Consider the following 72089-nt stretch of genomic DNA (forward strand, 5'->3'; position numbering starts at 1 on the left):
TGGAATTTGGAAGAGGGCATCATCAGCCATTGAGAACTAAGGAGGGCTGAGTACATCTTTTGGGGAGGCATAGAGCAGAGGCTTGAGAGACAGATTCAGTTAAGATCCTGCATGAATTTCATTCAGTGAATCAACTCAGAAAATAATTGTTTTCTGTGGTATATAGCAAGTTTAGACAACTGGGTGGTCTTTTCACTTGTAATATATAAGAAGCTTGTTTTTTAGTTGATTGCAATGGTGCTGCTAGGACTGATGTGGCATTCTCCATAACTATTTTTCCTTCCTATTGGGCTTAGTTTCCTGTCTGATTTCTTGCCATAAAGGCTTCTTTTCCACCATGGTTCTTTGTTTTCACTCCCCCTTTCCTTTTCTTTGGCTTGAGATTTTTGTTACCTGTGTCATATTTTTAGGTGTCCATATATATATGTTTATATAAAATACACACATACATACATATATATAGATGTATATATACATATGGCACACTGGTATGAGAGAGAGAGAGGGAGACAGAGACTTAATATAGTCTAGGCTGTCCTTTTATGTCATCATCCTGGCTGGCTTGTAAATTTTATGTGTTGACTACATGGAAATTATTGGGGAATTTATATGGGTCTTTTCTTCTTTAGACTTCTCAATAACTAAGATTCTCAGAAAACATCTGTGTCAAAGAGAGTTGGCAATAAGATGAGTGAGACCAGACGCTTCTTCAAGAGCTTACAGGTGATGTGAGAGAAAATAGGCTGCTACCATGAACGTGACCGGGAATGTGGTAGGCCTTCTGGCTTTGAGCCAGCAGGAAGAACTAGTGGATTTGCCAAACCACTACCCATTGACTACAAGTGAAGATGAGGGGGACAGTGATGGAGAAAGAAAATGTCAAAAACTCCTGGAAGCAGTCAATTCCCTTGGTGGAAGGAATAATTGGAAATTGGCCGAGAGATCTGAAGCTAGTCTGATGGTGTCAGAGTTCAATGTCACTTCTGAAGGGTCAGGTGAGAAGCTGGTTCTGTCAGATTTGCTTGAGACTGCTACAACATCTTCATTGGCTACTGTGAAAAAACAACTGCTTAGAGTCAAGTCAAAGACTCTCGAGACACCCCTTGACAAAAAAGAAACTGACCAGTTCCTCAGGGAAGCAGCATTCAGCAAAACCTCACAAATGCTCTCCAAGTGGGATCCCATCGTTCTGAAGAACCGGCAAGCAGAACAGCTGGTTTTTCCCATGGAGAAGGAGCTGCCAGCTGTTGCTCCCCTTGAACATGTATTCACTGGCTGGAAAACAAGGACCCCCCTGGAGCAAGAAGTTTTTAACGTCCTTCATAAGAACAAGCAGCCAGTAACAAATCCTTTATTGACTCCTGTGGAAAAAGCCTCCCTCAAAGCCATGAGCCTAGAAGAAGCCAAGATACACCGAGCAGAGCTTCAAAGGACACGAGCTCTGCAGTCCTACTATGAGGCCAGAGCTCGAAGAGAGAAGAAAATCAAAAGTAAAAAGTACCACAAATTTATAAAGAAAGGAAAGGCCAAGAAAGCCTTAAAAGAGTTTGAGCACCTGTTGAAGGACTGCCCAAGTGCTGCATTGCAAGAACTGGAAAAAATGGAAGAGGCCAGAGTGAAGGAGCGGATGAGCCTTAAGCACCAGGGCAGTGGAAAATGGGCCAAGTCAAAGGCAATTAGGGCCAAATATGACCTGGAGGCCCGCAAAGCTATGCAAGAGCATTTGGAGAAGAACAGAGAACTGACACAGAAACTCCAGGTAGTTTCAGAGAGTGAGGAGGAAGAGGAATGCACCACAGGAGGAGTAATCCCTGTCTCTGATGGAGTGAATGACCTACAGATGAATGCACCTGTTCTAAATCCCTGGATGCTGATGAGTTGCAACTGTGATGCACAAAGTGATGAGATCAAGACCAATCCTGAACAGCTGCCCGAACTGGTGGCCAATGGGTCTTCTCAAAGTGGGGGAGCTGAAAGACCAGTGGCAGAAGAACTTTTGTTGAAAGAAAGATCTTTTCAAGAAAGAGTTGAGCCCAACAGTGCTAAGCCAATGGGTGGCCAAGAAACAGAAGACTCTATTGGCCAGGAGGTATCTGAACCAAGAGTATTGTTTCAGAAGCTCCACAAGGAAAACCATCAGTCTGAGCAGCAAAAAGGGAGTTCAGTGGCAACTGTTCTCCAGATCCAGAGAGAGGAACTTGCCCCGGAGGAGAGCCTGGTGTTTCAAAGGATAGAGAGAGCACATGTTCTGGAAGAACAAGAAGAGTTGGGCAAAGAGAGGCATTATCAAAAAGGGGGACTTCCCAGTCCTACCTTAAAAGGAGAGTGGAAGGAAAGGAATCTGCACAGTATACCTGATTCCTCTAGAAGGAAGAAAAAAGAACAAATGATTGATCTACAGAAACTCCTAACTGCTAAATCTCCTGTGAAGTCTTTGGCGGTGCCCACAGTAGAGGAGTTGGAAGATGAAGGAGAGACAGACCACAAGCAGGTAATAAAGGAAGCTTTTGCTGGGGATGATGTCATCAGAGAGTTCTTAAAAGAGAAAAGAGAAGCTATAGAGGCAAATAAGCCAAAGGACTTGGACCTGACATTGCCTGGATGGGGTGAGTGGGTTGGTATAGGAATGAAGCCCAGTGCCAGGAAAAGACGCCGTTTTCTTGTTAAAGCTCCTGAAAGTTCTCCAAGACAAGACAAGAATCTGCCAAATGTGATTATCAATGAGAATCGCAACATCCATGCAGCAGCCCATCAGGTGCAGGCTATTCCGTACCCATTCACCCACCATCAGCAATTTGAGAGGACTATCCAGAACCCTATTGGGTACACATGGAACACCCAGAGGGCCTTCCAAAAGCTGACACTTCCCAAGGTTAGCACCAAACTAGGGCATATCATTAAGCCCTTAAAAGCAGAAAATGTGGGCTACTGCTCTTCCTCAGGGTCTGACCTATCTGTCCTACAGAGCAGTCGGAAGCACCTCTCCAGAAAGCAGCTAAAACAACTGAAGAAGAGCTCTGAACATTGAGCTGCTAGGGGACTAACTCTTTGTTCCTGGGACTAGAAACCTTGAGTATCTTGGATGCTTCATAGTGCTTCAGGGGCATTTCCTAAATTGACAGAACACTGTCTAGTTAAGCCACATTGTAGAAATAAGACATTTGTCTAGTAAAGAGCTTCCATTCCATTTTGGGATACGTGATAAAGTCAAATGATCCATTCATGGGCAAAATGATTACCCCAAGTTAGAGTACCTATGCAATGAGTTGACAGAAGTTCATGCTGGGATAGGGCAGAGGAAGCCTGGGCAGCAAAGAATGCTCAATTAGTTTTGATATTGTTTAGATAGCTCCTGATGTAATGGCTCATATGTTAAACAAGCATTCTGAGAGGCTGAGACAAAAGAATCATTTAGTTGAGGCTATATAGAGAGTGAGAACTTGGTTTAAGAAACAAACAACCTCAAAAGTATTCTCGGAAGACTTAACAGGCAAAATGAACACATTTAGAGATTTGGAGAATACAATGAGAATAGAGGTGAAAAGAGTTCATTTAAGAATAAAGTGATAGAATTGGGAGTATGAGAAAGTCAGTTGTAGAGTGCTTTAAATGCTTTGCAGAGAAAATTGGAATTGCATTTTATTTTTCTTAGGCAATGTAGAGGAAATAAGACTTGTATAGGGGATGGGTGTGGTGACATTCATGTTAAAGAAGTGTGGGTGCCAGGCTGGCAGTGTGCATGCAGGATGTGTTGATGGGGATGAGAGTTAAAGACTCAGTTATAGAAGATAAGAGTAGGCATGGGCAGGAGGGGTGGATGATAGGAAGCAGAACAATCACTTGTCAAGAGATTTGCAGAATAAAGGAGAAAGGGAATTTTATTTCATGCTTTGAAGTTTTGAGCAGGGTTTTGGACCTGGGAGGATTTAGCTTTCCATTTATTCTTGGAAAGATGAAACGAGGAGTGATAAAGTATAAAGTTAAGCTGAGCATGATGGGATAGTCCTTTTAATCCCTGTACTTGGGAATAGGCAAATGGATGGCTGTAAGTTCAAGGCCAGAAGGGCCTACATAGTTTCAAATGAGGATCTCAAAGTTAGGGATCTTCTAGGGAGTGAGAGAATGGCAAAACTAGGTTTAGTGCTTTATAGACTGGTAAGAACCACTCAGTGAATGACACATGAAATAATTGCCACTAGTTAACCCCCTCTAGGCATCCTCTAAGGAGGCCGCAGCTAAATTGAGTCCAAAAATGTGTGATATTGATCAGGATTGGTTAACTTCAGCTTGAGTATAGGGATAGTCTCTTGACAGGGAGGTCTTATACTTTGCAATATATAATTGGTGCTCAAGACTTTTTTTAAAATCAAGAATATGGCTGTATCTGCATCTGCTTTCCCACATTTGGAAGTGTTTTCTCTCCCCCCCCAGGGAATTTCTTTTCTCCTTTTTTTTTTTTTTTTTCCCAGAGACAGTGTTTCTCTACTGTTCTGGGACCTGCCCTGGAACTAGGTCTGTAGACCAGGCTGGCCTCAAACTCAGAGATTCGCCTGCCTCTGCCTTCCGAGTGCTGGGATTAAAAGCATGTGCCACCAACACCCATCTCCTTTATTTTTAAGATTTTAAGTTGTCAGGCCAGGCTTGAACTCACCATGTAGTTCAGTTAGTCCTTGAACTTAGAATCTTAACAGCCTAAGCTTCCTGAGTAGCCAGGATTATAGGCATGTATTACAGTGTAACAACTCACTGTTTAACATCTGTAATATACCCGTGTGTTTGTTTTTCCATGCCTGCCCAGACATATCCATCCATTCATTCAACCACCCACCCACTCATCCATGTGATGTATATTTCACGAGGTTCTGTGATGATGGCCACTGGGGATAAAATGAGTAAGAGACATGGTTCCTTCATGCATAGAGAAGATGAACATTAAGCATTTTTATAAGCAATTATTTAATTATAAGCATAATAGGTACTGCTAAGGCAAAATATAGAAGATGGTGAGAATGGGAAACTTGGATTAAGTGGTAGTGCACAAATCCAATAGAAGAGAGATGTAGCAGGGAGGTAGGGGAAAGTGGGCAGCATACTAGCCTAGAGACTTGTCATTGGGGACAGTACATAAGGCCCAGAGGGTGAGTACTTTGTGGAAAGTCTTAAACTAGGCCTAAAGTATAAGACAGTAGATAAGAGAAAAAGGCTATAAGCTGACAGTAGGGCGGGAAAATTAGGGAACTTGGAGAGAATGCTGTGCCAACTGACAAGTGGTGTTGCTTGGTTATCAATTAATTACAAAAGGGTTAGTTTTATTACTACAAGACACAGAAAGAGTTAACATTTTCCTTCCTGCATTATATAATGAGGAATGTTAGGATTTACCAGTTATTTTTAGTCAAATTAAAATATCCATAAAATCTTAACTATTATGCCTAATTATAATTTATTGTTTTAGTTTTGGGATTACGTATTGATGTTATTGGGAAACTTTTCATCCAGATTCTATAAAATTTAGAATTCTATAGAATTGTATGCTTTTTTTTTGGGGGGGGGGTTATGTACTCCAGGTTGTTCTCAAACTCACGCTCTCAAAATCTGCTTGCCTGTGCTACCATGCCTGGCCCTAGTTGTATGTTTTGAGCAAGCTGGACTAAAACTCAATATGAAGACCAGACTGGATTTGAACTTAAAGCTATTTTTTCTGCTTCCGTTCCCTCCTCTCCACTTCCTTACCAGGCTGGCCAGAGCTCACAGAGATCTATCTACCTCTACCTCTTAAATTCTGAGATCATCATGAGCTACATTTCAAAGTTGTATGTTTAGAACAGGAATATTTCAAGTTAGTGTTTGCATTTTCTAGGATCTATTTAGTTTCTTGTTTAAAAGTCATAAACTGGCTCAGTGGTTCATGATTTTTAGTATATAAAATGTGATCCTGTTTGAATGTGTAGAGATCATTATGCATACATTTCCTTAATATTTTCCTTGATTATACACAATATATGTTCTCTGTGAAAAATAGAAAATATATTAAAACAAAGATGAAAAAATTGAAAATCAGTACTAATTCTGTATCCCAGATATGACCACTGCTGATATTTTGGTGGTTTTTTTGGTTAACAAGTTAAACTATATTGTGTATATTTAATATTCAGCCTACTTTTCCTTGTCATTATGTCACAAGCATTACCGTGTTAACGATATAATCTAGTTATGTACATGTCATAGTGTGTTTGACATTCCCAATTGTATACTTGCTTTTTTGTTTTTGAATGCTCATTACAAATGACTAATGGAAAGCTTGAAATGTTTTTCTTTATTAAAGATTCCTAGAAGTGCAAATACTGAGTAAAGGATATGAAAAAGTTCAGTGCTCTTAATAAAAATCGCAAACTTAATTCCCAAGTGGTGGTGCTTCATTTTTGTGTGTTCAACATGAGGGTGACTGTATTGGTACTTGTGTTTATGTACTCAAAGCTAGAAGACTGACTTTTTTCCTTGAGACAGGATCTCTCATACACTGGTTGTCCCGGAACTTATGTAGACCAGGCTGGTCTTTAACTCACAGAGATCCATCTGTTAATCCTTAATAATAATATTTATTATTTATCTGTAGATTGAAGTTTTTGTCTTGCCCAGTCCTGCAGTTGCTTAGTCCTAAATAAACACACAGAGTTATAAACTGTTTAGTCTATGGCTCAGGCTTCATATTGGCTAGCTCTCTCTTAATTATTATCCCATTTCTATTAATATATGTATCTTCATGTGGTCTTGGCTTACTGGTGATGGGCCTCTTCCTCAGCAGCTACATGACATCTCTCTTGACACCCATTCTCTTCCTTCCTCTTCCCAGAATTCTCTTTGTTTAGGAGACCTGCCTATACTTCTGCTTGGGTACATCCTGCCTTTCCATGGGCTCAAACAGCTTTATTCATCAACCAATATGAAACTTGAACAGCATATAGGGTATTTCCCATCATCTCTTTTCTGTCTACATAAAAGGGAAGGTATTAACTTTAACATAGTAAAATTGTGTATAACAAAACAAAAATAAAATTGTGTATAGCAAGAACTATAGTTAAGATTTAGTACACCAACATTAGACAAAATTTAAAGAAACTATTTTATCATCTATCTTTTCTTTGTGAGTCTAAAGCTTTATATGTAATTTTTTTAAATCATAACTAAGGAAAATCTATCTAAAATGCACTGGGATTCATGTGTGGGAAGAGAAGATGGGGATTTGTAAATCCTCAGAGTACCTATGACTGTACCCTGTCCAATTGTGTGATATTCTTCAGTAGCCCCTCAGTTGGTGAGTTTCTTCTAAAATGAAGCAGAATGTTTTAGTTTAACAAAAACCAAAATGAACCAGGATGAATTAATCAAGCATTACATGTACACACGGGTGGAAACAGTATCTCACCATATAACCCAGGCTGGTCTCTCCTGCTACCACCTGCTGAGTGGTTACCACCATGCCTGGTTCCTGTGTTTTTGATTTTTTTTTCTTTTTATGCTATTCTGGAGTAGAGTCTCATGCATATGAGTAAATAAGCACGCAGTCACCGAGTTGCTGTAACTCTAGTCTGAAGTATAGGTAATTTTAATATAAACAGAAAGTCAGCCATTACTAATATGGACAATAATATGTGGAATATTTACTTTTTATGTGGCCAGTTTGTATTTCCCTAAGTCATTTTTTTTATTATGCCACATAACTTTGTATTTTGTGTGACTGTTGTGAAATTTGTATTCAAAACTAGATGTGACATGAGCATTGATACCAGAGTCTGTTAGACACTTGTCTTACACATTAGAGATGTTTAGTCTGTATTTTCTAGGCATGGAAACAAAAGCAGAATGCTGGGGTGGGAGATGAGGAGTGACTGCTGGGGCTGAGGTGGAACTAAGTAGAAATCATAGAGTGTCAGATGGATACTGATGAGCTTGAAATCTGAGGCCGAGTTGTGGCTTAAATCCATAAGCCTGGCTCTACTTCATCCTAATGTGATCATCACAGTGTATACAGTGACCCAGCTATTGCTGGAGACGTTTGCTGTGTAGTGTAGGCTGACTTGCCTACTATTGCTTCCTGAACGCTGGGATTATGGGCATGTGCCCTAATATCGGGCTTGAAGAGATCTTTAAATTTATTATTATTTTTAGTGTGTGTGAGTGTAATTTTGTGTCTGTCTGGGTGAGTGCAAGCACAGTCTGGCTTGCCATCAAGGATGACCTTGAACCTCTTAGGCTAGTTTGGGAATACACGAGACCCTGTCAAAAAGCTTCACACAAACACACAAACAACTTCAAAAACTTTGAGTTGCTACAGTTTACAAAGAACAAGCATATAAGATCACTTCAAAAGCAGCAATTAGGGGCTGGAGAGATGGCTCAGCAGTTAAGGGCACTGCCTGTTCTTCCAAAGGTTCTGAGTTCAATTCCCAGCAACCACATGGTGGCTCACAACCATCTGTAACGAAATCTGGTGCCCTCTTCTGACCTGCAGACATGCAAGCAGAACACTGTAGATATAATAAATAAATAAATATTAAAAAGCCAGCAATTAGATACTTTATTCCTTGTATATATCCAAAGACTAAATATACCCAAAGAGCTGTCTTCTATATGGCAGGCCTACTATACTTGTTTGTATTGTTGCTCAAACCACTACATTAGATAGTACCAAGACCATTTGCTTTCATGCTACATTTACCTGTATAGAAGCTTTGGTGCCACACAATCCCCACACCTCTTAGGACAAAAATCCATTTTCTTTGGACTGCTCTTCAGTGAAGAGTCCATGCTCAATAGAGAGTTCTGGCTTCCCCTAGGGGCATATAGCAGGTTTGGATATCTTCTTACTCTGTAACTTAGGCTGGCTGGCTGGCTGGCTGTCTCCTTTCTTATTATAAATGTTTTGAAAATTTGTATGTAAGTATTGTATTTACATAATTTTTTCTCTTCTCTTAAAACGGCTATCATGTTCTCCCATTAAAATCCTTGATCTCTTCAATTATTGTTACACACACACACACACACACACACACACACACACACACACACAGAGAGAGAGAGAGAGAGAGAGAGAGAGAGTGGGGAGGAGAGAGACAGAGAGACAGAGGGTCAGAGAGACACATCTGCCGAGTCCATTTAGTGTTGCTTGTGTATATATTTATTTAGGACTGGGTATTTAGGATTGGATAATCTATCAAGGACCTCATCCTTGGAGAAGACTGATTCTCTCTCAGCAGCCATTACTTGTCTGCATTTCTTTATGTAGGGGTATCTTTTTCACAGTTCACACTGTCATGAAATTGCGGTTGAGATTGTACAGGTCCTGTTTAAGCTGCCATATTTTAAAGACTGCTTTCATGTCATGTCTAGAAGGCATCTCACAGATAATGTCCAGAGGCTTCTACAGTCATCTCTCCACTCTTCCATGATGTGCCCTGAGCCTTAGGCGTAGGGCTCGTGTCATAGATGTGTCAATTGGGGTTGGAAACTGCAGTTATTTCCGCATTTTAACCAGTTGTGGATTTCTGTAATGATGTCCATTTGCAGCAAAACAAACTTCTTCTATGAAGAGCAAGTGTTAGACTTATTCGTGGGTACAAGGATAAGTATTTGGAACGAAGTTAGAGATTGTACTGGTTTAGGAAAGTGGCAGTAGTATGTTCTCCTTCAGGGTCCATAATCTTAGTTGCCACAGGTAGTGGCTAGGGTTACTGCCAGGCAGGAATTTCTTCCTACTGAGTGCAAAGTTCAGTTAGACAGCAGTGGTTGACCCCCAAGTCTGTGTCACTATTTTACCCTTGAGAATATTGCCGTACTAGTCCTTGTGGTTCATAGACCTCATAGCTGGGCAGGACTGCTGATTACTTTCCTCCCTTGGAAGCTTGCATAGCACCTTCAGATGCTATGGGGGCTAGTCCTCAGCGAGGATGCTTCCAGGCCAGTCCCAGCTTGATTCTTCTAAGTTCTGTGTGAAGCATGTGGTGTCTTTAGCAATAGCGTCTTGCCTCTAAGTTCTGGGAGACTACCAAAGCAACAATAATAGCCTTTATTACTGGGAATCTTAACTGTCCTGACCAACTTGAAGGTTTCCCTTGCCTGGCATTGGGTTTTTTATTGGGTAATATATGGTTCTTGGAGAGAGCATTATTAGCTCAAGTGATATAACTATTCAAAATATATGTGTGTCTATGTATTTATCAGTAAACCTAAAATGTTTTCAAGCACCCTTAATGTTATTTATCTGTCCTTTCTCCCTCCCTTTTTGTTTCCAGGTAAATCACCCACCCTCCCAGTTTTTCCCGTTTCTTTCATAAAGCCCCTGTGTCCTACTATTTCCCCCCCCCCCCACTATTTCCCCTCCCGATGGCCTCTTTAATTTCTGGTTTCTGTGGTTAGTTCAGGTTATATACTCATATTGAAAGATTCAGAGGTAGAATCCATAAATAAGAAAGAACATGTGATGTTTGTCTTTCTGGATCTAGCTTACTATTCAGTATATTTTCTAGTCTCACCCATTTACCTGAAAAATTTATGATTTTATTTTTATTTATAGCTGGATAGAATTGCATTGTGTTTTTGGTTGTGAGCCTAGCCTTTAACGGCTGAGCCATCTCTCCAGCCCATAGAATTGCATTGTGAATATGTATCACATATTATCCATTCACCAGTTGAAGTTGGGTCATTCCATTTTCTAATTCTGGTGAATAGAGCAGCAGGTGATTTGCTGGGCAAGTTTCTGTGATGTAGGTTGTAGAGTCCTTTGGGGTCACATGGTATAGAATTATCCACATTGACTTCCATAATGAGTGCACCAGTGACAATCACAAAATTTGTGAATACAAAGACACACATGGGGGGCCAGAGAGATGGCTCAGAGGTTAAGAGCACTGGCAGTTCTTTCAGAGGCCCTGAGTTCAATTCCCAGCACCCACATGGTGCTCTACAACCACCTATAATGAGATCTGGTGCCCTCTTTTTGGGTGCAGACATACATCCAGGGAGAACATTGTGTATATAATAAATAAGGAAATCTTAAAAAAAGACACAGTATAGTTATACTTTGTTGTCTTGCTTCATAATTTGATCTGCAAAAATTGACCAATATATAGAACAACCATGGAAAATAAAACACAGTGCACATGTTACCACTTAAGAGTACAAATGGGATTTACTGGGAAATATGCAGTGTGTCTTTACAATGGCTGATGCTAGTGTAACATGAAGTGGGCAAATTGGTGGTTTCTTTTCCCTTTCCTCAACGTTTGAAGCATTTGTGGATTAACGCCCTCCACCCTCCCCACCCCCCCAGTCTAGACAAAGCTCTGTGTAGCTTTGAAGCCTGTCTTGGAACTTGCTCTGCAGACCAGCCTGGCCTCAAACTTACAGACAGAGGTCCACCTGTCTCTGCCTCCCATGTGCTGGGGTTAAAGGTGTATCCCACCAATGCCCAGCTGTATTTGTGGATACTTAAGGCTAGGTTGGAAAGTCTATTTTTGTTCACAGTATGTAGAAAATTTCCATGTAATTCCATTGTGAACAAATTCGTGGTATAAGTAGGTTTCTTAAATTTGTATTACAGAGGGCCAGTGTACTAATTCTAGGGCCAAAGATAACTCTAGTTGCCTAGGTAATAATTAAGAGTTTTCCTTTTAAAGTGATTTTAAACTAACCTATTTCTCTTTCTTCCTTCTAGATTCTTGTTGAAATCTATTAATTCCATTTTTGAACACTTATGAATAACCACGCATCTTCAAAACCATCTACCATGAAGCTAAAACAGACCATCAACCCTATACTTTTATATTTCATACATTTTATAGTATTTATCTATACTATTTTAACATACATTCCATTTTACTTTTTGTCTGAGTCACGACAAGAAAAATCAAACCAAATTAAAGCAAAGCCTGTCAATTCAAAACCGGATTCTGCATTCAGATCTATTAACAGCTTGGATAGTTTGGCTTCACTATTGTATCCTGGATGTGATACACTTGATAAAGTCTTTATGTATGCGAAAAATAAATTTAAGGACAAAAAGCTATTGGGAACACGTGAAATTTTGAATGAGGAAGATGAAATTCAACCAAATGGAAAAATTTTTAAAAAGGTAAGAGATGGATATTGCCTTGAATCCCTTCACACTTGTACCCAGGAGTCTCTTCTTCTTGTATACTTAGCATTATGGGAAGTGTCACCTGCAGCTAGGATCTGCTGGTGTTGTAGGAGAAGGTGTCTCTCCAGGGCCGTAGACTGTTTTCATCCCTCTGTCCTCATTACCACTGATTTGACCTATTTTCCACAAAGTCATGGAGAATGTGCCCTGGTGTGGGACTCCTGAACCTGATATCTCCAGGGCTTGGCATAAAGCATCTAGGTCTAGAGTTCTTGGTGCCATGTGACTTGTTTTGATTTTTCATGGGACCCACAGTGGGTGTTAATATCTTGGTACTTCGGTTATGGCAGTTGCATGGCTCAAAAGGTTTGCTTTTACTGCTGTAGAGAATCTTGGCTTGAAACAGAAAAGCTGTCTTTACAGACAAAAACATTGTGGTTAAGAACCTGGGCTGCAAGTTTGGTTTCCTCTTGTGGCTTTAGAAAAGTTATTGACTGTGGATCTTACTGTTCCCCACACAGAGTGACCACCAGCTTCACCAAGAGCACAAACATGGAGTAAAGTCTGCCATGTTTTTGAGGCCTGACAAGCCTTTCAGAAATACTAGTTTGTTCTGCACCTGGCTTTACAAAGTTGTAGAAACTACATGGAATCTGGTTGTAGCTGAATTGCCCAGCACTCTGCAGACAGGAAGAGCAGAGAATGGCTAGATTTCAGAGCCGCCTTCTGGTGCTTGTGTGCCTGAAATCTTGAAGACCTAAAACAACAGACACAAGACCATTTTAACTGTTATTTTTAAGTGTGAGACACTTTGATATTTTATACATATTCTAAACACATTAGAGGAATGAGAGGGATTATGTAGCTAATAGTGGTTTTCAAAGTTTCACTGACATCTTCGTCATCATGAAAGCCAGTGGGTGTGCTTTGTTAGCTGATGTAGCTTCCTTTTTGTTCTTTCTCAGTGCCAGATTTTGTGTGGTCTCTTTCTTCAGAGTCACTTTTTTTTTTTTTTTTATCATTTCTCTTTATTGTGATACTTACTTTTGGAAAGTCTGGCTAGGTGACATGTACTTTCAATCCTAGCAGTCGGAGGCTAAGGCAGGATGATTGAATTCAAGATCCTGTCTCAGTGTACCAAAAAAAAAAAAAAAAAAAAAAAAAGTTCCGCAGATACAGCTTAGTGGTGGAACAGTTGCCAGTTATACACAAGACTCTAGATTCAATCCTCAGGTGCTTCCCCCACCCCCAAATAAATCCAAACAAAAATATTGGAGAAAGTCCATTTTTGGCTGGGTTTACACTACGTATAAGCTCAGGATGGAGACAGAGGCAGGAGGATAGACATGAGTTTCAGGCCAGGTAGGGCTACATAATAGAACCCTGTTTAAACATGTTACCTCCTTCACTCTGAGTTGTGGGGACATTTATATCATAATTCATAGTAAAAGTGGTAGCTTTCTAGGCCTGGTGTCTGTGGCTTTGTTCTTCACTCTCCCATGGGTCTCCCTTCCATGCTTGCTGTCCCTACTTCTTAGTTCTTAACTGCATGTCTCAAGTCACACAAGCCCGAAACACAAAGAGAAGGTTAAAGGAAGCCAGGTACAGTTTGTTGAAGAAGACAGGAAATGTGTAATTCTCAAATAGTTCCATTCTAGATAGTAAATGAAGAGAAAACCAACAACCTCGTACTTAAAGCGGTTTAAATCAGCTACCTAAAATCTTGATTTCTATTAGATTGTTGCATTACTCAGAGGTCTAAGTGGTTGCATATTGGTGTGCTTTTATTTTAATAACTGGTGTAAGACACTGTCATCAAAGCATTGCATTTTTTTTTATATTCCTGGAAAAGTTTTAAAACAGTAAGGTTCATATTCCAGGCAGTTATACTTTTTTAGACAGTATTCTCTGAATGATAATTGATATTGTGACATACACAGTGATATTGTGTGTGTCCTCCTTTGACAGAAAAAAAAAAAAAAAAAAAGCCAAGTGTGAAAGAACACAGTGCCCCCAAGGGTACCACGAGGACTGCGTTTATGTAGCTCAACGGTAGAGCACCTGGAAAAGGTTACAATGAGATAGTGGCTCTGAGACTCATCTGTAACGAGTACGGTTTTTCCGCCTGCTGCCCGGTCTTGTCCTGCTACCACGCCACCAGCCCCAAATAACACACAGAGACTCTGTATTTGATACAATACTGTTGGCCCGGTTACTTGTTACTTATCGGCTAGCTCTGCCTTTAATTATTAACCCATTTCTATGTATCTTCACATGGCCTTCTCTTACCGGGGAGGCGGCTGGCGTCCAGCTCTCTCCAGACTCTCCATCTTGACTCCTCCTTCCTCCTTCCTATTTCCTCCTTGTCTCCTAGTCCCTCCTATCTTCCTTTCCTATTGGCCAACAGTGCTTTATTATTAACCAGTATGAGAAACATATATACATAATGGCATCTCCCATCATCTCCTCTTTTCTGTTTAAATAAAAAGAAGTGTTTTAACCTTAACATAGCAAAATATATAACACATCAGTTATCAAATAAGAATCACAGCTAACAATATTTAGTCCATTAACATTTAGCAAGACTAAAAGAAACTATTCTATCATCTATCCTATATTTGTGAATCTAAAGTCCTATATGTAACTTATCTTTAAGCCTAACTAAGGAAAACTATAACCATAACTATTTGTCTTCAACTCCATCAAAGACCACAGAAGGATAATATATAAGCTCTAGAAATGACAGAGACATCTTGCCTTTTCAGTCACCCGAAGTTCTTCTGTAATCTTCCATCTTCAGCCCATAGGCCATAGTGTGTCTGACAGACTCTCCAGTAAAGCAGGAAACTTTAAACTGTCTTCTTGTATTGGCAGTTTGTCAGTCACTTTTCTCCGTGCCCTGCATACTGTCTCGCAGACTCTTCCATGAAGCAGGATCTCTGTAGCAATGTCCATCTTGAATCAGGAGTCACTTTCCTGTGGGTCCTGCATGTCCAGTTTATACATCACAAAGTCAAACAGTCCAAACAAGAGCAGTATCTTGTCCAAATGGCTAGTCTTGCCATATTGGAAGCAAACTCCAAAACGAGTTTCTTCAATGTCCATCTTCTTTTCTGGTGCAGGTGGTATTGCCAAGAGCAATTATGTCTCACTGTCACGAAAACCCTAATCCATTTTAAACGCCATATTCTGTAGGTCTTTGAAAGGTTTGAAGAATGCCTATCTATCTCAAATACATCTCTGTGTATCTTGAAAAACCTAACTAACTTAACTCTAAGCTTTGACTATCATAGGTAATTATCTATAATCTGTACTACATTATACATTACATTTCTAACTGAGCTCAATAAACACAATACCTAAACAAGAGGAGAAATATACATATCACCTTATTGACCTTAAATTGTATCAATAAATGAAAATCCATTCCAAAACAAAGTATTCATATCTATACCATAATTCCCTTTTTACCTTTAAAAAGAATTGGCTGTGATCATTAACCATTTATAAGCAAATCCATTTAAATGAAAACAAACATTTATAAACGATATTTGGGAATTTGGGCGTCGTTCTTTCCAAACTACTTCCTGCTGATAGGGGGCGCTGTCATGGGGATCCTAAGAAGATGCAGAAATCCTGGCTGTAAGTCTGCGAGGCTGCTTTGTCCAGCTGTTTTGAATGTAGGATCACCAGCGACTGTTTCAGGGGGCCTGGCTTGCTCAAACCACATTAGTCTGCAAGGAATCCACAGCTTTTCATTTCCTGTTGAAACAAAAATAGAAATCCTTTTCCCCAGTAACTTGTCCTTGAACTTAAATGTTGGAGTCAAAGCATTTTTAAAATATATAAATTGAATTAATCCAGCAGCATTTCCTTTATCAGTTGTTATTTTCTCAGCAGTCAAACAATGCAGAGACAACACAATAGCATACAGTAACCAGATTCTCTCTGAGCTTTTCATCTTTACGTGGCTTTATTACTCTGTTTATTTTACTTTTAGTTTTTCATTTTTTGACATAGGGTTTCATTGTGTAACTCTTATCTGTCCTGGAATTCACTCTGCATACCAGGTTTACTTTGAAATCACAAGAGATCTGCTTGCCTCTGTCTCCTGAGCACTGGGATTAAAGGTGTGTGCTACAACACCCAGTTCCTCTTTGTCTCTTTAAAACCATTTTTTTTATGTCTACGTATATTTTAAAACACACTGTAAACCTTTAGAGGTTTTTCTTAATATGAATCTGTCTTTACTGTAAATCTTTATCTTCGTCTGGCCACAAGTCTTTTATCTGGTAAACAACAACATTGCTAAAATGAAAGTCACAGCTGTGTCAGCCGCGGTTTACCAAAGATGGTGGCGGGTACTTTTAGCGCCAGCACGGAAAGCTGTGCTCACCGCCTTGGTCTGCGCTGCCACCCAGAAAGCATGCTGCCGGCTTGGAGATGTGGTCACTGCCATTGCCATCTCTCATACACACCAATAAATTGTTAGCAGAGTTATTTAAAAGCTGTGCGGTTTTTTGCCGCTTAAGCTGAGTCAGGAACCTTCCCTTTAAGGAGCCGCGCAAATATCTGCTTGTCTCTCGCAAAACAGAGTCCAACCGAGAAAACTGCTGTTACCAAGAAACCTTGCTTATCTCTGTTCTTTTGTTTCTAAAACCCTTTTTTAACCTTTTGTTAAATTTTAAGTGGAAGTTCTTACTAGCCACGTGGGCGCCATCTGTAACGAGTACGGTTTTTCCGCCTGCTGCCCGGTCTTGTCCTGCTACCACGCCACCAGCCCCAAATAACACACAGAGACTCTGTATTTGATACAATACTGTTGGCCCGGTTACTTGTTACTTATCGGCTAGCTCTGCCTTTAATTATTAACCCATTTCTATGTATCTTCACATGGCCTTCTCTTACCGGGGAGGCGGCTGGCGTCCAGCTCTCTCCAGACTCTCCATCTTGACTCCTCCTTCCTCCTTCCTATTTCCTCCTTGTCTCCTAGTCCCTCCTATCTTCCTTTCCTATTGGCCAACAGTGCTTTATTATTAACCAGTATGAGAAACATATATACATAATGGCATCTCCCATCACTCATCAAGCTGTACTGTCAGGAATATTGAACCTGCTTGCATTGTATAGCAGAATCCTAGTGGTGAAATCAAAAATTGTTATGGCTCCAGTTATTCCACACACTGAGCACATCACTGAGTCTCTTAACAGTAATTAGACACTGGTTAATCTTGGCATGGGTCTTACATTCTTTGCATGAAAGGAAGAGAGAAAGATCAACAATAGTGTTAAAGCAGATTGGTGATTAAGGGATGCCTGCCTGATAGGTTGCTGTTAGATGAGACCTGAATATGCTCTAGTAAACTTGGATAAAGAACCTTCTGGGCAGGAAGAGAGTGTAGTGGGCTCATCTGAGTGAGGTGCTTGGGGTGCATCATTTAAGATCCTGGAGAGAGCACCCCCTTACCCTGTTCTAGCATTTCTGAAGAACAGAAGGGATAGGGTTGTGTTTTAGGAATTTTCAAGAGACACAGAGAGGTTTATAGCTTCCAGTCCCTGTGGGCCTGCGTGCTACTGGAAAGGCAGACCCTGTGTTTATAGGAGGATAAGAGTGGTATGAGTAACGGAGAAGATGGCCTGTCTTGACAGTAATGGATGGGAAAGAGATGGCTTGCTTAAGCCATCTTTTGTAGGTAAGTTGATACTATGGGCAGATGAAGAAATGAGACTAGAGAGGAACGTAAAGGCAAGTAGCTTCAGTCACAGTTTGGAGCAGTTTGGGGGGATGGTGTGCTTTCTTCTGCTTACATAGCAGTAATGAGCAGATGTGTGAAGAGGGTTAGTGAGAGAATGCTTGGTTTGGGCCTTGCTAAGTTTGATATATCTGTTAGATATCCTGCTTAACAAGTAAAAACAGATGGTTGTAGTGGAGGTGGGAATTTGAGGAACTTTTTTATGGAGTCCTCGAGAGTCTGGTTCCCACACATTTTGGCCACATTCTCATCTGTCTTCTCACCCACACAGAGCTCCTTTTGAAGTCATTGGAGCTCCCATGCTGAACATTTCCTGGGGGTGCAGAGCAAGGTGAGAGTTTGGGACTGCTACACTTGAAGAAGTATAATCTTACATTTTACGCAGTAGGACACCAGAGGGTAGCACTTATCCCTTGTCATCTTCATCTAACCTCTTAGAAGATGTTCTTGAACGTTGTTGCAGTTTTAGAAATAAGTGTGATCTGATGGTCTTGATTTTTGATTTAATTTTATGTGTACGAGTGTTTTGCCTGCATGTATGTCTATGTACTACTTGTGTGCCAGGGCCTATGGAGGTCAGAAGAGGGTGTTGGATCCTCTGGACCAGGAGTTAGAGATGGTTGTGGGCAGGGTTGTCTGAAAAAGCAGTCTCTGGGCCATCTCTCTAGTCTCTGTTGAGATGATTTTTAAGATGCTTGAGATGTAAATTAACACAGCCATGCTCGGAAACCAGCTACATGTATTGTGTAGTTTGCTTTTTATTCAGTTTTTACATATAATGGGCAATTCCTGGTTGTATTTAAGTTGAAAGTCCCTAAAGACAGAAATATGTTAACCAGCTTTAAAAGGAGCTTATTATTGGTGTCAAATCCAAATAAAATACTACCGGCTGGTTAAGTACCGGAGGAACTTTTAATAATATAACTCAGTCTCCATTTGGTTGTAGAGAGACTTTGTAATTTGCTTATCATGATGGATAATTATTTAGATTAAATGGTTCATTATTTTTATGAACTTGAGTAGTAGAGTCACTTTCTAGCTATAGATTACATACCATCTGTTCATGAAATCCAAAAACTCATGCAGAGAATAAGTAAAATTTTGCTCTAAACAAATTATTAGTATCGGGCCATTTGTCTATGAAATTGTCCTTTAGGATTTCATCAAACATATACAGGTTTCTCCCCTGCACCCATCTTATGTAACCTCAAACTCATGATGACCTTGATTCTTGTACTTGTTAAATGCTGAGATCTGAAGCATGTGCCACCACATCTAAGCTTGCCTTTGTTAAAATAGGGTCTCACTGTATACCTGCTGGTCTTGAACTATATAGACCCTGATGTTTTAGCTCAATTTTGAATTATTTTGAAAACCAAAAATAAAGCCAATTACTCCCTCTGTCATAGTTAAAAGCTTAGCGTGGGATTTGGGTTGCCACAGACAATGTCACAAAGCTTTTTTCAAAGCTGTATCTTATCTTCACTTGAAGCTAATATGTTTTATGTTCACATAACTTTCTGGCTGTAAAGTTTGAAGTTTCCTCTGATTTCTTTCTGTAAATTACCATTTTGGTCACATTAAAAGATATTTGTGTCTTTCATGCTTTGCTTCATCAGGTTATCCTGGGACACTATAATTGGCTTTCCTATGAAGATGTCTTCCTTCGAGCCCTTGACTTTGGAAATGGGTTGCAGATGTTGGGCCAGAAACCAAAGACCAACATCGCCATCTTCTGTGAGACGAGAGCTGAATGGATGATTGCTGCGCAGGCGTGTTTCATGTATAATTTCCAGCGTATGTATGAGCGACAATTTTTAAAGCAATACTCTTTTTTTTTTTTTTGGTGGCAGATTTACATAGCCCTGGCTGTCCTAGAACTTGTTATGAGGTCATGAGGCTGAGATCCACCTGTTTTTGCCTCCAAGTGCTGGGAGTAGAGGTGTTTGCCACCACACTTGGCCCTAAAATAATATTTGAGATTAATTCTGATACTAATTTTTTAGTGGAGGGGTGTTTATTGGGGCTCATATATTTATTTATTTATTTGTCTAGTTGGAAATATCAGTTTGGGAAGAACCCCTGCTGGTCAAATATAAATAAATAAAGGGGTCTTTATTCATCTAGAAAACTAAACCTGACTTACAGGATCCTTGCTTGGCTGTCATCTCCCAGGGTCCTTTTTGAACCTACTGCTGTTTTTGTTTTTTTCCAGACAGGGTTTCTTTGTGTAGCTTTGGAGGCTGTTCTGGAACTCGCTCTGTAGACCAGGCTGGCCTCAAACTCACAGAGATCTGCCTGCCTCTGCCTCCCGAGTGCGCCACTGACGCCCGGCCCTACTGCCATTTTGTTAATCCACTGCTGCTAGTAGCTACAGTTAACCTAGAATACACCTCTATCGTAACTTGGTAGATAGACTTTCAAGTACTAGGTTATGCGATAGAGAATCTTTGTATTGCTGAAGTTATTCAAGTGCTGATCATGGTGGCTAACCCTGCAAAACAATCCTGGAAGGTCTGTTGGGAGGTCATGGTGCCAAATGTCATGATAAATGAACATGAAACAAAAACAATGCCTCCAGCAGACTTGCTATAAATTCCTCTATTTTTCTTTCCTTTCCCCTTTTAAAGAGTTATTTTATGTGATGGATGCATGCATTACTCAAGGAGGCCAGAAGAGAACACTGAATTTCTTTGGAAGTGGAGTTATAGATGGTTGTTAGCTACCATGTAGTTGCTGGGAATTGAACTTGGGTCTTCTGCAAGAAGAGCAAGTGCTTTTAGCCACTGAACCATCTCTCCAGCTATTCCCCGTTTTCTTTCTTTAGTTGAGAAAGGGTGTCATGTTTGTCCCTGGCTGGCCTGGAGACCACACTGGCCTTGAACCCTGCTTGGGATTAAAGACATGCACTGCCACACCCAGCCTACTTCTACTTTGTAAAATAGGTACTGACTTTTTGCTTTCAAGGTTTGAGTTTACATTTCTTCTGAGAATATTTTGAAAATACTATTGCTTTTAAAAACATTTCACTTCTATTTCCAGTTATATGGAAAGTAAATATAAAAAAAATCCATGTTGTATATAATATGTGATTTCAGTGTTCCTAAGAAAACCTTTTTTTTGATTTTTGAACTTTAAAATGAGCTGTACCACTTATGAATAAATACCATTTTCTTTTTCCTTAGTTATTGTTTTTTGAGTCAGGGTCTCATGTAGTGATCAAACTTACTGTGTAAGGGAAGGTAATCTTCAGTCTTACTCGCCAAGTATTAGGATTATAAGTGTCATAACCACTACTGGCTTTTGTTATTTTGTTGACATATGATACTTCAAATCTGACATTCAATGTGTCTTACTGGCTTGTCCAGTGGTTTTCAACCAGTGGGTGGAAGGACCCTTTCACAGGGGGTATATAAGACTTTACACATATATTTGAATTAGGACTCATAACAGTAGCAAAATTATACTTACTTCATAACAATGAAAATAATTTCATGGTGGGAGGGGGTCACCGCATCATGAGGAACTGTACTAAAGGGTCACAGCATTAGGAAGGTTGAGAACCACTGGACTTGTCTCTTTTCCCATTTAGTTCTGAGCGCCAGCAAGGAAGATTTTGACATTCTAGGCTCAGGTATAATTCCTTTGTGTTATGTTAGCCCTAGAATAATGTGAAGGTGAAGCAAGCATATTAAGAATCTTCATTAAAATACTAGAAGCCTTGGGAAAGTTAGAGGAAAGTGAGTAGACATGATGTTGAGCAGTACAGTGGAGTGATGTACACAACCATGGTAGTTTCTCGTGGGCTGTGCATGCAAAGCCCTCCTTTATGATTCACGTGTGCCTCTAGAAGTGCTGCTGTGAAATAGCTGTGCTTTTTTTTTTTTTTTTAAACCTGTGTTTTTTTTCTCATAGTTGTTACCTTTTATGCTACCCTGGGAGGTCCAGCCATTGTTCACGGATTAAATGAGACAGAGGTGACCAACATCATTACTAGTAAAGAACTCTTGCAAACAAAGCTGAAGGTAAGGACTGAAGTTAACTCTAAGTGTATAATGCTTTGACTTTGCTTTGTGAGTCATACTGATCCTCAGTTATCTCTGTGAGATTTTGTTCTTTTTCTTTAGAACATAAAAGTGGATTTCAAAGGAATTGTTAAAAATTGTTACTATGCTAGTGTCTGTTGAAAGGGATGACAACTTGATTGTGCTTGTTTTATAGTGAATGTAGACTAAATTAATAGTTTTGAATGTCTCTGTGTTTTGAATTTGTGTTTCTGTGCTCTTTGTGCATGCATATGTGTGGTCACATGTGTTATAACACGCCTGTAGAAAGTCAGGACAGCTGTGGTGATTCCCCTGCAGGCTTTACAGCAGGCAGGGACAAAAACGACCCATGAAGATAAAAGAATGACATTCAGTTCAGCCCGATTTTATTATAACTGGCGCTGGACCAGGAAGGATTGGTCCAGATCATTTTTCTCTAGCCATATTTAAGCACAGACCAATTTTTGGAAAATGTATTCAGATAATAGTTAACTCAGTCCCAAGTGTACAACCATTTACGACATGTTTACATTGAGGTTCCTTACAAATTACATCTGGCTTCTTTCACAAGGATGGGTACTGTCCTCTAAGAGGCAGTGCCCAAGGTAAGGGTCTAGGGAACTTGACTGAGGTAAATATAATGCCTGTGGGTGTCAGGATTGGCCTGGCCCTAAGATAACATAGACGTCACTCATGCTGTTTAAAGCACAGGTATCCTCATAAGAGTGGGTTTATAATCAAAGCACAATGCTTAATATTTAGGGAAAAAGGTCTTGGGATAAGTAAAAACTTCAATTCCGGGAGACACAGGCAGGACCTATCTCATCAGATAGCAGAGGATCACCAGGCTGTAGAACTACATAATTCCTGCAGTCCAGGAAGTGCATTCCTGTACCCTCATTCCATTGAAGAGGGAAACTGTGTGTTTACTTTCCTGGCTTCTCCAGTGTTTATCTGTGTGCACAAGCCTTTTTTTCTTCTACAGGCAACCGGTAGGAGTCAACTCTCCCTCTATTCACCCTGAGTTTCCTTTTGGGTTTTGTTGAATTTAAGTCATCAGGTTTGGTGGCAAGTGCACTTACCTCCTGAGCAATCTTGCTGTTCCCTCTACGTTTTTTATTTATTTTATGTGGATAGTTGCTTTGTCTGCATGCATGTATATGTACCATGTAGGTCAAATGAAATGCTTGCCTTTGTAAGGACCTGAGTTGGATTCCCAGGAACTCTTATAATAAAAGTCCTAGGCTAGAACACCCTGTTGGGGAAGGCTTAGAGAGCACAAACAAATGTACGTAGGCACCCACACGAGCACATACATCTCAGTATTGGGAGATGGAAGTAGGAAGATCAGTAGTTCAAAGTCATCTTCAGCTACCTAACACGATTGAGGCATGAGATCTTATCTCCAGAAAGTAAGGAAGGAAGGAGGGATGGGGGAAGAAGGAAGGAAGGAAAAAGGGAGGGAGGAAGAAGGAAAGGAAAAGAAAGGGAGGGACCTAAGAAGAGAGGGAGATAGAGAAGAAGAGAAGAGAGAAAAGAGAGGCCAGAGGCAAGGAGGCCAGAAAAGGGTATTGGATTCCCTGGAACTGGAGTTACAAGCAGTTGTAAGCAGCTGCTATATGAAATTCATTTATGAATCGCTGAATAATGATTTAAAATGAAGATTTTAAGTACTGAAATGGGAGGCATTTTATGAAATAATAGGAAAAGTATTCTTGTAATTTCTAGGCAATTGCCTCTGAAAACATTGCCATCTCAAGCATTTTTAAAAAATAAACTTATAAGTGGATTTTCTCCCTTCCCCTTTATGTCCCCCTTATGTTCTTGAGGGACTTTGGGCTTTCCTGTATGTAGTTCAGCTATTCTGTATTTATATGTCCATTTTGCAGAACATTGTTCAAAGAAGAACAACTGTTCAAAGAGCATACATTATATTATAGAATAGTGAGTACAACCCCTCTACTTTGCACTTTCCTCTCTTCCATCCTTTCTACCAGTAATCTACCTCCCCTACCTTCCCCTTCCCCTTCCCTTTCCCCTCCCCCTCCCCCTCCCTCCCTCCCTCCCTCCCTCCCTCCCTCCCTCCCCCAGTGCCACTACTTAACTTTTTTTAGGGCAAGAAATCAGTTGGACACTCAGTATGGTGAAATACTCTCGAGTGTCTTGGATTAGTCCCTCAAACTTGGTTAACAGGTCATGGTGAATGTTTGTGTCTCTTCAGGATATAGTCTCGTTGGTCCCACGTCTACGCCATATTATTACTGTTGATGGGAAGCCTCCAACCTGGTCTGAGTTCCCCAAGGGTGTCATTGTACACACCATGGCTGCAGTGCAGGCGCTTGGAGTGAAGGCCAACGTGGGTATGTTGTGTGGTCATCATTCCAACATATGTGCCCCTTCTGTTCACCTTGTTCTCTAGAATTAACCAGAAGTTTGATCCTGGAGTTAGCTCCTAAGACACATCAGTCTTCTAGACTGTCAACTATAGAGATGGGTTCTTCTGCAAATACTTTATCTAGCCTTTAAAGAAAGACCTAAGGAAAATGCCAGCATTTATTTATTATTGCTCTTTAAGTATGGGCTGGGAATGTAGCTCAATTGGCAGAGTGTTTGCCTAGCATGTGCTAAGTCCTAGATTTGATCCCCAGCATTGAGTTAACATTGGACATGATGGCACATGCCTGTCATCTCAACACTGGAAAGGTGGAGATAGGAGGATCAAAAATTGAAGGTCATTGACTGGCTACACGAGACCCTGTCTTAAAAACATAACAGTAAGCCAACATAGTAGTGTTTATTTTAGATTTAAAATGCTTTTACATCATTCAGTTTTCTATTAGTTTTTAAAATTTAAAGTTGATTTTTAAAGTAACACCTTTACATTTACCCGTTAGAATTAGTGTGTGTACAGCTAGAGTGGCTAAGCCTGAACTACTCCTTTGCATCTTAGGGTTTTACTTGCTTTTAAGAATTTTTATCTTCCAGCTCACAAAAGGCATAGACACTTTAGAATTCATAACTGTCAAAGAAATGAGCTTCAGAAAATGTAGACTGTTCCTGCAGAGTGCTGGGCTGCTGTGGTTGTTTCCTCTGTAGTGGGAAACTTGGCGATTCTGCTTAGGGACAGGATCATGATGATATTACTGATATAACAGGGATGATAGTATTTGAGCATGTTGAATTTTAGGTGTTGGTAGATACTTAGAATGTTGGCCATGAGGTCTAGTTAGAGAAAGAGGAAATATATGGTGTATGGTGCATTGTTAAGAAATTGTCTGGATGGGTAGGAGAGAAGGGAGACATGCTTGAAGAAGATATTTCTTAGAAATCCACACGTGTATTAGTTTTGGGATGAATTTAGGCAGGTGGATGGTGTGGATGTCATACATTTGTGTCCTGTGCCTTTTCTGTAGCATGTTGACTGATGCCCTTAGTCGTTTAGTCTTGTGACCACAAACAGGCAACACTAGAGTGTTGAGTATAACCAAGAAAGTCATTTCATGGAGCAGAAAATGTTTTAGTAAGTTTGTAGGTATCTTCTTAGCTCAAGCCCCTTTTATGTCTTCAATTACTAGAGTAGGGTTTGGCTCCTTTATTCCATTGTAAATTTATGTGGATACCCAGCAGCCAAAGTTACATAGCTCCAAAGTAATTTTTTGCCAACAGCCTGCCGCTGTTGAAAACTGCTTTTCTTTTGATCGCAGAGTGACAATGCAGTTCTCAGTGTGCTCTCTGAGGCTGCTTGTGGTCCTGGCTGCTGGTCCACTGTTAACTCCAGTCTCATCATTCCCTTGTCTTTATAGATGCCAAGGACATTCCCAGTTTAAGGCTTTTGTATTGTGTTATTACTACTACTTCTTTATTTTATTTTATTTTATTTGTTTTTGAAATAGAACAGGGTCATTCCAAAATGACCCTGGGCTTAGCTTACCTTGTGGGCCAGGCTGGCTTTGACCTCAAAATCTCATTTTAATGCCCTGGGTTCTGGAATTGCAGACATCTGCGACCATGCCCCCTGCTTGCTTTTATATCTACTGGAAATACAGGCTTCCTGGTCCCAGGACTTTTGTGGTTACTTTGCTTACTTTATTTAGGTTTTTGTTAAAATTACTCTTCAAAGACACTTTCCCAGAATGCTGTATCTAAATAGCATCTATTATTATCTCACCTTGTCATTATTTTTCTTTCCAGCTCCTGTCATATTATGGACTTAACCTGTTTGTCCCAGTATTGTTTCTGTCTCTTTATGTGTTGACTGTTGTTTAAATGTTTTGATTGAATTATGTAAATGAGTGAGAAGAAAATTGGTGATGTAGCTGAATTCCTCAGAAGTATGTGTTTCTCTTTTCTTCAATATAGAAAACAAATCTCACAGCAAACCATTGCCCTCAGACATTGCAGTGATCATGTATACAAGTGGGTCCACAGGGATTCCAAAGGGAGTCATGATCTCCCACAGCAACATCATTGCTGCTATAACTGGGATGGCGAGAAGGATTCCAAGTCTGGGGTATGTCATGATAAAGCGCAGAGTAACTTTGTATTTGTACCTGATAGAACACAAATGCTTGTGCCGTTTTAGTAGATGGCTAAGTCATTCCCAAGTGTCTGTGGGACGTTTTACAGCACATCAATTAAAAAGTCACACTTTTAAAAGATTTATTTTAAAGTGTACGAGTGTGTGTGTGTGTGTCTTCCCATCTCTGCTGGTGAAGCTGCACAGAGTATCAGATCCTCCTGGAGGTGGAGCTGTGAGTGCCCAGCACAGGCGCTGAACCATCTCTCCAGCCTTTCAAAATTGTTACAGGCATGTGATTTTATAATGGTAGTTTAGTGACTTAGTATGTTAAAGATGCAAAGGTTAACTGACTTTGTGTTAAATACCTTAAATTTAAATTATTTCAGTCAGCTGGTCTTGCTTCTGTATGTACAGAGTCATTTTTTATATGTTAAGTGCAGCTTGGTGGCCAGAGAGGTATTGGTCAACTAATGGGATTTTGAAGTTTTACTCTTGGTTCGTCAGGGAGAGTGTAGTGGAGTAGGCAAAAAGCAAACCAAAAAAACTGAAACAGACAAACAAAACACCAAAAAACAAACAAACAAACAAACAAAAATAAAACAAAAACAACAAAAAAAAAAAAAAAAAAAAAAAAAAAAAACACAACCCAGAAGGAACCTGATGGGGTGAGAGGAGTTAAGAACCTGAGAGATGAAACCATTGTTCTGTTGACCGAGCTGGCACACTGCCCTGCCATTTTCTTGCCTTTCTGCACAGCACGCACACATTTAGACACAGCGATTAGCTGTGGGTCTGAGTTTGGGAACAGATCTAAACCCTGGGCAGCACTCTCCCTTTGGATTTTACTTTGTTGCTGTTCATGCTGTAGATGCAGGGCCATTTCTAGAAAAATACACATATTTTCTTGCATATAAGGCATATTTTACAATTTATTACTGGATCAAACTCCTAGAGCAGGCAACTGTTCTGTGAGAGTCACTAACTCTAAAGGTCATGTCCTACAATGACATCTTGTCGTTTAAAAGACCCTGTAAGCCCCAGCACCATTCTCTTTTGCCTTAGTACTTTGCTTCTGCAACAGAAGACGGTTCTCTTTGTTTTGGGATTGAACTGTAGCTTTGTTTCTGTCTCACCTTTACCCTATCAGCAGGGAGCTTCAATGGGTGCATAGTTATTCCTCCAAGTGTCTGGATGCCTGCCTGCTGCAATCACTTTGACAGAGAGCTCCCATGACCCTTGCTTTTGTTTGTCATTTCTTTCAGAGAAGAAGATGTGTACATTGGATATTTGCCCCTGGCCCATGTTCTAGAATTAAGTGCTGAGCTTGTGTGTCTTTCTCATGGGTGCCGAATCGGCTACTCTTCACCACAGACTTTAGCAGATCAGGCAAGTAAAGTATATAGAAACATTGACAGGATAACTTTATCATGTGCTTTTGAGCTAAGAATGCCATTGAGTTTTTAAGTTACAGAACTTTTTTCAAGACAGGATTTCTCTATGTGGTCTTGGTTGTCCTGGAACTCACTCTAGCTTAGACTGGCCTTGAACTCACAGAGATCCGACTGCCTCTGTTGCCCTAGTGCTAGGATTACCGTCTGGCTTAAGTTAAAGATCTTTATATCGGTTACTTTTTTTTTTTTTGTAGTCTTCAAAAATAAAAAAAGGAAGCAAAGGAGACACATCCATGTTGAAGCCAACACTGATGGCAGCTGTTCCGGTAAGAATTGCCTGTTATAATACTACTTTAAAACTAACTGTGATTCTACTTACAGTTTTTAGTTCTGACTGGTAGAATTTATCTTTAAAAACGACTTACTATTTGGCAGTGAGGCAGCTGAATGGGTAAAGTGCTTGTTGCACAAGTCTGAGGAATCAAGTTCAGTTCCCAGAACACACGTAAAGTGGAGGGAGATTCAACTCCGGGTAGTTGTCATCAGACCTCCACATATGCAGCCTGGTACATGCACCCCACAACCGCCCTACATCATATATGTGATAGAAGTATTAATCATAGGAAGATTGCTCATATAATTAATGAACTTATTTATATGTCTAGGAAATCATGGATCGGATCTACAAAAATGTCATGAATAAAGTGAATGAAATGAATAGTTTTCAACGAAACTTGTTTGTTTTGGCCTATAATTATAAGATGGAACAGATTTCAAAAGGGCGTAGTACTCCCCTGTGTGACCGGTGAGTAAAGCCCTTTCTCTGTGTTAACACTAGTTCATATCAATAGCCCAGGGACGTGAGGCATGGGCAGTGCATTTAGTTTACCATGGGTGTGGTGGCGCAGGCCTGAAGTCCCTGCACTTCAGGAGGATCCAGCGGCCAAGGCTGGGGTCTGCAGAGGCGGTTCAGTGTTCTGCAGAAAGGTGGAAGAGTGTGTGAGCTGAACACCAGCGCCCCCTTCTGGCCTCTCTGTGTGGGGTCACACATGATCTTAAAAAAAGTCCAAGGCCAGCCTGGGCTCCATAGCAAGTTCCAAGCCATTTTGGGCTGTGTAGTAAGAAATTCATTTGAGAAGTCAAAGGGACTGTAACATAAGAACCAGAAAATTTTCAGTTATCATTTTTCTGTGCTTAATATTGTACTTCCATTTTTTATTCACTCCTTCCTTCCTTCCTTCCTTCCTTCCTTTTTTGAGACAGGGTTTCTCTGTGTAACTGTCCTGGAACTTGCTCTGGCCTCAAACTCACAGAGATCCACCAGCCTCTTCCTCCCAAGTGCTGTGATTAAAGTTAAGCAACACCACCACCCAGCATACTTAACATTTTTAAAGACATAAGTTTTGAAGCGCTATTTTAAAATGTATTTTGATATTCATATTGCTGAAAATGATCAACCTTTATTTTTAAAGTTTTAAAAGATTATTTCCCCCTTCAACTATATTTTTGTAGTGTTAATGGAGTAGTACCAAATAGTTTGAAAATTATAAAGTGAAAATATGGTTGGGTTTTTGTTTGCTTGTTTGTTTGTTTGTTTTGAGACAGGTTCCTCTGTGTAGCCCTGGCTGTCCTGGAATTCGATTTGTAGACCAAGATAGGCCTTGACCTCCCAAGTGCTGGGATTAAAGGCGTGTACTACCACTGCCCAGCTGTATGTTTATTTTTTTTATGGGAATATAAAGATAGTTTTCAGATGCTATATTGTTTCTTTTTGTTTTTGTTTTTTAACTTTTATCTATTTTAGGGTGATATGTAGGTTGATAATGGAAAGCCTAATACTTTTTTTTCTTTTTGAAAAAAAGTGCTAAGGTTATATAAAGACTGGATAGCTCAGTTGGCAGAGCATTAGCCTTAAGGTGTATGCTACTACCACAACTTGTAAAACGATTGCCACCTAGTCTTCACCCTTTTCAAAAATGTTTAACGAACTTCAACTTCCATAGCTTCGGAGACTGACCCTAGAGTCTGCTTCTTGGGAAGAGAGCACCACCACTAAGCTATATTCCCAGCCCTGCCCCTTGAATTTTACTTGAGCTATAAGCAATCTTTTACTTGTGTTTTTCAGAAAGATATCAAGTATATATTTGAAATACTTTCTTTTTAAAATTTCTCCCAGACAATTTGCCACGTTTTTAAAACATAAAACATCTCAAAGCTTGAATTAGATTTTTAAAAAGAGATTGCTGTATATATAATTTGCATGAATCTCTAATGAATAAATACAAGCAGGAAATTAATTTGCTTTTAATGAAGTATTTGAAGATGTGATATATAGTATGCATTTATAATAACAGATTCTCTGATCATAAAAAGGGAAATATTACTATAAATAATGAAATCTGCCAATTTTATATTTGAATATTGCATGAAACATAACTGAGAGGAAATGACATTTTCTTTGCTGGTTTTACTGCTGATATTTAAGACAGAAAGAGTGGCTCAAGATAATCTCCTGAATTGGCTACATCACTTTATGTTAACTTAATCTCAGAAGCTCTGTATACAAAACTGAGACATTAAAGATTTGGAAAAATCCCATTCTGCTGGCTTAGTTATTTTTCTATTGATGTCGAGAGGCATCTGAGGCATCCGAAGGTAGAGGAGCCAACTGGGAATGGTGCTGGGTTTTGAAACCTCGAAGCCTACTCATAGTGACACCATTCCTTCAAAAAGAGCACACCTACCAACAACTGGGAACCAAAATTTCAAACTACCATTCTGCTTTTCTATTGATATTTTTAGCTTTGTTTTCCGGAACGTTCGAAGGCTGCTGGGTGGAAATATTCGCCTTTTATTGTGTGGTGGTGCACCACTCTCTGCAACAACACAGCGATTCATGAATATCTGTTTCTGCTGTCCCGTTGGTCAGGGGTATGGACTCACGGAATCAACTGGGGCGGGAACGATTACAGAAGGTAGGTGCTGTCATCTGAAATTTGTGCCTGTCAGAGGCTGGGGCATAGCATAGCTCCCCGCCCCACCCCACCCCCAATTTGTATGAATTATTTTGTAAAAAATACATGAGTAACCACGGTTTCTAGGTTTTAAATGATATTAAAAACTGAATATTCTGGGAAAGAAGTTTTGCAAGAAGCATTGTTTTGCACATTTATTTTGTTCCAGAAGTTATAGGCTAGTGGTTTTTTTTTTTTTTTTTTTAATTATCAAAGCTCAGATTTAGAAGTGTTTATGGGATTATATATGTGTAGAGAGAAACTGGAGTCAGGTGTAGACATGATGACTGCTGGAGCTTGCCCCAGTGAGGTGGTAAGTGCTGTGGAGGTGATCCACTTCCGTTAGTGCTTCAGGGGGACCTGTGTGCTCTGTGTATCCTTTTGGTAGAAGAGCTGCTTTGTTTGCATCCCAGCACTGGAAAACCCCATGCTTCTACTTTTTTCTAGATAGCCACACCTTAACCCTGCCAGCTGAGCATCTCTTGGGTTTGTCGAGTGTTTCGATGTGCCACTCTTCTTCTTCATCGTCCTGCTCTTAGTATGGTCTTTGTATTTTGAAAGTTATTTGTAAGTCGTGTTTGCAAGGAAACAATTGCAAATGCAAGTGAATGTAATTTCTTCTTTGAATCCTTATTTTTCTTCCAGCCAGGCCCCCACTTAGTAGCCTGGGTTGGCTTCAGTTTCATAGCAGACTTTTTTATCTTAGTCTCCTCAGTGATGAGATTACAGGTGTGAGCCACCACATGTGGCATGAGTGAGCCTTTTATTTCTGGTTTTTGGATGATCTTTGAAGATGAATCACAGTGTACCAATAACCCATCATCCTGGAGACCTGCTCCTAGATCTTGGGAGCAGTCAGTTTTCTTCTGGCTTTCAACTGTAACTGTATGATTCTTAAGTAGGGTATGATAGCTGGAGGTGATGAGAGGGATGTAACAGCCTTGAAATAGTGATATGGGGAAAGATGGGAGAGGTTGTCAGCATTACAATACTGACCTAATGAGGAAGTAGACTAGGCGTGAGCTGCTGTGCTTCACTGACTTGTAGGGTAGGGGCTGCCCTCTTATGAACGAGGCATCCATTTACATGAGTGGGCTGGGTCCTAATGTGAGGATGTGGTGGGCAGAGATTCGGGGGACTTAAGAGTAGGCATGCCTGATTTCATAGGACCCTCAGTTGCTAGTGTGGACTCCAAACCATTTAAAACTTCTTTTTCCAATGGCCATAGCAGGTGAGTCTAAGAGAAGGCTGTGCCCATGTACCTGGGTGTGTTTTACTTCCTGAGGGCCTCTCTTTCTTGTATTTTGCTTAAAATCTATTCAAAAGTGCCTTTAATAAACCCCAAACTCTGCCTCATAAACATAACAAGTAAATTCAGTTTCAGTAATAATTAAAAAAGTTCTCTGACCAAGCAGTGTAGCTGTATTGAGTATCCTGTGGCTGGCTCTCTTCCATTTGTAAGGATTCTTTTGGGGATGAGGGCGGCTATCTAAGGTTTAGAATAATCGTCATTTTTAATCACTTTTTTTTCCTTTGCCTCTTAGTGTGGGACTACAATACTGGCAGAGTGGGAGCACCATTAGTTTGCTGTGAAATCAAATTAAAGAACTGGGAGGAAGGTAACAACTTATTTTAATCACAGAACATTAACTTTTATAAGATCGAAATGAGAAATGTACTCTATTTCTTTTGGTTACATATTTTAGATTGTAAAATTCTAAGTGTGCAGTTTGTTAATCATATTACCTGTGTTTTATATAGAGCTGAACAGATGAACTTAGTTTGCATGCTTCAGAATTGATTCTGAAGAATAGAATTATTTTTATTTTGCTTATTATTTTGTGTGTGTGTGTGTGTGTGTGTGTGTGTGTGTGTGTGTGTGTGTATTGTATGTGCCGTGCACACGTGCATGTTCATGTGTGTGGAGGCTAGATATCAATCTTGGGTGCATTCTTCAGCAGCCATGTCTTCCTTTTTTTCTGAAACTAAGACTGTAGGCTGGCTGGCCAGTGAGCCCCAGGAATCTCTCTCTACCTCCTGACTGCTGAGATTACAAGTCTATGTACCATGCATGGCTTTTTTTTTTTTTTTTTTTTTTTTTTTAAAATATGAGTTTTGGCAGTTGACCTCATGTCTTCTACTTGCACACCAATTGATCAGTCTCCCTAGTCTCTTGCTTCTTACTTCATTAAGTAAATTATGTAAAGTAAAAATGATAGCAGAAATTTGAGAGAGGGGCTAAGTGAATAGTGTTACTAAGTTAGGAGGTCCAACAAAGATGATTCATAAGGTAAAGGCTCTTGTCTCTGATCCTCAATACTGGAGTTAAATCCTTAGAACTCACATGGCTGTAAAATGGAATTTCTGACAAAGTGTAATGACCACTACACATATGCTGTAGTTATTGTGTGCCTGCATACATGCATATGTGTGTGCTTGTTTGTGTGTGTGCGCGCGCACACACACACACACACACATACACACACACCACACACACATACACACACACACACACACATACACACACACACACACACATACACACACACACACACACACACACACACATACACGGAGTGGGGGGATGGGGAAAGGAGGAGAATAAATGTAGTAAAAGAATGGTCATAATTTTACCTTGTAGGAGAAAAAAAAAAAAAAAAAAAGAAACCACATTTTTCTTCTATGTGGATTTCTCTATTTTTCCTTTTCCTTGAGGGCTGCAAACAAAGTTTTTAAGAAGAAAAAAATTGTATTATAATTCTATAAAAGTTTTTTGTTTTTTTCTTTAAAAGTCACTATAAAATGTTTGTGTCATATTAGCATACAGATTATCTGTGATTTATTGGGACATACCTTTCCTTTCTAAAGATTCTAAGGCTCTGATAAAATTTGTTTTTCACAGACGTTAGAAAAATATTCAATAAAATTTAAGCTTAGAGTCGGCTTAAAATTATTTGAAAGAACAAATTTCTGAGTATATAATAGTTGATTTTTATGAAGGCATTTGCTTTATTATTTAATATTTGGCAGTTCTTTTTATCATTTTGCTAGCATGATATATGGACCAAGTAGAAACTTTGTAATTATTTTACCTAATAGGTGGAGAATGCTGGAGTTTAGAATGTACTTTTTTTCTAGGAATAGTAGCTTAAAAGCATGGATGCTCATTATTGAACAACTGAAAGTTTGTTTCTATCTTATTGGTAATGCTTAGCCACAATATATACTTCATTTCCCCTGGGGAATCTACTCGGTTAAAATAAGATTTGAATTTTTATGTAATACCAATATGGTTTATTTTGTGTTTATTAGGTGGCTATTTTAATACTGATAAACCACATCCCAGAGGTGAAATTCTTATTGGTGGCCAAAATGTGACAATGGGGTACTACAAAAATGAAGCAAAAACAAATGCTGATTTCTTTGAAGATGAAAATGGACAGCGGTGGCTCTGCACTGGAGATATTGGAGAGTTTGACCCCGATGGTTGTCTGAAGATCATTGGTGAGGCATTTAGTCCATTCTTTCTTTCCTTTAGATTATCTTATTTTATATTATGTGTATGACTGCTTTGCCTACATGTATGTATGTGCACTACATGTGTGCATGGTATCCATCGAGGTTAGGAGAGGGTGCCCAATCTTCTGGAACTGGAGTTACAGATTGTTGTGAGCTACCATGTGGGTGCTGGGAACCGAACCCATGTCCTCTGCCTGAGCAGAGCCATCTCTCCAGCCCTTGAACCCTTTCTTAAAAGTGAGTATTTCCCAAATGACTTTACAGAGAGGTGCCTGTGTTTAGAGACACTGTTTAATAGTGAAGAGGGACCAAGTGTTTTTAAGCTTGACATATTATGGATAAGGTTGCGAAAGCTGTACAGCCACAGATTTGTCATCATTGTTAGTTAACGTTAGTCATTCACCATGGTTTGTGTAGAAACCGATGTCATCAAAATCTGACTTAGTGAATGAAGGAGTTTTATTGGACTTAGAGGAAGGAGTGTGGGTAGTGGGTGAAAGGTTACCCAAAGGAGGAATGACTCAAAGACAAGTGCATCACCAAAAGTCCACCCCCACCCAGCATGAGTGAGCTCACACACGCTGCAACTGGTGAGCTTTCTGGGTGACTTGCTGGCAGATTGACAAGTTGAAGAGGTCTCTTGGCAGCTCAGTTGGTCTGAGCCTCTTCTGGGCAGCTTGGCTTCTCTGAGAGCATCTCTTAGCAGCCTTTACTGCTTGTGTAAGATTGAGAAGGGGAGGAGTCCAGTGCATCAGGGACTCCTAGAGCAGTGGTTCCCATCCTTCCTAGTACTACAACCCTTTAATACAGCTCCTCAGGTTGTAGTGATCCCCAAACATAAAATTAATTCATTGCTGCTCTAATATTGCTACTGTTATGAATCATAATGTAAATATCTATGTTTATGAATGCCTTATGTAACCCCCGTGAATGGGTTATTTGACCCCCTGGAGGGGTTGTGGCCCACAAGTTGAGAACTGCTGTCCTAGAGCTTTTGTGTTATTTCCAAAGTGAGCCTACCTTCATAATGTCTGAGTCATGTGGATTTTCCCTGCAGGATGGAAAGTTTGATTGAGTGATTTATCTTGTAGGAAATCACTGTGCAATACCTGGTCATATCATGAAGGTCAGAAGGGCACCAGAGGCCTCCTTTCCATCAGTTCTGCATCCCTATTTCATGTACCATTAACAGAGATGTGCCTCAAAATGTTTTCTCTCCATCTTTCCACATTTGTAGGCCTGGCCTGTACTTGTTGCCACCCTCCCATAAGGATTTCCTTTCTGCCTCTATGCACCTCTCCAAACCTTTTTACTTCCATCAGGTGATGGGGAAGCCTCATTGCTTTAAAAAACCTTTAATGGCTGCTAGAAGTTCAGTTCAAGGTGTTTCTTTTCCCGGCCATCATTCCGTCATTCCCGTCCCTGCCTCTTTAGAATTGTTTCCCCCTCTTTTATTATGCTCCAGTGTTTTCACTGACATGGCCCTTGCCAGTGCTGTCCCACCTGGATACTTCTTACTCTTATCAACAAAACTCACCTCAGGCCCCACTGGCAAGGATTCCTCCCAAGTCCACAGGTTGACTGTGCTGTGTGGAGTGTTGTTTTAGTGTTACTCTTTAGTGTTTGCCCATTGCCTTGCATAGCTGGGGTACTAGTGAGTGGCAGGAGCATATCAGCTTAGTTGAATATATTGAAATTGTGAGGCTGATGTTTCTTAAGTAAAACTTTTCCCACTAAAGGACTTAATAGTAGAAAATGAGGGTCTGATTTTATATTATGTAGTCTCGACTCAAGGGCAGCCATCAATGCTTAGTTGGGAAAAGTTTTAAATGACTTGGTGCTGGTATTTTTATGTGCTTAAGGTGTTAGCCACTGTTCTCAATGCTTCTGCTTTTCTGTGCAGATCGTAAAAAGGACCTTGTAAAACTGCAGGCAGGAGAGTATGTTTCTCTTGGGAAAGTAGAGGCAGCTTTGAAGAACCTCCCTCTGATAGATAACATTTGTGCATATGCAAACAGGTAAGCATGAGGAGTCTGTGCAGAGTGTGTAGAAGTTGGTGGGTGTGCCATGAGCAGTTGCGCCCATATGGAACTCTTCTGACTTACGGGCCCGCCACCTCCCCTTTATGGCTAGTGAGCTGGATTTATTTATTTAAGAATAACTCCAAACGTGGTGGTGGTGGCAGCGCACACTTTATTCTCAGCACTAGGGAGATAGAGACAGGCAGATCTCTGAATTCCAGGCCAGCCTGGTCTACAGAGTGAATTCCAGTACAGCCAGAGCTGTTATACAAAGAAACCCTGTCTCAAAACAAACAAACTCCAAATGTTCCTTTCCTCATGATGCTGTTATTTCTTCGGGTTCAGGCTGGCCTTGCATTCATGCCTTAGCCTCTCTAGTTCAGGGTCCACAGGCTTTCTGCCCAGCAAGCATACGGTTTTGTATTTTTCAAAACAATACTATTCGTTTGGTGATACAAATTCTTCTTCAGAAGAAAATAAGCACCATTGCAGGTCTCCCTCCCTCCCTTCCTCCGTCTGCCCTTCCCTCAGTCCCTCCCCAGGGTTTTTCTGTGTAGCTCTGAGTGTCCTGAACTTACTCTGTAGACCAGGTTGTCCTCGAACTTGGCTTCTTCCTCCCAAGCACTGGGATAAAAGGTACCTGGCACATCACAAGATTTTGACTTGCCTGCTATATTTCTTCAGAAACATAATTTACAGTTTACTTTTCTTATCTTGTTTCCAAGAATTTATTGGTCATTTCAAAGAATTTGGAAAAATATAATTTTCTTTAAAAATGTGTACATTACATTAATATTACATTATTATAGTTAGGCACAGTTAGACTTTATGAGGTTTGCTTGCAGTGAACTCTCAGAGCTCTCAAATGTACTAAGTGGTAAGAGGCATTGCACAAGTTAAGTATGATGTTGATTTTTAAATATGTATGTTCCTAGTTTTTCCAATAGTAAAGAGTTGGCTATAGAGTGCCAAGGTAATTGATTACATTGGTAAGCATGTTGCATGCTATTTTGGTTCTTTCTAAAATTTCCTTTCTGTGTTTCAGTTACCATTCTTATGTAATTGGATTTGTTGTGCCAAATCAAAAGGAACTCACAGAGCTAGCTAGAACAAAAGGATTTATGGGGACTTGGGAAGAGTTATGTAACAGCAGTGAAATGGAAAACGAGGTCCTTAAAGTGCTTTCTGAAGCTGCTATTTCAGGTGAGTGTTCTGGCAAACTGATGTTTGGAATTGAGATGTGAAAAAAATATGCATTTATTTAACCTGTTGTGCTATAAGGGCTAGCATGCAGCCTTTGCTTCCTGGAAACTGTTTCCACTATTTAGGCCCTTTTGTGGGACATTCAAACATTTGCTCCCACTAAACTGATTTTTTAAATTTTTTAATTTTTTAGACAGAGTTTCTTTGAGTAAGCCCTAGCTATCCTGAAACTTTTTCTGTCCAGGCTGGCCACAGACATTTGCCTACCTCTGCCTCCTGAGTGTTGGGATTAAAGGTGTACACCATTACTGCCTGCTCTAAACTGATATTTTAAAATACATTTTAAAAATTTTAAATTTTCTTTTAAAATGTGCACATGGCACTATTATAATAGTTATATAATATGGAATTTATCAGCATCTTAGTTCTTTTTCTGTAATAAAATACTTAAGGGTAAGTCTATTTTGGCTCACAATTCATCATGGTGGGTAGATTATGGTGGCAGAAAGCTTGAAGAAAGCAGGCACATTGCATCCATAATCAGGAAACAGAGAGAGGTCAGTGTTGGTTTTCAACTAGGTTTCATCCTTTTTATGTTGCCTAGGGAATGGTACCTCTCAGAGTGGGCAGGTCTTCCCAACCGAGTTAACCTAATCAGGATAATCTCCCATAGGCATTCTCAGAGACCCATTGTCCAGATGGTTCTAGATCTTACTAAGTTGACAGTATTAAGCACTGCAATCAGGAAGTACCAAGTTGGGATTTATAGTCTCTTGGCTGTTCTTATCCTTTTGTTTGGCCTTTGTGTTTGGCCTTTGCCTTTTCTGTGCTTGCCTCTGCTGTTCTTCAGAGCCCTGCAGTTTCCAGGGCACGGTGGTCCTTGTTAAAAGGTCACTAGTACGATATAAGATATATGTCCTATCCTCTTTTTGTATTTTAAAGATTTGTATTAGTTTATGTTAATTATATGTCTCATGACATTTTCATACATTATAATTTTGGTTCTATTCCTGTTATATTGTCTTTCCACTGGATAGTGGCTCCTGCTCCTGGCAAGTGTTCACAGCTGCCTGGAGGTCTCTCTCTCTTTTTTTCCCTGTGAAATACTGATATTGTTTGTTCAGTACTAAGCATCTGTGTCTAAGTGAAATATTAAATATAATATAAGTATTACATTTTAGTTTTAAATATGATTGTAAAACATTTTCATTTGCATTTTCCAAATGAGGTAATTATTTTGGTTCATTATTTCAACTCTGATTATGTTTTAGAATTTATGAGCTTGAAAATAGTTTGTAACATTTTAGTAACTTAAAACTTTGATTAATGCTACATTGATTTAGTATATATCTAATGTTAATTCTATTGATTAATATTCATTGAACATGTGCAGTTATTAAGAAAGGTAGACTGTGCAAGCATTAAGACTTGTATACTGGGTCTGGTTCAGCAGTAAAAGAGTGTTTGCTGCTATCAGAGGATGGAGATCGGTTCATAGCTCTAGGGCAACTGACAGTTTTTCTGGTATAGGGACTTGTACTCACATGCAATTACACACACACACACACACACACACACACACACACACACACACACACACACAGACACACACAAATAAAAGTAAATTAAAAAAAAACTTAAAAAAAAAAACCAACTAGATACTGTTTACTTATTTTTGCATGTAAAAATTACTGCAATACAGTGTACATACTATACAGCTTGCTCATTTAACATGTATAATTACATGGTTTTTATATTCAGCAGCTTGCACAACTGTAAAATAGTCAATTTACATAACCCACCTCTACTCTTAGAAGTGGCATTTTCCATTTTCCTTCCTCCTTGGTCCCAGTCCTAGAGCTGCATGGTGTAATGTGGTGTGTCCCTGTCCAGCAAGTCAGCATGTGCTCTTGTCTAGCTAATGCTGCATGCTGTACCTTTGCAGCTCAGTAATGAGTTGGATACCCACATAAATGCAGTCATTTTAATGACAAGACTGCCTTCCATTTTATACCTATATCATTCATTCAATTTATTCTCCTATGGGTAAATTAATTTGTTAAGTGGTTTTTGCTATTATAGTTTTCATATGTGTCAAAAATGTGTCTGTTTGAGGCTTTGCAGTGACACTGCAGGGTTGCTTGTTTCTTTGGGTATTTGCTGTTTGCTGAGACTTTGACTGCATTTCTAATGAATGTGGATTCTTACTGTTGTGTTTTGTTTTCATCATCTCAGCAAGTCTGGAAAAGTTTGAAATTCCAATGAAAATTCGTTTGAGCCCTGACCCATGGACTCCTGAAACTGGTCTTGTGACAGATGCCTTCAAGTTGAAACGCAAAGAGCTTAAAACACATTACCAGGCAGACATTGAGCGGATGTATGGGAGAAAATAATTAGTTTTGGCATCAGTTTGCTAAAGCGAGTTCAGATCAAATAGGAAAATACTTGAAATGTATGTCTCAGGCCGAGGCAAACTCCATTCCTCATATTAAACCCAGCTGTTACTTCTCACTACATCACCATTTTTAACTGACAGGATTAGTAAAATATTAAGACAGCAAACTTGTGTCTGTCTGTTTCTTCCCCCTCCTCCAGTTTGCTTTGGCATCCATGACTGTGTTTGTCAATAGGAGAATTTTTCTGAATCATACTGGGGAAGCAGTGATTTTAAAACCTCAAGTTTTTAAACATGATTTATATGTTCTGTACAATTGTTCAGTTTGTAACTTTTTAAAGTTTGGATGTATAGAAAGATAAATAGGAAATATAAAAATTGGTTATTTGGGGGACTTTTTTACTTATTGTATTTAAAAACAAAAGGATATCAATGTGAAATTATGTAAATTTAAATGCTTATGAATCAAGTCACTGTTGAACAAAAGATTTGTTGCTGTGTAATTATTGTCTTGTATGCATTTGAGATAAATAAATATACTCAGACTTATGTTTTAAGACATTGAGACCTTGCTGATACCTGCGTGACATTATTGGTTTATATACTTATTTTTTTCTCCTGGGAAAGCAGTTGGGTTGGCACTGCATGAGATGAAGTAGCAAGACAGCCATGGAGTTCGGTGACAAAGGTGAACACAGTAAGTCTGGCACCAGATGCTGGTCATCAGTGTGCTCAGTGCTTGTCCTGTAGCGTCTCAAACTCATAACAAAAGTAAGTGGTCACAGTCTGAATGACAGCGGAGTCTTACAAGTAAAGGGTAGAGCTGTGTGTTAGCAGTGGTAGCGCATACCTGTAATCCCAGCACTTGGAGGCAGATGTGCTTGTGCTCAGCCTGGACCACATGGAGAGTTCCAGGTTAGCCACGGTTACACAGTGAGAGCCTTTCTCACAGAGGAAAAAAAAAGACAAAAATAAAGGATAGAAATTTGCTATTTATTTTGCAGACTATATATATACTTATTTGCCTCAGGTTATCTGTTCAAACTTATCTACTTTTTAACATCATATAGTTCTTATTTTAAAAATTAGAATTATTTTAATAGTGTGCATTCTCACGCGTGAGAGAGTGCAAGAGGTGGAGAGATAGGTAGACAGGTATTTCAGTGGTGGTAGCTTGTTAAAAAAATCATCTTTCCTTACCACCATAGCATTTCATATTAGAACATGACAGTTTAGCCTGCCTGTGAATACTGCTTGTCTGCGTCATTTCTAGTGAAGAGTTCTATTGCATCAGTTAGGATACACTAGGTAGGGCTGGAAGTCATGTGGGGCAGTATACTCATTGGACTGTCTTTCCTCCTCTCTAAATTCCCCTTCCCCTTCCTCTTCCCCTTCCCTTTCTCATCTCTCCCTGACAGGGTCTTGTCACATAGACTAGGATGGTCTGGAACTCAGAAATCCATTTGCCTCTGCTTCTCAAGCGCTGGGATTAAAGTAGTGCACACACACCACCATAACCAGACAGACATTTTTCTTGATCTTAGTCCCTTTAGGCATCAAAAGTAAAAGAGAAGATATAGAGAACAAAATGAACATGAGAATGCAGACCTGTGTAGGCGTTTATCCGTGTGTTGGCGGAGGGGTAGGGTGCGATGGTAAGAGGAGCCTTGGAGTTTCCCCCATGTCACGGACTAATTTGGAGCCATCCCCGTAGAGGATTTGGTGTTTTTTGTATATTGTATTTTTGAATACTTTTTGCTTTGTTGAAATTTAATTGTTTATGGTTGAGAAAACTTTCCAAAGAAGGAAAAGCATGGAAAGAAGTAAATGGAGCTCTCATTATCAGAATGCTATGAGCTGATAATTAACCCATTGTGGGTGGGGAGAATTTTGTGTCAGATGTCTTGCCTTCAGAATCATTGTGTTAAAGTGATGAAGAGAAAAAAAAGATAAATCTTTATATGTATGGGTATGGTGGCAGGGTATGTGTGTGAGTGCAGTTGACTGAAGAGGTCAGAAGGGGACAAATCCTATGAAGCTGGAGTTGCAGCCTGATGTGGGTGATGGGAACACAGTTCCAGCCCTCTGCAGGAGTGTTACATGCTCTTAATGCTGATCCGTCCCTCCAGCCCCTGTACAAAGGATTTTTAATTTTTTAAAAAATTGAATGTAAGGTTCAATGCTTTTGGAAAGGCACTAATGAATGTCAGATTAAGAGGTACTGGCTCATCAGGTCAGAGCAATGGCTGATTTCTCTCAACAGCAAAGCTGGTTAAGTTTAGAATTATGTTTAGTTCTAAGATATCAGAGGGCAAGTCTCAGGTACCACAGTAGAATATGATAATGACCCTTTTCTTTCTTTCTTTTTTTATTTTATATAACAAAGTCCATTTAAATGAAAACAAACATTTATAGGCAATATTTGGGAATTTGGGCGTTGTTCTTTCCAAACTACTTTCTGCTGGTAAGGGGTGCTGTCATGGGGAATTCCAAGAAGATTCAGATATCCTGGCTGTAGACTGTAGGACTGTTTTGTCCAGCTGTTTTGAATGTAGGATCACCTCCTACTCTGTTTCAGGCGGTCTGGCTTGATCAAACCATATTAGTCTGGAAGGAATCCACATCTTTTCATTTTCTGTGGAAACAAAAATAGAAATCCTTTTCCCCAGTAACTTGTCCTTCAACTTAAATTTTGGGGTCAAAGCATTTTTTTTTTTAATTTAATTTATTGTTTTACATGTCGATCCCAGTTCTCCCTTCCTCCCTTCCTCCTTCCCTCCCTTTTACCCTCTCTGCCCTCTCACATGCACTCTAACCACCCTCCCCTCCCATCCCCCCACCCCAATTCCATATGTAGGGGAATGCCATCCAGTTGGGGTCATGTAGATCTGACAGGTCATGTGAAGTAGGGACTAGGGCTTCTCTCCTGTCTCTAGATTAAGGCAGTTATCCCTCCATGGGGGATGTGTTCGCAAAGTCCTTTTGTGCACCAGGGATACATCCACTGGATGTATCCAGTGCATCCACTGGATAATGACCCTTTTCAAACAAACCATTCTCTAGCACAGGCAAGGTGACTTGAAAATTCCTTCATTTTTTTTTTTTTCTTGTTTCAAGAAGAAGAAGAAAAAAGGAAAAAAACAAAACAAAACAAAACAAAACAAAAAAAAAAAAAAAAAAAAAAAACACCAGACACGAGACCCTATCCTCCAAACCCAAACTAGCAAAACCCATGGATTATTAATTACTATTTAGCTAGGACAGAATCTAAGGAATTTCAAAGTAAGCTCTTCGAATATGTACAAGTGTAAATAGCATGGATCCTAAAAGAATGGTTCAGAGCCATTTTTTTTTTATTGTTTTCTAGAAATAAGCTAAATGTGGAATAAATGAACATCAGTAAGTAGCTGTCTCTAGCACATGTCCTGGTGGCCACCCCTCCTCATGCTCACACTCAGCCTGCCTGGGTGGTTGTTTGTTTGTTTGTTTTAGTGGTGGTGCCATTTTACTTAACACATTTTGCTGACTACAGCAGAGCTGAAAGTGGCACCTGTTATCTAAAACTGAGTTTGTGAGCTTTCATTGACATCTGCAATGTTGTGAGAAGTTTGTCATTTTTCAGCATTGTTTAAAAAGGTGAATCCAGAATAGCATCTGCTAATAAAACACTAAATGTTTTACAGCCTTAAACCATATAGTCCACGTGATACAACTCTTTATGACACTTACAAAGATACCTGGTGTGTGAGTTCCTTTTAGAGGAAGAGTGTGTCCGTTTGCAGTGCTCTAAAGAGGAGCTGCTGTTAAACAATGCATGCTGGACCACACTGAAAGGCAACATTGCATCCTGCCTGCTTCTGCTGCTTGCCTACTGTGAGATGGTTTCCTGTGTGTTGGTTAATGCTGTTTTCTGCTGGAGAAAGTACGCATCCTAAACAAGTTCTTTGTAATGACATTACGTTTGAAGAATAAAGATAAGAGCTTCTAGTATACCATGTTTTACCTAAAGAAGGGAAAACCTCATAAAGATCAAACTTTGACTGGCATTTCTGAGGTATTGGTTGAAAAAGGAGTTTGAAGAATTGTGTTAATATGTTATAGCATTCTTGTGTTCTTACTTCTTCGCTCACCCTTAGTTCCTCCTTCACTTCTTTTGGTTTTGACTGCACAGAGTTATGCTAAAGTACTGATAAACAGAGACTGTAAATTTACTATTAAAATTTGTTGAGTAAAATTATTGTCCTTTTTTTCTCCAACTTTAAAAGAAGATCTTAATTATTTCATGTATGAGTGCCCCCATCTGCATGTACTCCTTTATTCCAGAAGAGGGCACCAGATTTCATTATACTTGGTTGTGAGCCACCATGCAGTTGCTAGAGATTGAACTCAGGACCTCTGGAAGAGCAGCCAATGCTCTTAAGCTCTGAGCCAGCTTTCCAGCCCTTTTCTCCAACTTTTAATCCCAGGCTTATGGTAGGAAGAATGTATCAAGCCACATATCTCAGTAAACCCAGTGCCTCAACATGATCAGTGGCCTCCAGGGATGGTGTATGGAGCTGGTGAGTGAGTTAATGTAATATATAGTGCATATGTGTCTTCATTCAGTGTTGTATGAGCTTTTCAACTAGCCCTTCTCCATCTAATGTTCTTATCTAGTGACCCTTGGGAATGGTATGAAGACTCATTCAGTGGCAGTATCTCCTGTTGGTGATTCCTTTTCATATCAGTCCCCAGTTTCTTGTGAAGAAAGGGTTTTCTTCCTAGTGTGGGTTTAATTACCAAATAAAAACAAGATCCCAGCTTAAAGACCTCCTCAAGGGTGGCTTTCTAGAAACTTCCTCTCTAGAATGGTTCTGTGGGTATTGCAAATGTGTATGAGCAGATTTTCTTTCTGGAAGTTTCCTCAGATAGAAAGGGTACAGCTCACGGCTATAGCTTTTCCCATGCCTTCACAGTTTCTTCTTACTGTGAATTCTTTCATATTCAGGGAAGGGCAAGCTAAAGGGAAGATCTCCCCACACCAGCCATCTTCTCGAGTTTGGTCTTTGCCATTCACTGACGATGTATTACAGAATTAAAGATTTCTCAACTTTTTCATATTTACAGGTTTTAGGATTTTGTTTCTTTCCTTATATTAATCCTTGTTGAGTAAGGGAAGGGCAGTTGAAAGAAACAATACAATTATAGGAAGAAATGTGATAGCTTCAAAGGGCACAGACCAAATTTACCCTGTGCTACATTCTTGGGTAAAACATTTTTTAAGATGATCAATATGTCTATATACTAAGCTGAGTAAAATCTGAGCCAAGTGATCAGGAAGATGCAGGGTCAGACACAACATGTAGAAAGATAACAGGTTAGAGTTACTATAAGATATTTTATATTTGTGGCTATCATCAAGAGCGTAATGCAGACACTGAGATCTACAATAAATGGTACCTCATGAAAAGGCTGCAAGGCAAAGGAAAGTGTCAATAATTAACAACAGTAGCCCACAGAATGGGAAAAGACCTTCACCATCTCCACACCCAACAGAGAGCTGATCTCCAAAATTATAAAGAACTCAAGAAACGACATCAAAAAACTAAATAATCCAATTAAAAATGGGATACATATCTAAACAGAATTCTTAACAGAAGAATCTTAAATGGCTGAGATACACTTATAGAAGTGTCCAACATCCTTAGCCATCTGGGAAATGCAGATTAAAACGACTGATATTTCATCTTATACCTGTCAGAATGGCTAAGATCAAAAACACAAATTACAGTTCATGCTGGTGAGGATGTGGAGCAAATGGAACACTTCTCCACTGCTAGTGAGAGTGTAAATTTGTACAGCCACTTAGGAAGTCAGTATGGTGGTTTCTTAGAAAATTGGGAATCAATCCACCTCAAGACCCAGCTATACCAACCAAATTTGGGCATATTATTCATAATAGCCAGAAACTGGAAACAACATAAGATACCCCTCAACCGAAAATGTGATACATCTATACAATGGAGTATTACTCAACTGTAAAATCAATGACATTATGAAATGTGCAGGCAAATGGATGGAACTAGAAAAAAATCACCCTGAGTGAGGTAATGAAGACTCAGAAAGACAAACACGGTATGTACTCACTCATAAATGGGTATTAGTTGTAAAGTAAAGGATAAAATGTACTATGATCCCAGAAAGACTAAAAGGGCCCAAAGAGAAACACATGGATTTCCCTGGGAAGGGGAAAGAGAAGGTATCTACTGGGTAGACTGGGAGTAGTTGAGGATGGGAACATAAAGGATTGGGTTGAGGGGTGAATGGAAGGGGAGACTACTGAAAGAGATCTCTTGATAGGAGGAGCATTTCAGGGTCAGGTAGAAACCTGATGCAAGAGAATCTCCCATGAAGGTACAGGGTTGACCCCAGTTAAGACTCCTAGCAATAATGGAGAGGGTGCCTGAACTGGCCTTCTCCCGGTAATCAGATTGGCAACTACCCCAATTGTCATTGGAGAGCTTTTGTTCAGTAGCTGATGGAAACAGATGCAGAGATAACACAGCTAAACACTGGGCCAAACCTGGGGAACCCTGTTGAGAGGTAGGAAGAGCCAGGAGAATCAGGGTCATCAAAAGGTGACACACAGAAGCAACTGGACTGCTCATGGGAGCTCACAGATTGTGGACTGGATGGCTATGGAGCCTGAATGGGATAAGTCTATGCCCTCTGCATATGTGTGATGGTTGTGTGGCTTGGTCTGCTTGTGGGACTCCTGGCAGTGGGAGCTGGGGTTATCCCTAACATTGTGGCTAGCTTTTGGGAACCTAATCCTTATACTGAATTGCCTTGCCCAGCCTTAATACAAGGGGCAGAGCTTAGTCCTACCTCAACGTGATAGTTCATGCTTTGTTGGCACCCATGGGAGACCAGCCCCTCTCTGAACAGAGTGGGAGTAGGCAGGAGTTGGGGGAGGGCAAGAGAGTTGGAGGGGAAGTTGTGGTTGGGATGTAAAATAAATGAAAAAAATCAAAAAATTAAAAAAAGGAAGGAGCCTTGCCTTGGACCCCATTTCAGTTATTCATCAGACATTTGCGGGCTTTTGGGAGGAACTCTTAGCAAAAGTTTCTGTCAGGTAACCTAGGCAACAGTTACCATAACTCATTGTCAGAGGCGTTTTCTCCAGCAAGCTGGTGGGAGGCTCATCACATATACCTTAGCTGAGTGACCTCTGAATTTACCCATTTTTAAGTCAACTAAGCTAATGTGCTTTTGCTCTCATCCTTTGGCATCCAACTTGACTCCAGGGCCTTTCGTAGGATGAGGTTTTCCTTGGTCGCGATCCCCACTTGTTTTGCTGGTCTAGTCTCGAGGACCCTGGATGGATTCTGCGTGTGTTTGTGGAATCAGACTCAAAGGCCTTACCTCTATCTCTTGACCTCATTCTTCACTCCATGACAGTGCGGGTGGCTTCTGGCCCCATCCCTCTAAGGAGACAGATCTGACATGGAGCCCAGGGACACTAAGTCTATGAATCTAAAGTTTGCAGTTGGCCTCTATTTCCTTCAGGTTAGACCTGTGCTCGAGGCACTGCTTCTCTTTGGGAGGCCTCCTTTGCTTTCCCCTGACATGTCTTGGCTTTTCTCCAGCACTTCCCATGGTGATTGTCCTCCTCTGGCCATCCATCAAAACTTGGAATCTCAGTTGCAGCCCCATGCTGCCCTTCCACCAAAACAAGCTTGATCTCCTTGTGTTCTGCTCCAATATAAGGAATGAAGCCTCAGGTCCACCCAGGAGCTCGGCTGGCTTCATGATGCACCCATGCTCAGGAGCCAAGCAGGCACGGAGTTCTCAGACGGTTCCCTCCTTCCACACCTTTGTGGTCTAATCTGTCAATGTTGACCTTTAGGGTAACCTCCTCACTTGGCCCCGCTGTGTTCTTTTTTTTTTTTTTTTTTTTTTTTTTTTTAATACTTCTCAGACTTTTTCCCACACCACTGCCAGGGTGACCTTTCCAAAACTGAAATTGAATTATGCAGTATAAAAAATAATTTCATTGAGATATAATTCACCCACTTAAAGCTTAAAGTTCATGCCTAACATTAAGAGATGTGTGTACACAGTCCGACATCTAATTTTAACATTTCTCTGTACTCATTAGCAACCGTTTCCTGTTCCCTTTCCTCATTCTGAGAAACTTCTGATTTACTCTGTTTCTTTGGGCTTACCTACTCTGGAATTTCATATACATGTATAATGTGTGGTCATTTATGATTGGCTTCTTTTTTTTTTTTTTTGGTTTCTGATGAGGAGATTATTTACCATAAATAATATTGCATTTTATGCTTCATAATGATGATGATTTAAACAACTAAAAGCATCCAGTTCCATTAATCCTACACATGAACTACTAAAACAGCTTCTTCTTTTTTAATTATTTTTTCTTATTTTACATATCGATCCTAGTTTCCTTCACCCTTCCTCTCTCCCTCCCTCCCTCCCTCCCACCTCCCTTCCCTTCCTCCCTCCTTCTCTCCCTTCCTCTCTCCCTCCCATGCCCCCTGACCCCCTTTCCATCCCATCCCCCCCAACACTACAGGGAGGGTGATGCCTTCCAGGAGGGATCAACACAATCTGTCAAGTCATTTGGAGTAGGGGCTAGGCCCTCACTCCTGCCTCTAGGCTAAGGGTGTATCCTTCCATGGGGAATGTGCTCCAAAAGTCTTTTCATGCCAGGGACACATCCTGGTTCCACTAAAACAGCTTCTTCTAACCCAAGTCATGTGAAGAAGTAAATTCATTTAAATGAACCCTACTAGATGGGTGATACAGATACATGTTTTGAAATCATAATGTTCCTGGTTTTTAAGGCGAAGCAGTTTTTTTACCTAAGTCTTGGAAGAACCTAGGCAGCTACCTATAAGATAAACAACCTTTTTAAAATTAGTTTTAAACAAATGATATACACATCTTAATTGACTTAATAGCTAGAATTCCATTTTATTTGTGAATGTGATTACTAAAAGTTTCCTATACAAGACCTTAATGGTTTTATTTTAAAATTAGTGTTCATTAACAAATATGAAGTAACTTAAATAAAGCCCATACCTCTCCCAGTGAACTGGCATTGTGTTCTTCTGGACTGTTTTATGGTTTCATTTCCAAGTTTTCTTTTTAGTTCTTTGAATTATTTGCCGCCACTGTATGAATTTCTTTTTACTATAAGTCACATTGGAAAATGTAAAAACAGAATCCATCGAGTCCCAGTAACAGACACTGCATGAGCCCTTTGGCTTCTTTTTCTTCTTTTAAATAAATTTATTTTATTTGCACTGGTGTGAAGGTGTCAGATTTCCTGGAACTTGAATTACCCACACAGTTGTGAGCTTCAATGTGGGTACTGGGAATTGAACCCAGGTCCTTTGGAAAAACAGCCAGTGCTCAGTGATCTAAAAATTCCCTGAAACTATCCAGAGTGCTTCATCCCTTATCAACCCATGGGTATTGCAGTCTTATCAGAGGACCTAATCCATGGATTAATTAAGTGCTGGATTGCCCAGCCTGTTATATTTTATTTCTTGAGGCACAAGCAGTCTTTATTGGGCTCACACAGAGTCCATTAGCTTTGAAAATCTCTGTAAACTTCCTTTTTTTTTTTTTTTTTTTTTTTTTTTTTTGGCCTGTTTCTGAGGTCTCATGAGTGGCGGTTTCTTCTGGTAGGGTATGTCTTGTCTTTAGCTCTTCCTCTCTGTATATCTCTGCATCTGTCTACCATGATAAGCAGCCTCTTCCATGCTACCATGACAGGACTTGCCTCAGGCCAAAAACAATGGGGTCAGGGGGCAATGGGTGAAACCTCTGACAGCATGAGCCTGAGCAGATCCTCTCTCCTCTTACCTTGCTTCCCTCAAGTATTTTGTCACATTGATAAAACAGTGCCTTGAAGCAGTTAGAAGATGTCACAAATATGAATGATAAAATGGCACATCTTTCCCAAAGACCACACCAGCAGCTGAGCTGAAAATTTTGCTGGTGGGGGTTGACTTTTCAACACTGGATGGGCTCACACGGCTTATGGGAAAGTAAACTCACCAGGGATAAGAACTGTGTTTCCCACGGAGCAGAGAACTCCAGGATCTGCCACTTAACTGGATTGCTCTAGGGTGCAGAGCCCAGTGTTTCTCACACAGGGTCGGGAGCACACGGCTGCATTTTGACACACCTCCATAGACTTCCTGTCTGATGCCTGTGTCTGCCTCAGAGGGCTCTAACTTAATTAGATCAAAATGTAAGTTGAGCCTCTGCTTTCCTCCCTTCAACCCAAACAGGAGAAATAAAATAAAAGAAGCTCCATCCTGCCCCATGTATGTTTTGGGAGACTGGAAGGAGATAAATGTAGCTCACTGGGAGCAATTGCCTGGCTACCCTAAGAACTGTGAAGCGTTCTTCTTTTAGCTTTGTGAATCATGGGACAGGAAGCCCCTTCAAGGTAGGGTGACCCTGAGCAGTTTTGCTTCCAGCTTAGGTAAGTCACCAGAGAAGAGTGGCAAGGGGAGGGCTGTCGTCTTGACAGTCAGGACCACCAGATAACAACATCTTATCTCAAATCTCAGCAAAAGGCAGCCACGGAGGTTAGGTGTGCGTCCTGTGCAGGCTGCTGCACCAAGGGGCTGATGGGAGGGAGGGGAGGATGTCCTTCTGTATATACGTTTCTCTTATTGGTTGATGAATAAAACACTGTTTGGCCAATAGAGGCAGGAAGAGAGGTGGGGCGAGGAGACAAGGAGAATGCTGGAGAGAGAGGCTGTGAAGAGACACCATATAGACCACAAAGGAGGAAGAGGTCTCGGCATTCTCCCGTAAGCCAAGACCACGTGGAAATACATAGATGAACAGAAATGGGTTGATAATTAAGATAGAGCTAGGCAATTAGGAGTCCTAGCCATCGACCAACAGTTTTATAACTAATATAGCGTCTGTGTGTTTATTTGGGACTGACCGGTGGAGGGACCTGGTGGGACAAGAAACTCCAGCAACAAAGGACTATGGCTGATGATGCTCTGTATCACATAGCATCTGGCCTGATTACCTCTTTCCTCTTTCTCCCTTACCTCAGGTTAGAGTCCTCAAACACGGGTGCTGAGCTGAAGATGTGTGTGCAAGGGATATATGGAGCACACTCCTGGGAAAGTATGGTAGGAGAAGCAGTAGCCCACACTAGTAGTGCCCACAGAAGGAAGCTACTCCTACACCCTGCAAAGGCTCTGGAGTGTAAACCCTGCTGCAGAGATACCTGACTCCAGGCTGTGGAGGGGACTGTTATACTCATGTCCCATCTATCACGGTAAGGGCCCATGGGGTTGGAATTCAAAGAACTTCAATTTCCTGATCTTGCTTTTAGACACAGACCCGCCTCAGGGACAGGAGGCCCAGCCTCTGAAGAAGAGACTCAAGTGCTGCCATTAGAACCAAAGTCTTTTTAAGACACCTCACTTACAGGACATACATCTTTAATTCCAGTTCTTGGGAGGCAGAGGCAGGCAGATCTCTGTTGAGTTTGAGGCCAGTCTTGAATACAGAGCTAGTTCCAGGCTGTTATCCAGGGAAACCCTGTCTTGAAAACCCAAATATATATACATAAATGATGTCTCACGTTTACCAGCCTGGCCTTTAGATTTCTTCAACTTCTGATTCTCCTGCCTCTATGTATGCTGACATTACAGGAATGTGCTGTCATGCCTGGTTTTTGTGATTCTGGAAATCCAACTCAGGGCCTCATGGAGAATTCTATGAAATGAGCTATTTTTCCAGTCCCTAGAACTCCCACTTTCTACGTTACTCATTGCCTTAGCTACTCAAGTCATCTTCCTGTTTGGGATTCAAGTCTTTAAAATACTGAACTATATTATGGTCTGCAAAGGAGTAAGAGCCCATTTTGTTCTCTATTGACTTTCATGTGGAAGGCACATTCACCAATGATAATGGCTTTTGCATTGAGTGTCACTGCATGATTCTTGTCACCAGACCTCACAGCTGTGCCTTCTCATAGGAGGGGCTCACATCTGGAGAGGCATTTGGATCTCTACTTTGTGATCTTTAATATTTCCAACCTGGATCCTATCTATACATCTACAGGATTTGGGTGGGATAAGAAAACGGAGCAGAGCAAGGACTCTGTGTATAGACACCCATGGTCTAAATCCTTTAAAGTTATGATCCTCTTGACTTTCCTTTCTTCTAGAAAAACTGGAGTTTGGGAGTTTTACTATCTGTTATCTCTTGTTTTTGTTTGCTGGAGCAAGGAGGTTACTTCTGCTTGGAATTTCCATTTTTTTTTTTTTTTTTGAGTTGAAGGACTGTTCCCTTCCCTCCCTTGTGGGCAGAGCCTTCTCCTTCCCTTTGCCTCACTCATACCCAGAGCAGCCGGATGTTTTCCCCCCAACAACTGAAAGAAAACCAAGTGGTCAGTTCCAGCACTCCCAAATAAAAACCATGAGAGGAACATCACGACATAGTCCTCAGTCTCATAGGTCACATTTTTGGCAAGTGGCTGGATCCTCTTAACTGTCATTCCCATAGTGTCCAGCTTCCTCCTTTATCTAATACATGGCTTTGGAATGGTCCATATTGATTAAAATGGGAAGAAAAACAGTCATTCTTCTACATTGAATATGGCGGTGGGTGTGTGTGTGAGGTATGTTTTAGAGACCATATTCTAACTCCAGAGAAGGAAGTAGACATCCCTGTAGGAGTCTGAGAGAGTATCTGGTCTAGGATGGAGGTGACTCAGGAGGAAAGCAATGGATATCCTTCCTGTGTCAACTCATTATAACGTTTTCCTTTTTTTGTGCTCCAATAATCAACAAAGCTACACTAATTAGTTCACAGAGTCTATTTAACACAATTTTTCAACACAATGAATAAACCCACATTTAAACATCTCTATAGATGATATAGTACAGGCACTGGATGTTTTGGAGGCTGAATAACAGTTTGTAATAAAGATGGAACAAAAGCAACTTGGGGAGGAAAAGGTTTATTTCATGTTATACATTACGGTTTATCATTGAGGGAAGCCAAGGCAGGGGCCTGGAGCAGAAACCCACTTCTCTCTTTGTTCCCAGGCTCATGCCCATCTGCCTTCCTTTTACATATGTGTATGTCCACACACTCAGAGATGTTACAGTCCACAGTGGGCTGGACCTTCTTACATTAATCAGTGACCAAGAAAATGCCTCACAGACATGCCCCCTGTCCAATGTGAGGGAGGCAGTTCAGTTCTTCAGATGAAGTTTTCGCTTTCCAAGTATGTCAAGTTGACAACCAAGGTTAGCCATCACAAGATATGACTGTGTAGCGACTTTCCACCTTTCCTGGCAGCTTTCTCCACGTTACAAGTCAGATCCACAATGGACATGTTTTGGGTAGGAACATGGAAGGCGATGCCAGCAAACTTCCCATTTAGTGCTGGGATGAGCTTGCTCACAGCCTTGGCAGTATCAGTGGATGCAGGGATGATGTTCTGGGCAGCCCCACAGCTATCATGCCACAGCTTTTCAGAGGGGCCATCCACAGTCTTCTGGATGGCAGTGATGGCATGGACTGTGGTCACGAGTCCTTCCACAATGCCAATGTTGTCATGGATGACATTAGTCAAGGGGGCTAAGAAGATGCTGGAAGCTTTGTTGACACTCTTTAGTGGGTTCACACCCATCACAAACATGGGGGCATCAGCAGAAGGGGGAGATGATGACCCTTTTGACACCAGCCTTCTCCATGATGGTGAAAACACCAGTAGACTTCACTACATACTCAGCACCAGCATCACCCCATTTGATGTTGATGGAATCAAGCTCCTGGAAGATGGTCGTTGCATTCCATTGATAACAAGCTTCCTGCTCTCAGCCTTGACTCTGCAATTGAACTTGCCATGGGAAGAGTCATACTGGAATATGTAGACCATGTAGTTGAGGTCAATGAAAGGGTCATTGATGGCAACAACATCCACTTTGCCAGATGATAGGAAGCTCTGGTAACCAGACTCCCAGTACCACCAAATATAATCTGTTCATTCCAACTTTCACCATTGTGTCTCAGGGATGAGGCTGGCATTGCATGAGATGTGGCAGTCTATAGATAATGCAAAAGCAAAAAGTCTCCATAATCTTGGCTAATGTGATTCCAGAACCTACCCATATCTCACAAATGGGGTCTTTTCAAATGATTCATCTCATTACAACAAGCTGCCTCACTCAGCCCACAGCCCTTTCCCCATGGCTTTGGGTGGCTGCTGTCAGGACGGGCTGAGCTGAGGTGACAGAGATATTCCCTGGTCTCGTTTTGCTCCCCAATCTTAGCACATGGTGTGGACTATGTGCTATCATGTACACCTAGGCAGGCAGAGCTGAAGGTAATTCATATGCGTGTAAAGCTGAATTTGGAGTCCGCTGGCCTGTGCCACAGACCTGCCCCTTCACATCCAGCTGCCTCTACAATTTGCCTTCTAGTGGACCAATAACCTTTCACCTCTGCCCTCTGAACAAGGACCTGCTTGTTAGCCGGTGATCGGTGATAGGAGAAAGGTGGTCCTTTCTCCTAGGAGTGTTTATACCTAGCACTTGAGTTCTGACATTGGAATGAAGACGTCCCAAGCTGGTGCATCAGGCTTGATTTGAGAGGGCCCCAAGCTTCTCACATTTCTCCTGGGTCTTCTCCCTCATAGGGCTTCCTGATTTCGGGGGTGGCTGGGAGGATGGGGGCATGCTCTTGAGAGTGAGAATCAGTACCTTAAAACAATTCTAGCCAGGGAACTTTTGGAACAGAGGCCTGGCTAGGGGATAAGGTGGAGTGATTTTGGGCTAGGGAAGGGCCTCAATAAGCACGCATTTCTCACGCGCATGCGTGGAAGCAGGATGTGGGCCTGTTTGTAGTTGTAGTTCCACACTTGCCCACAAGATGGCGGAGGAACTCTGCTCACAACGTTCCAGTGCACAGGCACAAGTCTGGAAGACGGGTTTGTAGAAGCCTTTCTGGTCTTCACAAGATATCTGGCATTTAAGCATTCTATTTGAATACTCAGTGGAAAGTCGAGCTCCTAATAAACTAAATGAAACGTGTAGGGAAGCTCCCAGGAATGTGTACAAGTGATCAAGGTCAGCTAGGTTATTGATAATGGGGAGGGGGCTGTGTTTGGGGGGGTGGGTGGGTGGGTAGGAGAGTGTAGACTGCTCGAAGGCAGTCTTGACGTCTAACTGGCGGTTTGTTCATTGCATAGGACGCTTCTTATGAGTAACACTAAGTTGTGTGCAGTGGCTTCAGCAATCAAAACAATTCCTGCCTTTGGAGAGCTTGCATCCTACTGCGACACTGACAACAGCTTAGATAAGAGAAATATCCGGTGTGTGTAACGGCAACGAGTACTGTGGGGACATCAGGTGGGAGTATCTTAAAATCCATGGCCATGGAAGAGCTCCTGAGAAAGACAACATTTCATGGGGACCTGAAGGCTTGACGAGCGAGCTCTGGACACCTTAGGGGGAGACGTTCTGACAGACAGTACAGTGATCTAGCAGTCCTCAGATGGGATCAAGGAGGCCAGGCTGGATGCTGGGCAGAGAGAGGCTGGAGAGCAGGATGTGACTCAGAGAGAGGCTGGGGGGAAGAGGGGATTTTAAAAATGGGTTTTTCTTAGCATGTATTAAGTGTACATTATAATGGGTTTCATCATATCATTCTCTACTTATGCATAATATATTTCATATTTCAATCACATTCACCCCTCAAACTCCTGATAGTCATTTTTTCTCTTTTTAATCAGTCCCCCTTATTACTTTCACCTTTCATGTTTCTTTTTTTACTGACTTAATGAGTTCAATTCCAGTCATTTACAGTTATTTATTGCAGTGGCTGCCCCACTGAAGAATGCATTTCTTGAGAGAAGGGGAAGTTTGAAGTGGAAGGATGAAACTAAGCATTGTAAGTGGAGGGTAACGGCCAGCACCCTCCCCAAACAGCACCCAGCCATGCCAGAATCCTACCAAAACAGCACATAGTCATGCCGACACCCTACCGAAACGGCACCCAGCCATGCCAGAATCCTACCAAAACAGCACATAGTCATGCCGACACCCTACCGAAACGGCATCCAGCCATGCCAGAATCCTACCAAAACAGCACATAGTCATGCCGACACCCTACCGAAACGGCATCCAGCCATGCCCGAATCCTACCAAAACAGCACATAGTCATGCCGACACCCTACCGAAACGGCATCCAGCCATGCTAGCACACAGCCAGGCTTTCTCAGCCTTTGCCCAGGCACAGGAGAAGGTGTACCAGCAGCGTCCTGCCTGTTCAGTTTCCATCCACTAGGTGCCAGTGGCACGTATGAGCTCGGCTTGAAGGTTGGGTACAATATTCATGGGAAGCAGCTGGAGTGGAGCGGGAAGGCTACTCAGCCAGGGAGACTACCTGACATTTGACAAATGTCCCTGTGTGGACACCGATGTCCCTTCCTAGAGTCATGGAAACCATTTTATCATTTCCCTGGTCCCCTGCTTTTGGCTTAGGTGCAGTTTCCATGACATCTGCCTTACATCAGATGGAGGTCTGGAGCCAATTGTTTTATTTTTTAGGGAGGCTTAAGCACGGCAATACACGTTACACAATTAAAAATAAAATAAGAAGATTAGGAAAGAAAAACTGCTCTTTTGGCCTCCTCACCTCTCCCACCTACTGGCCCCTGGCATCTTCCCAAAATGAGAAATGAGAAACTTGTATTTCTCCTGGGTTCCAGATAGGGATCACATTATTTTCCTATCATTGGAATATAAAATTAATTTATTGCCCTGGTTGAATTAATTTGATTAAAAAATTTTCAACTTCTCTCTCTCTCTCTCTCTCTCTCTCTCTCTCTCTCACACACACACACACACACACACACACACACACACACTCGATTGAGAGATTTTTGTTGTTTCGAACAGCTACTCCTCAGACCCAGCATCGGGTTTCATGGAGCATTTACTGAAGTGCTTATTTTCAGTAATTCTTTTCCTGGCTACTTTCCAATTATTTCCAGAGGACAAACTCATGCTGTGTGTATAAGGATCTCAAAAAAAAAAAAAAAAAAAAAAAAAAAAAATCTCCCTGGCAGGAAGAGCTCTGGTGAATTCAGCTTTGGGAGGGAAGAACGTCAGAGGCTGGTTGGAGTAGAAACTGCAAGCTTTCCTGGGGCGCTTTTGAGGTCCGGGATCAGGGAGAGCCTTGGGTAAGCAGAAGCGGCTGGCTACCCGCTTTTCTTTCTCCACTTGGCTCTGGCTACATCAGCCTCCTGGTAGCTGCTTTAAGGAGAAGCATGAAACAACACAGAAGGCTTCAGATGGAGAGCCTTGACTCAGCATGGAAAGGGCTTGCCCCTGGGGTCCAAAGCTGCTTGCCCATCACCATTATCAGAGATGCTTGTGCGGTGACATGACTCCCACACCTGAGCTTCTGGATCAGTCTGTGTCTGATAAGCTCAACACACAAATTGCTGGATCCCATACTGACAGTCAGAAACGACCTCACACATTTCAGTAGAAATGGAGGAGCTTCAGCAATAAGATGAGGAGGAGCTCCTCCAGCTCCTCCAGCTTCTCCAGCTCCTCCAGCTCCTCCAGCTCCTCCAGCTCCATTTGTGTTTCTGAGACAGGACCTTCCTCTACAGCTGGCCTCAAACTCAGGGCAATTCTCCTGCCTCAGTCTCCTGAGTGCAGGGATGACCGATGTGAACCACCGTGCTCAGTTTTTTTGGGTTTGAATGTGTGTGCATTTGTGTGTGTGTGTGTGTGTGTGTGTGTGTGTGTGTGTGTACATGTGGAGGTCAGAGAACAATTTTGGGTGTTGTTCCTCAGGTAACACCCATATCTTGAGATAGTTTCTCATTAGCCTGGCTCTCTTCAAGTAGACTAAGATGGCTGGCTACTGAGCGCCAGGGACCCACCCATCTCTGCCTCCCCAGTGCTGAGATTACAAGTACTAGCCACGCCATCAAGTCTTGCGTTCTCTCTCTTCTTTCAGCATGGATGCTGGGGATGGGGCACAGGAAAGCACTCTTCTTTTTCTCAAGAAAGGCACTTTATTAATGGACTATCTCCCTAGCCTTCATTTTCTTTTAAAGAAAAGTTTGCTACGTAAATGAAGATGTTAAGACCCATGAAAAATACACAATGGGGAGCATAATTTTTTGACACTTCCTTTGTGCTTTGATCCTTTCCTTACTCTTCTTAGTATTGTGTTTGGCTTTGGCAATGAACAATGTCATCCAACACTATTGGTGTGATCCACAATGCCCTGGCCAATGGCTCTGGTGCTCAGGCAAGGATGACTAGGTATGACTGTTTATGGATGGAGTTTATGCATATTGGTATGTGTGACTTCATGCTAGGTCTCTGCTGACATCTGTCAGCCTTGCAAAAATGCCCACCTTTTACATTGTTCTTGCTAGAGTCTTTATCTTACTCTATACCCAGATGGAAGTGAGTTTAAGTGGGAAAGGGTCTATTCTGGCTTAATAGCTAGAGGTATAGTTCAACATGGTGGGAAAGTCACAGTGGCAGACACTGGAAGGAGCTGGCCAGACGGCACCTACACCAAGAAGGGGAGGGTGATGAATGTCTGTGCATATATCAATTTCTCCTTCATATGCACTCACAGACTGGTGCCATTCATGGTGGACAGGTTTGTCCACTTCAGTTCACCTGATCAAGATAATCAATCCATCACAGGCATGCTCAGAGACCTATCTGCCAGGAGAGTCTAGACCTCATCAAGATGACAATTGAGATTATCCACCGCAGTATTGCTAATAAGCAAGGCAGGATGACTGCTCTCCAGGCACTGGAAAAAGCAACATTTTCTTAATGCACGAATGATGGCAGCTGCTCCATCTCTTTCTCACTGAGAGCCATGGGAGACTGGCTGTCCTGTGTGAGAAGTCCTGATTTTTTTAAATGGGGGACATCCCGGCACTAGTTCAAAGGTGACTTCTCCACTAGCAGTGGAGTAATCAAGACTAATGGAGGACCTTGTCTCTGAGGTCTTGGCTAGCTTCAGATTCATAATCTGACAATGAAGTGCAATATTTGGAGAATGTCTCCTTTGTGGGAACATAATGGCTCCCTGCCAGGTCATAACTGGCTTCCTCCAAAGAGTCTTAAACATGAAGACACGACCAACTCCTTTGTGGCTTCTCTCCATTAACATCCTCTCATGATTGGAGTAATGACAGCAAATGGTTCAAACTATGCAAAGAAATATGAGTCTGTTATAAGACATTGTATTGGGATTCTCTAGAGCAGTGGTTCTCATCCTTCCTGACGCTGTGGCCCTTTAATATAGTGCCTCATGTTGTGGTGACCCCCAACCATAAAATTATTCCTATTGCTGCTTCATAACTGCAATTTTGCTAGTGTTATGAATCATAGTGAAAATATGTGACATATGGGATGTTTGATATGTGACCCCTGTGAAAGGGTTGTCTGATTCCCAAAGGTGTTGCAACCCAAAAGTTGAGAACCATTGCTCTAGAGGCATGGATGGCTACAATGAACATGTGCTATCAGAGGTATTTATTAGCTTGATTTACCCACAGGGGCTGGACAGAACATTAATAGCTGTCCTCATGAAGTAGAGCCTGAAAACCTGGTAGCCAGCCACTCAGACATCAAGCTCGATGCCTCAGTAGTCCTAATCCGGCACTGAGCTGCCAGTCTCCAGTCTTTGGAAGACTGAAGATGTTCTTTGGGATGCGCTGAAGGATGGTGGGAGCACAGTGGGAGAGCAGAGCTCACCAGCATAGAGGCAGGTGGCAGAGCTATTCAGTTTTACCTCAGAGCACTTTAAGGGACACCGAATTGCCACTCTGTAAATGGAGTTTCTTTGGGCCTCCAGCTCTCTCTCTATTCCTCTCTCTCTCTCTCTCCCCTCCCTCTCTCCCTCTCTCTGTCTCTGTCTCTGTCTCTCTCTCTCACACACACAATGACACAGAAACTTATTATTAATTGTAAAAGCTAGGCCTTAGTTTAGGCTTGTTCCTAACTTGTTCTTATACCTTAAATTAACCCATAGTTTTAAATCTGCATTCTTCCATGTGCCGGGATTGAAGGCATGTGCCACCACTGTCCAGCCCTTTTGTGAGCTTTGTTTATTTGCATGTGGTTTCGTGTGTGTGTGTGTGTGTGTGTGTGTGTGTGTGTGTGTGTGTGTGAGCATGCATGCACACACGTGCTTATGTAGTGTATGTAGTGGGTTTGTTTGCATGCATGTGGATATGCATTCGAAGGACAGAAGTTGATGATACAGTGTCTTCCTCTATTCCTCTCCACCCACTTTTTTTTTTTTTTTTTTTTTTTTTGTCCTGAGACAGGATCTCTCACTGTCTTAGTTACTTTTATATTGCTGTGATGAGATACCATGGGGATTACAGCTTCAGAGGGTGAACCTAAGACCATTATCGTGGGAAGCATGGCAGCAGGAAGGCAAGCGTGGTGCTAGCACAGTAGCTGAGGGCCACAAACATAAGGCAGAGATAGCGAGAGAGAGAGAGAGAGAGAGAGAGAGAGAGAGAGAGAGAGAGAGAGAGAGAGAGAGCGCTAAGTAGAAAGAGTGGATTTTTGAAAACCTTAAAGCCCTCTGCCAGTGACAACACTTCCAAGGCCACCTTCCTAATCCTTCCCAAAAGTTCCACCAACCCAGGACCAAGCGTTCAAGCATAGAAGCCTAGGGGCCCATTCTCATTCAAACCATCGAAGTCACAGAACCCACGGAGCTCGCTGATTGGCTAGACTGCCTAGCTAGTGGTTCTGGGAACCCTCCCAGTGCTAAGGTTCAGATTTGTACCACCACATCTGGCCTTTTACATGGGTGCTGGGGATCTGAACTCAAGACTTTGTGGTAGGCATTTGAACCACCTCTCAGTCTTCTTGATGCCATTACACAGGGAGAGTGTGAGGGTCTCCATGGGATCCGACCAGTGTGGATTCCAGCGTGTCTTACTAAGCAGCCCATCTGTATGTGAAGCCTGGTAACTTTAGTGTGGCTTGTGTGGAAGGAGAATGCAGAGGGTGGACAGTTTAAATCAAGTTAAAGATTAAATCCCGAACAGACCAATGCTCTTAGTCACCATCTCCAAGGGCTATAGACCATTAGGTTACAGCAAGACTTTGCCATGTCACGGATTTCTTAATTAGCAGCCGGTGACTCATTGCTGGAGAAGGGAGAAGCCGCTTGTGACCCGGTGCTGGCCTAATTGCCAACCGAGCTGCTCTCATGGGCACACTGTGTATTTTGAAAATCTAATACTGCCACCAGCAAATTCATGATCTCTCAGGAAACTTCCAAATATCTTTAAAGATGTCATCTCCTCGTGTTATTTCGTCTAATGAGACCCGGGGGCAAGGCAACCTTGTCTTCCTCCTTCAGAACCCTGTCTGGGTCCTTTGCCGTCTGTCATTTATTGCCACTAGGGCTGTCTTCATCTCCTCTGTTTCTCTGAAATGTCTTCTTGAATTTTAAGCAATTTATTTTTACCACCTCACACACGCAGAATGTCCCAGACTCCAGGCATTGCATTTTGGAACAAGTGGACTTCCAATCAGAGCCCTTCTCCCTGAGGGAGGTGATCTAAGCATGAGCCCCAGGACACACATGCTGTATTCTGCCTTTTGTGCGCTACAGCTGTGTGCAGTTGCTGGGAAGAGGGTGCAGACAATTTGAAAAAGATCAATCGGACGTTTATGGAAGAAAAGGAGTACACAAAATAAATGCACACAAGGAAGGCCAGGATGGCGTGGTGGGCTCGCTGGGGTGGGCAGTGCTGTCAGACTGACGGAATCAGGATTCACTTGGAATCTGGACTCACTTGGTTACATTAATCACCGTGGGAGAGCCATCTTCACCGTGGGCAGGGCCATTCCTTGGGGAGAAGGTTCTGGACCGCATAACTCTGAGAAAACTGAGCACCGGTGTTCACCATTCACTGTTGCCTGGCTACATTCCACCTGGCCACCTGCTTCAAGTTCCTGCTGCCCTCACTGCCTTGCCGTGATGGGTGGGTCCTTGAAGTCAGGCCTTCGTTCCTTAGGTTGCTTTTGTCAGGGTGTCTTATCATAGCAATGGAAAAAGAAAGTAAAACCCTGACCATCTTCGATACGAGCTAACACACACACACACACACGCACACACACACACACACCCTTGTATGTTACTTCTACATATGAGACTGCATTCTCCCTCTATCTCCCTCCCTACCCTTCCTTGTCACCACTCAGTCACTCAAGTGGCTTCCCATGCCTTCCTGTATCAGCTCCTTCCTCATCCCTGCATCCTTTGCTGCCACCTAGGTCATCCATCCTCAAATGTTAAGGTCACCAGACCCGTCTCAGCCCCTCTGCTTCTCTGCTGTTCCTTTGAACCATTTCTCCGACTTTATTAAAGTATGGCTCTTTTTACATTAAAGAGCATATCCCTAAATTCTACTTGTGATGATTTTTACTTAGGCATGTATTTACATAGCTGTCATGTAAATCTTGCAGGAGAGCCTCAGCATGGCCTTCTGGACTAAGACCCTTCAGGAGACCCTTTGTTCTGACCCCTTTCACCATACGTTTGCTTTTTTTTTATTTCTGATCTCTGTGTGAATGGAATCACACAGTGTATACTCTCTCGTGCTTAATCTCTTTCACTGGGCCTTTATGTTTATGAGATTCATCCAAGTTAGGTATATCAGTAGCTTGCTCCTTTAAGAAAAAAGATAAACTTTTATTTTATATGCATGGGTATTTTCCTATATGTGGTATGTATATGCACCCTGTGTGTGCCTGGTGTCCAAGGAGCCAAAGAGGTTATTGGATCCCCTGGAACTGGAGCTACCATGTGGATTCTGGGAAACACACTGGGCCCTCTGCATGAGCTGCCAGTGCTCTTTAACCCTTGAGCCCTCTCCAGTCCCTAGCTCAATCCTTTTAACTGAGTCCATTTTAGACATCCTCCAAGCCATGCTCTAAGCAGGGTCTCATGACTGTGAGGACTACAATGGAGGAAGAGGGAAATACAGAGAAATATCAGTGGCACCAGATCTGCTGATGGTAATGAATAGTTTGGGGACTCCAAAGAGTCTGGGGATTTTAAGGCCATTTCTGGCCATGACAGGTCTTTAAAAGTCAAAACAAACAAACAAACAAACAAAAAACCAAAACAACAAAACAATAAAAACTGAAAACAAACAAAAAACAAAAATGAAACAAAACAACCCCCCCCCCCCAATCAGACTTGTTTTCAGTCAGGTGGAAACTTTGGGGTCAGGTGATACTTCAACTTGGGAAATGTGGATTTCCCTAGAGAGAATGATGTCCACATCGGGTCTCACATTGTGGTATTTCTTGACTGCTGACGCTTGAATGGGCTTGTGCTCTTCAGACTTTTCCATCCCTGGGAGGAGCTGGTGGGTTAAGGGTGTACCAGGCATTCAGACTACATATTCCAGGCCTTAAATGCACTGACAGCTTCATTTGTGATTTGCAGAAATTCTCCTCTAGCTGGAAATATGAATGGATTATTTGTGTCTCAGCCCATTGCTTTCTGCCATCTGAATAGCTTCTAGAGCCAAAGGGAGAGAACCCCTTTTGTGTAGAGTGGTTTGGGAAGTCTCTGTGTAGGACACCATCCTTTATGCCAGAAAAACCTGGGGACCATCTCAGCATTTTGCATCTCAGCCTGTGCTTTTGGAACTGTTGCCATGTGATATGTGAAGAGCCCAGGTTCTGGGTGATTAACCACTTAGACTGAAGTTTCTTTGCAGCTGATGGGAAAGCAGCACTGGAAGCTGGGTCTCCTGATGTCAGGGACTTGGTGCTTCTCCAACCCCCTCCCCCCCAGGCCCTGTGTCAGCAACAACTTCCCAGACATCTCTTGCCTTTCACGTATAGGTCTTTACGATTAAACTTTCTCTCCTAGACATGACTCCTTCCATTAACTGTCGAAAAACACGACAAATGCCACTTTGGCAGAGAGCAGAAATTAGAATGCAAAAGCAAAGCTTTACTGTAAACACAACAGCTCTATTGCTTTTTAGAGATTTGGTATGAGAAAGCGTGGAAAGGTCTACTTGTTGTTCATAGGCTGTAGGAACGTGATCCAAGAATGGAGTTGTGTGAGAATTCAGAATGCCTATGAGAAAACATCTAGGAAAAAACAAAACAAAACAAAACAAAAACAAACAAACAAAAAAAAAACAAGAGTCTTATGACCTCAGTTTCTTCAAAACACAGAATGTGTTTTCAGGCTCCTCCCACTTGTAGCAGATAGGAGTGAGTTTACTTCAGATTATTGATCACACCTGGCTACTGTTATTGGCTTAGACGCCTCTGAAAAAGACACGTTTTTTTGCCACGTGTCTTGTCCTTGTGATTGAACATCTTACTCATTTGATTCTTCTTAACCCCTAGAGTAGAAATTGTCTGGTGTGTTCCAAATAAAGTTGGCTATTCCCTGAGACTTTAGTTAACTCCATTCATCAGCTCCGTTCTCCCAGGTCCAGCCACCTCTAGAGTCGTTAACAAAAGGCAGCTTCACCCATAACTTTTCTAGCCTTCTCTGTACCAAGTTCACGCATTCAAAGGTGCAACCTTTACCCCACATGTCCCCATCCTCCTCTCCCAGCTTCTGTTTCTTTGAACTTTACCTTTAAGATTCCACTTGGAAGTGTGATCATGCCACCCTTGCCTTCCTCTTTCTGAATTCTTTCACTCAGTACAACACCCTCTGGGTTTATCTGTGTTCTCGCAGGTGGCAAGATTTCCTTCCTTTTCATGGATGAATAATATTCATTGCATGTGTGTATGCACGCACATATTTATCTCACAGGTATTTTGGATGTGTGTCATAGATGCCTTGGACAATTCTGTATTTAGTGAATAATTCTACAAAGGACAGCAGAGTGTGGCTGTTTTTCTATTTGTCTGAGGCATTGACTTCATTCCTTCTGGGAACACACAGGTACAAAGATAACAAGTTGAGATGAAAGATGTGTTAGCTAACTTGATTGCAGCAGCCATTCCCCAGTATGTACATATATTATAACCTCATGGACAGATATCATTTTATTTGTCAATTAGACTTCAATAAAGCCAGAGACAAATAAGTAAAGGAGCACTTGACTGGCTCTCTACTTGAGTTCTGTCTCAGTCCAATCCAGCAAAAGTGCTCCCCAGCTCCCAGGGGTTTGCATCCCCAATGGAAGCCCCGTTTCTCCTCCCTGCCCAACATGGCTGGTGGTCATGAGCTACTTTTGCATTCAGGGCATCTCTGCAATTTTCCAAGGCTTCTGTGACCGTTCTCAACCTAGCTCCAGCTGTTCCACCTGTCATGAGGAGTGTCCTGGACTGTGGAGGGCAGGTTGGCATGAGAGGGACCTCTGGGTCTCCTACTTTCCCCTATGTGCCTTGAGTGGGGAGAAGTAACAGAGTCCCTTTCCTTTTTCCCTTTGTGCCTGCTAGCTGTGGGCACATAGGGAAATAAACCTGCTCTCAGCTTTATTTGTAGAACTGAACTAAACAGATTATAAAGCAAATTACCTAGACAGAGCTAGAGGATGGGGGAAGAAAGATAGAATACACAGCACAAGGTTAAGTCCTGAACAAAGAATTTTTGGTTCTGTTCTGTCATTTAAGGTATTAAAAATAAGGAAAACGTGAAGACCTTTGCTGTAAGATTAAGGGGAATTTCCCACATAAAATTAAAGTGTGGGTCAAAGGAGGCGGCACTGTAGGCCTGTCTTTCTTCTCCCATGGATGCTATTATGGGCATCTCTGAACTAAGGAACCAAGAGGAACAACCTGTGGAGATGCTTCCCCTTTGAATGCTTGTTCCTGCCAGTGACACTAGGGCAAAGGAGGAACCCAGAGGCTGCCTGCTTGGCCAGTGGAGGGCACCTCAGTGATAATCACTTTGTGACCTCGAAGCTCACAGAAACAACTCACTTGCGCGCCTGACCAACTGTGATTTTCCATCTCTTGGTTCCTGCTCATTTCCTCTGTTCTCCACATCAGATAGATGTGTCGTCCTGGAAACCTGACTTCTGTGCTTTGCAGTCTAGGACGGGGAAGGAGTCCTGAAGCCATGGCAACACGACCTTCAAGGGGATTAGGCTGTATTTTGACAGAAAGGAACACTGTAAGACTCAGAGCCTTGTTTATGGGTTGGGGCTGCGGTCTAAAAGATGTCACTGTGAACAGACACTTTCTGAGCTCAAGAAGCACACATTGCAAGTTCTGGGTCACCCACCTTCCCACGGCATCCTGTTTTCCCAGAGTCTTTGTTGCTCTTAGCAAGCCTGAAGGAAAACCACTTCCTCTGGAAGCCTTCCTGACTCCCAGTTCCTGTAACAGCCCAGCAATCCCTCCATGTGCTCCACCTACTTACTAGCCAGTGCCCACCACCTGCCTTACCTTGTCCAGTCTCCTCCTAAGTGTGGAGGAGTGCCACGTGGTGGGGTGCCACTTGTCATCAGGTCTTTGTCTTTAGATCTGTGATCCATGCTTCATCCAAGAAATCAGCAGCTTCTTTCTTCCCTCTGCAAGATGCTTTGAGTGTGGAAGGGTCTCTTAGAACCTGGCCACCCTGTACCATATCTTTGGAGCCATTTCTGTGCGGCCCAGGGAAGACCCCATCCCTAGCATCAGCATCCTTCTTTTCAAAGTGGGCATGTGCCTCAGACATTCTGTAACCTTGAACTTGCATCCTTGCCTTTTGGATGGTTATCCTACAGTTTATTAATATTTTTAATAGGTAGATAATGGCTGTGCATCTTTAGGGGGTTCACTGTGATGTGTGGGCATGTTTACCCTTCATCTAATGAGCAATTCAGAATACTTAGGTTATCTAGCATCAGGCAATCGCCATTTCCTCGTAACAAGACCAGAAAAGGTCTCTCTACTGACTTGTTTGATCACTGACACAACATTGCAGAATCACCTTTTGTGTAACAGCAGGCCAGAATTACTCCTCTTCTCTGGATGACTTTGTACCTGATCATGAATCCCCACCCATCCTTGCATTTCTTGTACCTTCCCCAGGCTCTGGTAGCTGATAACTAACTTCCACACATGTAGCTATTGTAGATTTTACAGATGAGTGCAGTCCTGAGGTCCTTTCAACGAACGCTTGTGATTTCGGAGTCCCTCCATGTTGCTTTCTTTCTTGTTTGTCACACACAGGAGCAGTGGAGTGGGCCATGGGTGACAGCTGGAGGTGGTACTTCAATGTGTTTTGTGCTGGCGGAAGGGCACACAGCCTTCCTCAAGCTCCCTCCCATCATTTTCTTATTAGAACTTTGAGAATTTTAAACAATGTGTTTTGATCATAATCACCCCTGCCCCAACTCCTCCCAGACCCCCCCCCCCACTTCCCTACCCACCCAGCTTTGTGTGCTTTAAAAAAATATTGTCAAGTACAGTTGGTACTGCTCATATACTCCTGGGTGTGTGGCCTTGCACTGGAGCCCGGTCTCCCTACCAGGTGCAACACCATTAAAGAAAACCGACCCTTCACCCACTTGACAGCCACCCGTTGTCAATAGCTCCTTAGCTGGGGACAGGTCTCCTGTCTTACCTCAGCTCTTCCATGTGAGATTTCTGTCTGGATTGAGCTTGCACAGATCTTTCTGATTTGTGATGTCACAACTGCTATGAATTTATAAGTGCAAGTGTCCTGTGGTGTCCAGCAGTCACTGGTTCCTGGTGGTCAAGGTTGCTTCTTTGAAATCGTTACTACTCCCAGTGGTGAAGGCTGAGCCATCATGGCTTAGCCACTTCCCCAAATTCCATATTCTAAGGGAGAGGCATCAGCATCCAGAAGAGAGCAAATTTCATTTCATGGTGGCTCCAAGTCCACTTTCACCTTCTAAATCGTCGTCATCATCATCACCGCTGTCATGTCACCGCCACCACTCACTGTGTGGAAGAGCATATTTACAACTCAAGAAAAGATCATTTTTAATAAATGCAAGCCAAGGAAACACACAGTCCTTGCTTTGACTTGCAGGCATTGCTTTCTTGTTTGATTCTCGGAGACGGCGTTGGAAGGGAGAGGGGCTACTTTGGAAACAGGGTGATAGTGCGAGGCTGCCTCCTCCAAACCTGCTGTACTGATGGTCCAGATCCCAGCTCCTGCTGGCACTCTGCAGGGGCCTCCTCCACAGTTCCCTGCTTCTGGTCTTACCCTAGCTACCCCCATCCTGACACAGCAGCCAGAGTTACCTTCTTACTGTGAAAACGTGATCATGGTAATTTGTAACTTACATGTCTCTAGTTTTCATGTGACAATGCTTAAACCATGAAATATAGAGCACAGTCCCCCCCATGTCCTTTTCTGAGTAAGCATGTGCTTTAATTTCTATCTTTCTTTCTTCCTTCCTCCCTCCCCCCCCCCATGTCCTTTTCTGAGTAAGCATGTGCTTTAATTTCTATCTTCCTTCCTTCCTTCCTTCCTTCCTCCCTCCCTCCCTTCCTTCCTTTCTTTTTTTGAGACAGGGTCTCTTTATCTCTCCCTGGATGTCCTGGAGCTTACCAAGTTGACCAGGCTAGGCTTGAACTCACAGAGATTTCCCCTGCCTCTGCCTTGCAAGTGCTAGGATTAAAGATATGTGCCACCATGCCTGGCAGTTAGTTTAATTTTTAATAGCAGCTGCCTGAATGCTAATGTTATTTTTATCTTATTTATTTATTTATTTATTTATTTATTTATTTATTGAGACAGGGTCTCACTGAGTAGTCCTGGTAGTGCTAAGATCAAAGTTGTGTGCCACCACTACCCAGCTCATACTTATTTTCTTAATGCTATGCTAGAGATTAAACCCAGGGCTTCCAGAATGCTTAGACAAACACTCTCCCAACTGAGCTCTATCTCCAGCCCCCACCGCACACATTTTAAGATGATTTTCATTTAATCTCCTAAGGTCTTTTTTATTTTCATCGTCTAAAAACAAAATACTATTTACCCTTCAAGAGCTAACACAAGTAATACCATTGTCAAGAAGCCTTTCTTGATGACTTTAGAAAGAATTAAAAGCTCATTTTACTATATTCCCAGAATACCTTTCTCCAATCTGTCTGAAAACCTTAAAACACCCAAATTTTTGCAGCACCATAAACTGAGTAGAGATACTTTCCATGCAGGCTGTTGTGGAGCTGATGCTCTGGAGCTCTGTGGCGAGAGCACTCGCACTCTGCCGGATACAATCCCTAAACACAAACACGGGTTCCCTTCTGTGATGAGAAAAGCGTTCCTGTTCTTCACCTCCTGAGAACTGATTTCCCATTTACTTCTGTGAGGATGAAAAGAAGGCTGAGGACAGCTAGGAAAGGACAGAGGAGCTGAGGGGAAGTTCCAAGAGAGTGGAGTGCAGAGAGGGGCGACTGAGATAAAAGGGAACAGACCCAAGGTAATGCTCTCTGCAAAAGTCGTTCCAGATCAGAACCAGGGAGGAAAATCCCGCAGCTTTTCAGAAGCAAGCTGGGGTTCCATTCTGGCCACATGGCCAGGCAGTATGGGTCTGTCACTGCTTCCGGGGGGAGAGAACATGTTCTCCATGTACAGAGTTCAGAGGGATCTCGGGGGCTCGCATTTCAACTGCCTCACATTCTGTTTATTTCCCTTTTCTTTCTCCATCCAGCACTTGCGAACCTTCCTGTCCAGCCCAAGGCCCCCCGCCCCCAGGGTCCGCTCAGCTTTCTATTGGCCCCGATTCAAGCACTAGACCAGCTTCCACTGGAAGCCGGGTAACCAGATGGAAAGGCACTGGCTTCCCTGAGACAGCCCAGGATGTCCACCCGTGTGGACAGATGGGCCACGGTGATGTTTACCTTTCTAAATGTGGATAAGCTCAGGAGTGAGTTAGTGCTGTGTCCTTCCACCCTTCAGGCACACTGGGTCATGCTCTAGCCCCGAGAAGAAAAGGTCACGGTGGAGGCGGGAACTGATGGAGCCTGGCTGTTCTCACCATCAACAGCTACCTCCTCAGGAAATCGTGCTTCGATATTCAGCTCCGAAAGTAGACGCTGGTTCTCTCCCCAGAGAGTCTGTCTGTACAGAGCTGACGGCTTAGAGCGGCACCTCTTCTCCGGTCTGGAATGTTTAGAACAGTGTCTCTCTTCCTAGACAGTTTATCCCAAAGCGGCCGAGAAGAAGGGCTCTCTCCATCCCCTTTGGTGGATGTGAGAATGAACTGGTTCCCCTGAGGTAGTCTGGACTAAGTTTGGTCAGAGGAGCTTTAATGGGAAGAAATGCGCCTTGTAGGGCAAAACATTTCTAAGATGAGGAGTGAGAAGCAACCTATGGGCCGGAGGAGATTGGGAGCAAAGTTCACAGGTTGGGTATTTTCAGCTGTGTTTGGGCATGGGTAGGCAGTGGCTCTGTCTTGTGCTTCACTCTACTGTTGATCTTAGTGGAATTGTCCTGACTTACTTTTCTTAGAAATGGCTCAACTTCCTTCTTACTAAGGGAAGACAGTTTGATTATTAAAATAGTCAAATGTATCGTTTATCGATGGGCTTGGAAGTCTCTTAGTAGTGGGGCATTCTGAGAAGATAATACTTTAATCATCTGGCTAGCTAAACGTAGGAAAAAAAAGAAAGAAAGAAAGAAAGCAAGAAAGCATAGTTTCCTAGACATTAGCACTTCACAAACTGGGAGGATTCAGTTAATGAACACACACACACACACACAAACACCAATATACTCACACAAATATATAATCTAACACACACATATACACAGGTAGATATACACACACTAATATGTATACACATATGAACACATACCTACTGATACATAAGTGTACCACACACATACCAACATATATACACATCAGCACATACATAGACATACATCAAACACATACACACACACACACACTCAACACTCAATACACACACCAACACACACAGACCAATAGGCAATTACTCAAAGACAACACACACACCAACACATACACAGACACACAAGGACTGGTAGTCAGACAGACAGACACACCCCCACAGCCCACAGACACACCCCCTAGCACATTCATAAACATTTTCATGATTACAGTGGCTCTTTAGGAAAACTCAGCAATGTCTCACTCATTCATTGGCTGTTTTGAACATCCCAGCTCCTCACTGGGAGCTGAACTACAGCATGCACTCAGAAGATGTCTGCCTCCACAGGCCCATGCCAAAGACAATAGCAGGCAGTACGTGGAAGTCTTTCGTTTCCCTGGAACACATTTTAATTGCTTTCTGATTCCCCTTCCTTTTCTGTTTTGCCATCTTGTGGGTTTTGAGGATGCAGCTGTCTCAGAACAGATGTCAAGCAGGAGGTCCAGTGTCAACTCATGTCCCCCAGACCCCTGTGTAAGCCAACAGGCTGCCAAGAGAAGAGCTTCTATTTCCACAGTCACAGCACCAAGAAGCTGATGTCTTTCCTCGTGGTGAGGGCTATTCTCTGGTTCCTATCTGTGCCAGGAAACCTCTGCAGGCCTTTTGCCTGTGAGCATTCCAGGCTGCCTAATGTCCTCAGGTAAGGTGCTTAGACCACCTGGTTAGAAGCAGCCTGCTCTGTCTCAGGGCGGAATCCTGGCTTCCCTCTGTAATGTTTACAGAGCTGTCTGCTCAGTCTCCTGTGAGATGAGAATACCAGGCAGTCCTTAGTCACTCTGCAGCGAGTTCTGGTAATTTTCCTCTGGGAGAAGGAGGGCTGGTTTCCAGCCTTAGATTGTGTTCCCTTCAGTGTCGTCTCCATGGTCAGCTGATGAAATAAGACTTTTGATTTCCTTTTACATATATTCTGACACAAAGGCACTGGGGAAAGCAGGAGAGAAACTACTGTGTCAGGCTGCTGAGAAATATTCACAGGAATAAAATGTTAGACTCACCAAGAGCCCAACTACACTAAGATGCTAATGTTTATGAAGATAGTGTGCACATGTATATTTGTGTATTTTTCTCCCCAAAGGACTATAGTGGTTAGGAAAGAAAGAAACCTCCTCTCTTCACTCCCAATTATCTTTGTTTTTTTGTATGAAAAGCAAAAACATCAC

General features: G+C 41.8%; 2 protein-coding genes across 3 annotated transcripts in view; both read left to right on the plus strand.

The window, feature by feature from the left end:
• LOC127226486 (U3 small nucleolar RNA-associated protein 14 homolog B) overlaps positions 1–3074 on the plus strand; it is an 8912-nt gene extending 5838 nt beyond the window's left edge. For both annotated transcript variants that reach the window (XM_051190541.1, XM_051190540.1), the window contains exon 2: positions 630–3074. In XM_051190541.1, coding sequence (XP_051046498.1) covers positions 752–3028 — 2277 coding nt within the window. In that variant the 5' untranslated portion in view covers positions 630–751 and the 3' untranslated portion in view covers positions 3029–3074. The remainder of the gene's footprint in view (positions 1–629) is intronic.
• Positions 3075–11713: 8639 nt separating this feature from the next.
• Acsl3 (acyl-CoA synthetase long chain family member 3) lies at positions 11714–40562 on the plus strand. The gene is made up of 14 exons (XM_051190542.1): positions 11714–12130; positions 19509–19686; positions 21805–21914; positions 24157–24295; positions 26295–26445; positions 27717–27840; positions 28100–28171; positions 28511–28650; positions 30648–30820; positions 32404–32478; positions 34172–34363; positions 36282–36396; positions 37445–37602; positions 39838–40562. Exons 1-14 carry the CDS (start codon positions 11753–11755, stop codon positions 39993–39995), a joined length of 2163 nt encoding a protein of 720 aa, XP_051046499.1. The 5' UTR covers positions 11714–11752; the 3' UTR covers positions 39996–40562.
• Positions 40563–72089: the final 31527 nt, after the last annotated feature.

The sequence above is a fragment of the Phodopus roborovskii genome, unplaced genomic scaffold (assembly GCF_943737965.1).
Source record: "Phodopus roborovskii unplaced genomic scaffold, PHOROB, whole genome shotgun sequence".
Lineage (NCBI taxonomy): Eukaryota > Metazoa > Chordata > Mammalia > Rodentia > Cricetidae > Phodopus > Phodopus roborovskii.

Excerpts from the sequence above, each read along its gene's own strand:
- Acsl3 (XM_051190542.1), top strand. The coding sequence starts at position 11,753 with ATGAATAACCACGCATCTTCAAAACCATCTACCATGAAGCTAAAACAG. Across the intron at positions 24,296-26,294 it reads TGGAGTGAAGGCCAACGTGG|AAAACAAATCTCACAGCAAA; the intron begins GTATGTTGTGTG and ends TCTTCAATATAG. Across the intron at positions 28,651-30,647 it reads AGTACTCCCCTGTGTGACCG|CTTTGTTTTCCGGAACGTTC; the intron begins GTGAGTAAAGCC and ends TGATATTTTTAG.